Source organism: Aegilops tauschii, chromosome 2 (genome assembly GCF_002575655.3).
Source record: "Aegilops tauschii subsp. strangulata cultivar AL8/78 chromosome 2, Aet v6.0, whole genome shotgun sequence".
Classification (NCBI taxonomy): Eukaryota; Viridiplantae; Streptophyta; class Magnoliopsida; order Poales; family Poaceae; genus Aegilops; species Aegilops tauschii.
In genome coordinates this window covers 172,060,178-172,132,266 of record NC_053036.3, presented here as the reverse complement: position 1 = coordinate 172,132,266, position 72,089 = coordinate 172,060,178, and positions in this window count along the sequence as shown.

Genomic DNA, 72,089 nt, shown 5'->3' with positions numbered 1-72,089 from the left:
ACTTCCGAAGGTGCTGGATGTTCCAGGCGTTCTGGATGGGTACCCCGTCCTGCATCTCCAGGAACGCTGTGCTAGGCCTGGAGACATGGATGACCTTGAACGGGCCCTCCCACATAGGTGAGAGCTTGTGCAGCCCTTCCCTGGAGAGGACTCGCCTCAGGACGAGGTCGCCCGCCTCAAGCGTCCTGGAGCGGATGTTGCGACAGTGGTATCGCCGCAGTGCCTGCTGGTACCTTGCCGCCCTCAATGCAGCTTCGCGGCGACGTTCCTCCCCCAGCACGAGGTTCATCCCCCGCATGGCGTCCTGCTGTGTTTCATCAAACGCCAGGACCCATGCGGAGCGATGCTTGACTTCGTGAGGGAGCACTGCTTCAGCTCCGTAGACGAGGAAGAACAGGGTCTCGCCCGTCGGCTTGGTGGCGGTGGTGCGGATGGACCACAACACAGACTGGAGCTCATCATGCCAGCCCCTACCGCAGGCTTCGAGCTTCTTCTTGAAGGTCCTGGTCTTGAGGCCCCTCAGGACCTCTGCGTTGGCGCGTTCGGCCTGACCATTGCTCCTGGGGTGCGCCACCGAAGCGTAGCAGATCTGCGTTCCAAGGTTAGCACAATATGTTTTGAAGAGGTTACTAGTGAACTGCGAGCCGTTGTCAGTGATGATGCGGTTGGGGACCTCGAAGCGGCTCATGAGACCCTTGATGAATTTGACCGCAGAACCAGCTGGGATGGTGCGGACGGCTTCCACCTCCGCCCACTTGGTGAACTTGTCAATGGCTACGTAGAGGTAGTGATAGCCCCCAGGTGCTCGAGGGAACGGGCCCAAGATATCCAGCCCCCCCAGACCGCGAACGGCAATGTAAGTGAGATGGTCTGGAGGCGCTGAGCCGGCTAATGGATCTGCTTGGCGTGAAACTGGCAGGCTTCACAGGACTTCACCAGCTCGGCTGCGTCTTTCAGTGCTGTGGGCCAGTAGAATCCGCTGCGGAATGCCTTGCCGACGAGGGTCCGTGATGACGAGTGGTGCCCGCAGTCCCCTCCGTGTATGTCAGATAGTAACTCCTTCCCCTGGTCTCTGGAGATGCAACGCAGTGAAACATCATTTGGTTGCTTCCTGTACAGCTCACTGTCCTGGATGCAGTATGCCGTGGCTTGCCGGGCCACGTGCTCCGCATCCTCCTCCTTCTCCGGTAGCGCCCCTCGCATAAGATATTCCCTGAATTCCTTGGTCCAGCATCCCTCTTGGGGCTCGAGCACCAAGAGCAGGCACGCTCCTGAGGTCAGGCCACGGGCTGGGGCTCCGGTGGCAGGCGGCTGCGGGAGCTCCTCCCGAGGCTGAGCTATTCTTGAAAGTGGTGGTGTCGCTGATGGCTTGAAGAGCCGTTCCTCAAAGACGCCGGGCTCTTGGGGCTGCCGCTTGGATGCCCTCTTGGCGATGTCGTCAGCTTCCTTGTTGGTGCCCTGGGGCACGTGCTGCAACTCCAGGCCCAAGAACTGCCTCTCCATCTTGCGTACCTCCGCGAGGTATGCCTCCATGTGCTCGTCCTTCGGCTCGTATACCTTGTTGGAGAAGTTGACGAGGAGCTGCGAGTCGCCCCTAACAGTGAGGCGCTTCACCCCCAGAGCTGTCGCGGCCTTCAGGCCAGCTATGAGGCCTTCGTATTCTGCGATGTTGTTGCAGACCTTTTCGCCTTGCTGAAAGCAGAGCTGGACAGTGTAGTAGAGTTTGTCTTGAGCGGGGGAGACGAGTATTGCTCCGGCCCCTGCGCCCTGGTGCGCGAAGGCACCATCAAAATACATGACTCAGCCGTCTGGCGCCTCACTCCCCGGCGAGGTGGACCGGTCCTCGCCTACTTCAAGCGTCAAGGCATCCATCCATTCCGCCACAAAGTCAGCGAGCGCGGCTCCCTTGATGACTCTGGTAGTGCTAAACTCCAACTGGAATGCTTGCAGCTCGATGTTCCACTCAGCGACCCTTCCGGCTGAGTTGGGGCTCCTGAGCACTCTCTCCAATGCGTAGGCTGAGACGACCTTGATGGGGTGGCCTTGGAAGTAGTCCCGCAATTTGCGTGAGGCCACCAAAAGCACGAGCAGGAGCTTCTGAGGCATGGGGTATCATGCTCTCGCGTCCCGCAACACCGTGCTGACGAAATACATCGGGTGCTCGACAAGGGCTGGCGCGTTGGTGAGGCTCGTATCTTGCGGATGTTGGGGCGTCTCCTGAGGTGGTGGAACTCCTAACGCCTAATCGCTTGCGGGAATCTCGGCGACGTCGTCCTGCCGAGCTTGGTCTTTCATTGATGCTGCCACAGCTCTTGCTGCGCCTTCCTGATCTTGCGTCATCCCGGCTGGCGGCGTAGCTTGGCGCGACGCGCCCTTGGCTTGGTGCTCTTCCCGAACCGCCACCAGTGCCGCGCTGGCGGAGTACGGGGTGGCAGCAAGGTAGAGGTTCGAGAGGTCGTGGTGCCACCATCACTAGAGGGCTGGTCAGGTATCTCTTGGGGTCTTGAAAATCTCGGTCGGCCTCCGGGGTCCACTCGAATGGGCCCTTTTTCTTCATCAGCTTGAAGAATGGTAGGGCGCGCTCTCCCAGCTTGGAGATGAAGCGTCCCAACGTAGTTACCCGACCAGCCAGCTTCTGCATTTCCTTGAGGGTTTGCAGTGGGCTCATGTCCTCAATGGCCTTGATCTTCTCTGGGTTCGCATCGATCCCTCTGTGGGACACGAGGAATCCCTGCAGCTTACCGGAAGGGACACCAAACACGCACTTCTCCAGGTTAAGCCGCAAGTTCACCTGGCGCAGGCTCGTGAAAGTCTCCTCCAGATCTTGGATGAAGATCCTTGCCTCTCGAGACTTCACCACAATGTCATCGACGTAGGCCTCCGTGTTTGTCCCGAGCTGCCGCCCTAAGGCGATGTGCATCAGCCGCTAAAAGGTCGCGCCCGCATTGCGTAGTCCGAAGGGCATGCAGGTGTAGCAGTACACCCCACACGGGGTCAGGAAGGCTGTCTTCTCTGCATCTTCTACCGCCATCTTGATCTGGCGATACCCTGAGAACGCGTCCAGGAAGCACAGCAGGTCGCACTCGGCGGTGGAGTCAACGATCTGGTCGATGCGTGGGAGCGGGAACGGATCTCGGGGGCATGCCTTGTTGAGGTTGGTGAAGTCGGCGCACATTCGCTCCTTCCCGCCTTTCTTCGGCACTACGACGGGGTTCGCTAGCCATTCGGGGTACCGAACCTCGCGAATGGCACCCGCTGCCTCCAACTTGCGGGTCTCGTGGACGATGAAGGCCTGCTTCTCCGTGGACTGCCGTCTCGCCTGCTGCTTCACAAGGCGCACATTGGGGCATACGCTTAAGTGATGCTGAATCACCTCTCTCGGGACCCCCACCAGCTGATTAGGCTCTCATGCGAATATATCCTTGTTCGCGCGCAAGAACTTCACCAACGCTTCCTCTTGGCTCAGGTCGAGGCCGGCACCTATGGTAAAGGTGGCTCCTAAGGACCCGTCCTCGTTGACCGGCACCTGCTTGGTTTCCGTCTTGTCTTGGGTGAACAGCTTCTTCTTCTTGGTTGGTGCGGCTCCCTTGGCCTCGGGGGTGACTGTTGGGGAACGTAGTAATTTCAAAAATTTCCTACGTACCCTCGTAGGGGAGAGTGTTGTCTACGTACCCTCGTAGACCGTAAGCGGAAGCGTTATATCAACGCGGTTGATGTAGTTGTATGTCTTCACGATCCGACCGATCCAAGTACCGAAAGTAAGACACCTCCGAGTTCTGCACACGTTCAGCTCGATGACGTCCTCGGCTTCTTGATCCAGCAAGAGGGGCGAAGTAGTAGATGAGTTCCGGCAGCACGACGGCGTGGTGACGGTGTTGGTGAAGAACAATCTTCGCAGGGCTTCGCCTAAGCACTACGAAAACTATGACGGAGGATAAACTAGAGGAGACGGGGTTGCCAGCACACGGCTTGGTGTTTCTTGATCTGTCTTTGGTGCTAGCCCTGCCCCTCTATTTATATGTTGAGCCCTGGGGTCGAAACTTGGAGCAAAAGCCTCCTCAAAGTCGGTTTTGCCCGAAAGGCAAGAGTCCCACTCGGACTCCAGGACCAAACGCCACAATCCTTGGTGTCTGGCCCAGACGCCATGGGCCTCGGCGTCAGGCCCAGGGCCAGACGCCAGGGTCTCCGGCGTTTGGCCCCCTGGCCTCCGCAAAACTCCTTTTGCACCGACTTATAGCCCCGTGGGCCTGACCCCTTGGCCTAACCATATCATCCAATATATGAATCTTTACCTCCGGACCATTCCGGAGCTCCTCGTCATGTCCGTGATCTCATCCGGGACTCCGAACAACATTCGGTCACCAACATACATAACTCATAGTACTATATCGTCAACGAACGTTTAAGTGTGCGGACACTACAGGTTCGAGAACTATGTAGACATGACCGAGACACCTCTCTGGTCAATAACCAATAGCGGAACCTGGATGCCCATATTGGCTCCTACATATTCTACGGAGATCTTTATCGGTCAGACCGCATAACAACATACGTTGTTCCCTTTGTCATCGGTATGTTACTTGCCCGAGATTCGATCGTCGGTATCTCAATACCTAGTTCAATCTCATTACCGGCAAGTCTCTTTACTCATTCCGTAATACATCATCCTGCAACTAACTCATTAGTTACAATGCTTGCAAGGCTTATAGTGATGTGCATTACCGAGTGGGCCCAGAGATACCTCTCCGACAATCGGAGTGACAAATCCTAATCTCGAAATACGCCAACCCAACAAGTACCTTTGGAGACACCTGTAGAGCACCTTTATAATCACCCAGTTACGTTGTGACGTTTGGTGGCACACAAAGTGTTCCTCCGGTAAACGGGAGTTGCATAATCTCATAGTCATAGGAACATGTATAAGTCATGAAGAAAGCAATAGCAGAATACTAAACGATCAAGTGCTAAGCTAACAGAATGGGTCAAGTCAATCACATCATTCTCCTAATGATGTGTCCCGTTAATCAAATGACAACTCATGTCTATGGTTAGGAAACTCAACCATCTTTGATCAACGAGCTAGTCAAGTAGAGGCATACTAGTGACACTATGTTTGTCTATGTATTCACACATGTATTATGTTTCCGGTTAACACAATTCTAGCATGAATAATAAACATTTATCATGAAATAAGGAAATAAATAATAACTTTATTATTGCCTCTAGGGCATATTTCCTTCAGTCTCCCACTTGCACTAGAGTCAATAATCTAGTTCACATCGCCATGTGATTTAACACCAATAATTCACATCACCATGTGATTAACATCCATAGTTCACATCGTCATGTGACCAACACCCAGAGGGTTTACTAGAGTCAATAATCTAGTTCACATCACTATGTGATTAACACCCAAAGAGTACTAAGGTGTGATCATGTTTTGCTTGTGAGATAATTTTAGTCAACGGGTCTGTCACATTCAGATCCGTAAGTATTTTGCAAATTCTATGTCTACAATGCTCTGCACGGAGCTACTCTAGCTAATAGCTCCCACTTTCAATATGTATCCAGATTGAGACTTAGAGTCATCTGGATCAGTGTCAAAAACTTTCATCGACGTAACCCTTTACGATGAACCTTTTGTCACCTCCATAATCGAGAAACATATCCTTATTCCACTAAGGATAATTTTGACCGCTGTCCAGTGATCTACTCCTAGATCACTATTGTACTCCCTTGCCAAACTCACTGGTAGGGTATACAATAGATCTGGTACACAGCATGGCATACTTTGTAGAACCTATGGCTGAGGCATAGGGAATGACTTTCATTCTCTTTCTATCTTCTGCCGTGGTCGGGCTTTGAGTCTTACTCAATTTCACAGCTTGTAACACATGCAAGAACTCTTTCTTTGATTGTTCCATTTTGAACTACGTCAAAATCTTGTCAAGGTACGCACTCATTGAAAAAACTTATCAAGCGTCTTGATCTATCTCTATAGATCTTGATGCACAATATGTAAGAAGCTTCACCGAGGTCTTTCTTTGAAAAACTCCTTTCAAACACTCCTTTATGCTTTGCAGAATAATTCTTCATTATTTCCGATCAACAATATGTCATTCACATATACTCAACAGAAATGTTGCAGTGCTCCCACTAACTTTCTTGTAAATACAGGCTTCACCGCAAGTCTGTATAAAACTATATGCTTTGATCAACTTATCAAAGCGTATATTCCAACTCCAAGATGCTTGCACCAGTCCATAGATGGATCGCTGGAGCTTGCATATTTTGTTAGCACCTTTTAGGATTGACAAAACCTTCTGGTTGCATCATATACAACTCTTCTTTAATAAATCCATTAAGGAATGCGGTTTTGTTTATCCATTTGCCAGGTTTCATAAAATGCGGCAATTGCTAACATGATTCGGACAGACTTAAGCATAGATACGAGTGAGAAACTCTCATCGTAGTCAACACCTTGAACTTGTCGAAAACCTTCCGCAACAAGTCGAGCTTTATAGACAGTAACATTATCGTCAGCGTCAGTCTTCTTCTTGAAGATGCATTTATTCTCAATGGCTTGCCGATCATCGGGCAAGTCAACCAAAGTCCACACTTTGTTCTCATACATGGATACCATCTCAGATTTCATGGCCTCAAGCCATTTTGCGAAATCTAGGCTCACCATCGCTTCCTGATAGTTCGTAGGTTCGTCATGGTCAAGTAACATGATCTCCAGAACAGGATTACCGTACCACTCTGGTGCGGAACTCACTCTGGTTGACCTACGAGGTTCGGTAGTAACTTGATCTGAAGTTACATGATCATCATCATTAGCTTCCTCACTAATTGGTGTAGGAGTCACAGGAACAAATTTCTGTGATGAACTACTTTCCAACAAGGGAGCAGGTACAGTTACCTCATCAAGTTCAACTTTCCTCCCACTCACTTCTTTCGCGAGAAACTCCTTCTCTAGAAAGGATCCATTATAAGCAACGAATATCTTGCCTTTGGATCTGTGATAGAAGCTGTACCCAACTGTCTCCTTTGGGTATCCTATGAAGACACATTTCTCCGATTTGGGTTTGAGCTTATCAGGATGAAAAATTTTCACATAAGCATCGCAACCCCAAATTTTAAGAAACGACAACTTTTGGTTTCTTGCCAAGCCAAAGTTCATAAGGTGTCGTCTCAACGGATTTAGATGGTGCCCTATTTAACGTGAATGCAGCTGTCTCTAATGCATAACCCCAAAACGATAGTGGTAAATCGGTAAGAGACATCATAGATCGCACTATATCCAATAAAGTACGGTTATGACGTTCAGACACACCATTATGTTGTGGTGTTCCAGGTGGCATGAGTTTGTGAAACTATTCCACATTGTTTTAATTGAAGACCAAACTCATAACTCAAATATTCTCTTCCACGATCATATCGTAGAAACTTTTATTTTCTTGTTAGGATGATTCTCCACTTCACTCTGAAATTCTTTGAACCTTTTCGAATGTTTCAGACTTGTGTTTCATCAAGTAGATATACCCATATCTGCTCAAATCATCTGTGAAGGTCAGAAAATAATGATACTTGCCGCGAGCTTCAACACTCATCGGATCGCATACATCAGTATGTATTATTTACAATAAGTCAGTTGCTCGTTCCATTGTGCTGCAGAACAGAGTCTTAGTCATCTTGCCCATGAGGCATGCTTCGCAAGCATCAAGCGATTCATAATCAAGTGATTCCAAAAGCCCATCAGCATGGAGTTTCTTCATGCGCTTTACACCAATATGGCCTAAACGGCAGTGCCACAAATAAGTTGCACTATCATTATTAACTTTGCGTCTTTTGGCTTCAATACTATGAATATGTGTATCACTACGATCGAGATCTAACAAACCATTTTTGTTGGTGTGTATGACCATAGAAGGTTTTATTCATGTAAACAGAACAACAATTGTTCTCTAACTTAAATGAATAACCGTATTGCAATAAACATGATCAAATCATATTCATGCTCAACACAAACACCAAATAACACTTATTTAGGTTCAACACTAATCCCGAAAGTATAGGGAGTGTGAGATGATGATCATATCAATCTTGGAACTACTTCCAACACACATCGTCACTTCACCCTTAACTAGTCTCTGTTTATTCTGCAACTCCCGTTTCGAGTTACTAATCATAGCAACGGAACTAGTATCAAATACTGAGGGGTTGCTATAAACACTAGTAAAGTACACATCAATAACATGTATATCAAATATACCTTTGTTCACTTTGCCATCCTTCTTATCCGCCAAATACTTGGGGCAGTTCCGCTTCCAGTGACCAGTTCCTTTGCAGTAGAAGCACTCAGTCTCAGGCTTAGGTCCAGACTTGGGCTTCTTCACTTGAGCAGCAACTCGCTTGCCGTTCTTCTTAAAGTTCCCCTTCTTCCCTTCGCCCTTTTCTTGAAACTAGTGGTCTTGTCAACCATCAACACTTGATGTTTTTCTTGATTTCTACCTTTGTCGATTCAGCATCACGAAGAACTCGGGAATCGTTTTTGTCATCCCTTGCATACTATAGTTCATCACGAAGTTCTACTAACTTGGTGATGGTGACTAGAGAATTCTGTCAATCACTATTTTATCTGGAAGATTAACTCCCACTTGATTCAAGCGATTGTAGTACCCAGACAATCTGAGCACATGTTCACTGCTTGAGCTATTCTCCTCCATCTTTTAGCTATAGAACTTGTTGGAGACTTCATATCTCTCAACTCGGGTATTTGCTTGAAATATTAACTTCAACTCCTGGAACATCTCATATGGTCCATGACGTTCAAAACGTCTTTGAAGTCCCGATTCTAAGCCGTAAAGCATGGTGCACTAAACTATCAAGTAGTCATCATATCAAGCTTGCCAAATGTTCATAACATTTACATCTACTCCTGCAATTGGTCTATCACCTAGCGGTGCATCGAGGACATAATTCTTCTGTGCATCAATGAGGATAAACCTCAGATCACGGATCCAATCCGCATCATTGCTACTAACATCTTTCAACTTAGTTTTCTCTAGGAACATATAAAAAATAAAACAGGGGAGCTAAACACGAGCTATTGATCTACAACATAGATATGCTAATACTACCAAGACTAAGTTCATGATAAATTAAAGTTCAATTAATCATATTACTTAAGAACTCCCACTTAGATAGACATCCCTCTAATCATCTAAGTGATCACGTGATCCAAATCAACTAAACCATGTCCGATCATCACGTGAGATGGAGTAGTTTTCAATGGTGAACATCACTATGTTGATCATATCTACTATATGATTCACGCTCGACCTTTCGGTCTCCAATGTTCCGAGGCCATATCTGCATATGCTAGGCTCGTCAAGTTTAACCTGAGTATTCTGCGTGTGCAAAACTGGCTTGCACCCGTTGTAGATGGACGTAGAGCTTATCACACCCGATCATCACGTGGTGTCTGGGCACGACGAACTTTGGCAACGGTGCATACTCAGAACACTTTTATCTTGAAACTTAGTGAGAGATCATCTTATAATGCTACCGTCAATCAAAGCAAGATAAGATGCATAAAAGATAAACATCACATGCAATCCATATAAGTGATATGATATGGCCATCATCTTCTTGTGCTTGTGATCTCCATCTCCGAAGCACCGTCATGATCACCATCGTCACCGGCGTGACACCTTGATCTCCATCGTAGCATCGTTATCGTCTCGCCAATCTTATGCTTCTATGACTATCGCTACCGCTTAGTGATAAAGTAAAGAATTACAGGGCGATTGCATTGCATACAATAAAACGACAACCATCTGGCTCCTGCCAGTTGTCGATAACTCGGTTACAAAACATGATAATCTCATACAATAAAAGTTAGTATCATGTCTTGACCATATCACATCACAACATGCCCTGCAAAAACAAGTTAGACGTCCTCTACTTTGTTGTTGCAAGTTTTACGTGGCCGCTACGGGCTTAGCAAGAACCGTTCTTACCTATGCATCAAAACCACAATGATAGTTTGTCAAGTTGGTGATGTTTTAACCTTCGCAAGGACCGGGCGTAGCCACACTCGGTTCAACTAAAGTTGGAGAAACTGACACCCGCCAGCCACCTGTGTGCAAAGCACGTCGGTAGAACCAGTCTCGCGTAAGCGTACGCGTAATGTCGGTCTGGGCCGCTTCATCCAACAATACCGCCGAACCGAAGTATGACATGCTGTTAAGCAGTATGACTTATATCGCCCACAACTAACTTGTGTTCTACTCGTGCATATAACAACTACGCATAAAACCTGGCTCGGATGCCACTGTTGGGGAACGTAGTAATTTCAAAAATTTCCTACGCACACGCAAGATCATGGTGATGCATAGCAACGAGAGGGGAGAGTGTTGTCTACGTACCCTCGTAGACCGTAAGTGGAAGCGTTATATCAACGCGGTTGATGTAGTCGTACGTCTTCACCATCCGACCGGTCCAAGTACCGAAAGCACGGCACCTTCGAGTTCTGCACACGTTCAGCTCGATGACGTCCTCGCCTTCTTGATCCAGCAAGAGGGGCGCAGTAGTAGATGAGTTCCGGCAGCACGACGGCGTGGTGACGGTGTTGGTGAAGAACAATCTTCGCAGGGCTTCGCCTAAGCACTACGAAAACTATGACGGAGGATAAACTAGAGGAGACGGGGTTGCCGGCACACGGCTTGGTGTTTCTTGATCTGTCTTTGGTGCTAGCCCTGCCCCTCTATTTATATGTTGAGCCCTAGGGTCGAAACTTGGAGCAAAAGCCTCCTCAAAGTCGGTTTTGCCCGAAAGGCAAGAGTCCCACTCGGACTCCAGGACCAAACGCCACAATCCTTGGCGTCTGGCCCAGACGCCATGGGCCTCGGCGTCTGGCGCAGGACCAGACACCAGGGTCTCTGGCGTTTGGCCCCCTAGCCTCCGCAAAACTCCTTTTGCACCTACTTATAGCCCTGTGGGCCTGACCCCTTGGCCTAACCATATCATCGAATATATGAATCTTTACCTCCGGACCATTCCGGAGCTCCTCGTCATGTCCGTGATCTCATCCGGGACTCCGAACAACATTCGGGCACCAACATACATAACTCATAGTACTATATCGTCAACGAACGTTTAAGCGTGCGGACCATACAGGTTCGAGAACTATGTAGACATGACCGAGACACCTCTCTGGTCAATAACCAATAGCGGAACCTGGATGCCCATATTGGCTCCTACATATTCTACGAAGATCTTTATTGGTCAGACCGCATAACAACATACGTTGTTCCCTTTGTCATCGGTATGTTACTTGCCCGAGATTCGATCGTCGGTATGTCAATACCTAGTTCAATCCCGTTACCGGCAAGTCTCTTTACTCATTCCGTAATACATCATCCCGCAACTAACTCATTAGTTACAATGCTTGCAAGGCTTATAGTGATGTGCATTATTGAGTGGGCCTAGAGATACCTCTCGGACAATCGGAGTGACAAATCCTAATCTTGAAATACGCCAACCCAACAAGTACCTTTGGAGACACCTGTAGAGCACCTTTATAATCACCCAGTTACGTTGTGACATTTGGTAGCACACAAAGTGTTCCTCTGGTAAACGGGAGTTGCATAATCTCATAGTCATAGGAACATGTATAAGTCATGAAGAAAGCAATAGCAGAATACTAAACGATCAAGTGCTAAGCTAATCAAATGGGTCAAGTCAATCGCATCATTCTCCTAATGATGTGATCCCGTTAATCAAATGACAACTCATGTCTATGGTTAGGAAACTCAACCATCTTTGATCAACGAGCTAGTCAAGTAGAGGTATACTAGTGACACTATGTTTGTCTATGTATTCACACATGTATTATGTTTCCAGTTAATACAATTCTAGCATGAATAATAAACATTTATCATGAAATAAGGAAATAAATAATAACTTTATTATTGCCTCTAGGGCATATTTCCTTCAGTGCCCGCATCGGCGGGCTGCGCCGCCGAGGTACTGGGTCGCTGCCATGAACTGGGCCAACGCCAGGTACCCAAGGATGGCGTTGTACGGGAGGCCGATGCGGGCGATGTCGAAGTCGACCAGCTCGGTGCGGTAGTTGTCGCGCGTGCCGAACGTGACGGGGAGGCAGATCTGCCCCAAGGACTGGGCGGTGCCGCCACCAACCCCCGAGAAAGGCTTGCTGAGACTGAGCCGCTCCAGCGGCACATGAAGAAGGATGAAGGCCTCCACGGAGAGCACGTTGAGGCCGGCGCCGCCGGTGATGAGGGTCTTGGTGACGGCCACGTTGCAGATGGTGGGCGTGCAGAGCATCGGAAGCATGCCCGAGCCAGCGGTGGTGGCGGGGTGGTCTTCTGAGTCGAAGGTGAGGTCGGCCTCAGGCGCAGCCCAGCGGAGCCCCCGAGCGCTTGGAAGCGGCGCTGATCTGGCGAAGGAATGGCTTGACATGGCAATCTGAAGGTGGTGCTTGAGAGCCGCCTAGCAGGGCCGCGACCGCGTGTTGCACCGATGCCGCGTAGCACACAGTGAAGAGGTCGCGCAACACCTCCCAAGATGCCACCGCGGATCCGGGGAGGTTGAGCAACCAGGCGCGCGGCGCGCCGGTGAGGGTGACGGGAAACCAGTTGGCCATGACCTTGTCGTCCCCTCCGGCCTCGAGAACGGCCTCCTCATATGCCAGCGGGAAAGCTGACGGGTCCGCCGCACCGTCGTAGCGCGGCGGCATCTCCGGCTTGAACTTTGGTGGCCACTGCACCTGTCGCAAGTCGGGGGCCAGGGCTCGGAGCCCCCTGGCCCCGTCGTTAGCGCCGGCCGTCGGAGTCGGTAGCGGGGCGCCTGCCATGAGGGTGGAGCGCGGTGGCGATGAAGCGCAGATCGACTGAAGGGAAGTTTCGGCGCACCCCTACCTGGCGCGCCAAATGTCGAATCACGGGTTCCGGCAAAACCCTTAAGGTTCGAACTCTGGGGTGCGCGCGAAGTTCCTTCCCCCCTACCGATCCACGCCCTAGCTTGCTAAGATCTCGCAGACGAACTCAACGAACTCACAACAGAAAAGACACAAGATTTATACTGGTTTGGGCCACCGTTGTGGTCTAATACCCTACTCCAGTGTGGTTGTGGTGGATTGCCTCTTGGGCTAATGATGAACAGTACAAGGGGAAGAATAGCCTCCTGAGGGTGAGGTGTTCTTGTGCTCGGTGAGCAGATAAGGGTTGGCTCAAGATAAGATGCCCCCTACTGCGGTGGCTAGTCCTATTTATATAGGATCTGGTCCTCTTCCCAAATATTGAGCGGGAAGGGAGCCAACAACAGCCAATTTGAAAGGGAACAGCTAGTACAACTTATCCTGACAAAAGCGGTCTTCGCCTGCAAAAGGCTCTGGTGGTGACGCCGTCTTGGGCTCCATGGTGACCTCCGCCTTGCCGTCCTGCTGGTCTTGGTCTCGTTGCACCGATATGGAAACCTTTGCTTGACGCCTCGGTACTCTGCGCATGCGCTTGCTCCCTTAGCACCAAAGGGGAAACAAGGACACTGCGCGCGCTACCGTCCGCCTGGCGCCCACCTGGTCTCGATCGTCACGGCTCACGTCACGAGAACCTCGCCAGGTTTGCCCTGCCTTGATCTCTCCGCTCCTTGCAAGGCGACCTGGTGAGGCCGCTCCTGAGGATGTCTTGTGTCGTCCGCCTCACGAGGCTTGGCCCCTCGTGAGGGTCTTGAATGCCTTGTTGATGAAGATGGGCCGTACAGGCCTGCTAGCACAGCGACGCCGCGGGCCGCAGGCAGGCCAGTCTGGGGACCCCCGTTACCAGAACACCGACATGGTCGCCTCAGGCCTCCTTTTATAGACAAAAAGGGGTTGCCACAGTGGCACACAGGAGGTGGAAAGGTGTACAGTGGATGAGTCTATCCTCTGGCACCGTTGGACAAATGCATTCAATGCGCTGCCGACGTGCCCCCTTGCTTTATCGGGGACGGCGAGGAAGCACGTCCCAGCTGTCGCCGCGTCGCCTAGTTCTGACGCGCGTCCGAGCTGACGAGGCGTTGCTGCGCCATGCTGGCTGGATGCTGGGCTGGCGCAGTGGTGGAGCCTTCACGAAGATTTGCATGCCTCCACGCAGGTGCCTGCTGGGTTAGTGTAGAAGTTGCTCGTCGCCACGCAGGTGTCTGCCCAACTGGTTGAGCTAGCAGCTGCATGGGGACGGCAGCGGCGTCTTGGCAGACGTGGGCCTGGCGGCGGCCCCGCGGGTGTCCTCGGCAAGGGTCTTGCCGGGGCCCCGACAAGGGTCTTGCCGGGGCCCCGACAAGGGTCTTGCCGTGGCGTCATGGTCGTCCCCGGCAAGATCGATTTCCTCGGCTAGGATCCCGCCGAGGGTTGTCGTCTTCTGGTCCTCATCTAATCTTCTTTATTTATGATCTTGCAAAGATCTGCATGCCACCACGGAGGTGCCTCCCGAGCCTTGGTTCCAATGTAGTTGTTGGCAGTGCTTGGAACTCCTAGGCTCAAGGGTGTCTCGCTCTGCTGGTGTTGGGCAAGCTGCCCCGGCAAGGGCCTTGCCGGGGGAGTCCACCTTGCCCCTTTGCTCTTTATTGTTTCTGGTCTTGGCGTTGCGTTTATCGTCTGGTGCTCCGGTTTCCCTCCGGCTTCCCTCCTCTGCCCTGCTAAGTGTGGTCGTGGGCGTGGCTCTGACTGCCTGTGCACAAGTAAAGGGGTCAAAACTAGAGCCCCTACTTTTGTACACCGACAGGAGCCCCCGGGCCTGGGCCACACATAAGCGCAACGCGTTGTTGGGCTAGGCCCAGAACTGTGCGAGGGCAGGTGGGGCAGATTTTACTGCAGTAATTTTCCGTCCGCTGCGCTTCCCCACGACCCGCTTTGAACGCGCAACGTGGAGGGTCGTGCGTGACGTGGGGGTCATGCGTGGGGCGGTTCCCGCGCGAATGCGTCACATCGTGGTAAAGAGGCGGCTCGTATCTTCCCCATAAAAAGAGGGAGGCGCAGAGGCGCGGCTCATTTACTGAGTGGACTCGGGTCATGGTCTTCAAGGCATCCGTGCCCCACGATCACGGGGTGGGGAACGGTCGCCTCACCCATCCCCTCGATTCTGCTTGCTCGCCACGTGTCCCCCATGCAGGTGGCAGGCGGTGGAGGCGGGAAACCGGGTCGTCGCTGATTGGAGCAGCGGGTCGGTCCCGATTCCCTGCGCCCCCAATGGCCAGATTGGCCGAGCGGGGCAGCCGAGCCCCGATCCCGCCCCTTTATAAGAAGGGGGAGGGGGATGGCATCCCACATCCTTTCATCATCCGTCTCCATTCACTTTGGCTCCTTTCCTCCATCTGCCATGGCGAGAGGAGGCGCCGGCCCTTCGACGGTGGCGGCAAGGGTCGCTGCTCGACAGCGCGTCCCTCCTCCCCAAGAGCTCGCGGTGGCGGAGCCGGCCACGAGAGGAAGGGGGAGGGGGCGAGGCCGAGGTCGCCGTGGCGCTCGGGGAAGAGGGGGACGGGGCGGCGCACCGGCCTCGCCTCCGCCGGCGATGCCTCTCCCAATGGAGGGCCACGTTGGGGACCAGCCTCGCGAGTTCTTCATCAGGCTGCGCCGGCCACCACGCCGTCGTCTTCGTCTCCCTGCCCCGTTCACTCGGGAGATGGAGCTCGATCCGCCCTAGACCCTCAGGCTGCACATGAGGGGCTGCGGGAACGGCGGCACGCGGGTCGACGTCGACTTCCCCGCTCCCCACGTCATGTACCTCCGTCGCGGATGGAAGACGTTTGCTCGTGTCCACAGCCTGACGGCGGGGCTCGTTCTCTACTTCAAGTTAATGGAGAATGGCCTGCTCTCCGTCAAGGTCTTTGGAGATCTTGGAACTCGCCTAAAGTGGTGCGTGGAGAGCTCCTCCAACGATGGAGATTCCTCCTCAAGCAGGAGTGACGAGGAGGACAGCGACAGCGACGACGAGGGCGTCGAGCGGCGGGATGCCGACCTCGACTCCGACTAACCGCGTCGCCCCTCCTTCGGCCACGCGCCCTACCGAGGGCCTTCCTCGTCAAGCTCTCCATCAGCACGTTCCTCGTCGCCTCCTTGGGCGGCTGGCATAGGAGGGTCGGGGAAGGCGAAGAAGGCGGGTGGCGGCCGTCAAGTCGGAGTACACGGGCACCGACGCCTTCGTTGCGTATTGCCAGCCCGCTGCCTCATCTTCCAGCTTCCCTCCTGGCACCAAGATGTTCTCTTGGTGCCTTCTGCTCCTCGGACCTCGCCTAGGCGCTCTTTTTGCCCTCCCGCTATCTTGTTCCACCTTCTGAGGAGAGGGACAAGAAAGGGATTACAGGCACCTTATCTCTTTTTAGTTTGTAAGCCTGCGATCACTTGTTAATTTTAAGACTTGTAATCCCCTTGCTCATGTTTTTATCCCGTATGAACTGTACCTGCATGGGATATTTTTAAAGAAAAAAGGTGCTTGCAGGGTTCTTTGTGCGTGAGCGAGGACCATGCCAAGGAATGAATCCTTGTTATTTTTAATGTAAACATCGTCGCCCGGCAATAGGCCTTGCCATCCCTTTACTTCAGTCGACCATCCTCGCGCTCTTGGCGGAGGCAGGGGTGAAGTATAGTTAGGCCCTTCGTTTATTTCCTTGCCACCGCTACTACGACCCGGCTCCGACCCAGGGACCTGGGTACAGGAGAAGGGGGAGCACAGTGGTTTAGGAGCAAAACGAGGTTTCATACGTCCCAACTTCATACGGAAGTGCATAATAGGGGATAAAAGACTTATCTGGATCTGCAGCCCCTGGCAACCTTGGCTTGTCGGGTTGGATCCTTGTGGTTGCAGCCCCCGGCAATCTTGGCTTGCCGGGGTCAGAGCGCTGGCTTGTCCTCTTTCTTCCAAATAGCTCAGCAGAAACGTCCATGTACCCTGCAAACCAAAGAGGACGGAAAGGAACAGAGAGACGTGCACTCGACCTCTATGCTAGGGGTTAGTCGCCTCTAAGCACTATCAACCCTAACCGCGGGAGAGACTTAACCTAGCATGCATGCTAAAACTTAGGGCGCCAGCGCTTCATTTATTTATGCTCAGGGTCTGCGCCTGGCTTTGTACAGAGGGTTACATGCCTCGTTGGCAAGGCTTGTACAAAAGGTGGTTTGCCGGGGGGCTCGGCAACCACGCCTTATGGGTAAAACTTACGAAGATGTTTGATGTTCCAGGAGTTGCTCACTGGAATAGCATCTTCGGTCTCCAGGGAGACTGCGCCAGGCCTGGTGACTCGTATTACCCGATAACGGCCTTCCCACTTCGGCGTCAACTTGTTAGAATTCTTGGCCAACTGAACGCGCTGAAGAACAAGGTCGCCTTCGTCAAAGCTTCGGGCATGAACCTTGCGGCTATGGTAGCGGTGCGAGGCTTGCTGGTAGCATGCTGCTCTGACAGCCGCCCGAAGACGATCTTCCTCGAGGAGCGCTGCGTCATCTTGCCGCAATTGCTCTTGCTCAAGCTCGTCCTAAGTGAGCACTCGAGGTGACCCGTATGTGAGTTCCGTGGGGAGAACTGCTTCTACCCCGTATACCAGGGCAAAGCGTGTCTGGCCGGTGGCTCAATTTGGCGTCGTTATGATTGACCAAAGAACCGCCGGCAACTCATCAATCTAGCGCCTTCCGCTCTTGTGCAGCCTGTCAAAAGTCTTGGTCCTCAGGCCTCGCAGTACTTCAGCATTTGCCCACTCCGCCTGGCCGTTGCTCCGTGGGTGTGCACGGAAGCGAAACAGACCTTGCTGCCGAGGTCTTGGATGTATTGCATGAAGGTGTGGCTTGTGAACTGCGTGCCGTTGTCGGTGATGATTCTGTTTGGCACACCAAAACGGCAGACTAGCCCCTTGAAGAACTTGACGGCTGACTGTGCAGTCAACTTCCTCACTGCTTCCACCTCCGGCCACTTTGTGAACTTGTCGATTGCAACATACAAGTACACAAAGCCCCCGACAGCGCGGGGGAAAGGGCCCAGTATGTCGAGCCCCCAAACCGAAAATGGCCAGGAGAGAGGAATTGTTTGAAGGGCTTGAGATGGTTTATGAAGCTTCTTCGAATGGAACTGACACGCTTCACACTTGGTTACTAGTGTTGTTGCATCTTGGAGGGCAGTGGGCCAGAAGAAACCTTGCCGGAACGCTTTGCCGGCAAGGGCCCTCGACCCTATGTGGGAGCCACATATGCCTCCGTGTATCTCTACCAACAGCTCCAGTCCTTCCTCCCGGGGAATGCACTTCAATTTCACACCGTTCGGCCTTTTCCTGTACAGGACGTCATCGATGAACTGATACATGGTAGACCGATGGGCTACTTTCTCCGCTCCTTCCTACTCCTCAGGAAGTTCCCTTGTTATGAGGAATCGGATGGTATGCTGCGCCCACGCCAGAGCCTGGGGCTCGACGGCAAGGACTAAAGGCATTTCTTCTGCCATGGGAGCGGCCGTCTCTACGGCCAGGGCTTGATGCCCTGCCGGAGCCAGTTGTCCCTCGGCAGGTTCAGTACCCACGGCAACATCCTTGCCAGTGGCCCCAGGGGGCTCGGTGGGAAAGTACTTGCCGGGGCCTGATTTCCTCCGCTTGTTCCGCTTTGTCGATGGTTCCACTGATGGTTGAGTTAACCGAAGCACAAAAGTACCTGGTTCCACAAGTAGCTTGAATGCTGCGCACTTCGACAGGTAATCGGTGATGTCGTTCTCCACTCGAGGAACGTGCTCCGCTTGTATACCGTCAAAGCGCTCCTCCAGCTTCCTCACCTCATCTACGTAGGCCTCCATCAGCGGGCTCTGATAATCTTTGTTGACTTGCCTGACGACAAGCTGTGAATCACCCTTGACGATGAGCTTCTTAATCCCGAGGTCTGCCGCGATCCTGAGACCGACAAGCAACCCCTCATATTCAGCAGTGTTGTTTGTGGACATCTCCCTGGGAAAGTGCATCTGGATTACATACTTGAGGTGCTCTCCGGTGGGTGCGACAAGCAGCACACCAGCACCGGCGCCTTGCAGCGAGAAAGCCCCGTCAAAGTACATGATCTAGTTGTGACTTGCTTCCTTGCTGGGGAGAGTGGTCTCCTGTATCTCTTCGTCGGGCGTTGGGGTCCACTCCGCAATGAACTCTGCTAAGACTCTGCTCTGGATTGTCGAAGTACTTTCAAACTTCAAACCAAAGCTCAACAGCTCCAAGGCCCACTCCACAATCCTGCCGGTTGCGTCTGGGTTATGAAGGATCCGTTGCAACGGGAGGCGGGTGACGACGGTGATTTCGTGCACTTGGAAGTAATGACGCGGCTTCCTCAAGGCCATAAGAAGGCCGAAGAGCAATTTCTACACACCGGAATGCATTGACCTAGCCCCTGCAAGAGGGAGCTGACAAAGTAAACTAGGTTCTGCATCATCTTCTTCTTCTGCACCACTTCATTTGGTTGTACGGGCCCTGTCCCAATGCCGTCAGACTCTGCCGGGGGCCTTGCCTTGCCGGCGCCAGGCCCTGCCAGGAGGAGCTCTGGCTCGCCATCCGCCAGTCCGGCCGTTGCCGCTGCCTCTTCATCGACCTCCCTCTGTGCCACTAGCGCGACACTGACCACTTGATTCGTTGCTGCTGGATACAACAGCAATGGCTCTTGTGGTTTGGGCGCAACCAATATTGGTGTGGAGGAGAGGTATTTCTTCAAATCCTGCAGTGCTGCTTCGGCCTCTGGGGTCCATTCCATTGGTCCCGCCTTCTTTAAGATTTTGAAAAAGGGGAGGGCACGCCCGGCAGACTTGGAGATGAATCTGCTCATGGCGGCAAGCAGCCAGTGAGCCGACGCACATCCTTGATGCGCTTGTGCACCTCAATTTGCTCGATAGCCTTGATCTTGTCCGGTTTTGCCTCGATCCCATGCTGTGACACAAAGAACCTGAGAAGTTTGCCGGATGGAACACCGAAGACACACTTCTCAGGGTTCAACTTGAGGTTGATCTTGCGCAGGTTTGCAAACGTATCCGCTAAATCTTGTACAAGCGTCACCTTGTCCTTGGTTTCGACCACTATGTCATCCATATAAGCTTCCATATTTCTATGTAGCTGGGGCTCAAAACCAATTTGGGCTGCCCTTGCAAATGTTGAGCCAGCACTCTTCAACCCGAAAGGCATCCATAAAAAGCAATACGTACCACATGGGGTGATGAATGCTGTCTTCTCTTCGTCTTCTCTTGTCATGAAGATCCGGTGGTAGCCCGAGTAGGCGTCAAGGAATGACAACAGGTCACACCCGGCCGTGGAGTCAACAATCTGGTCGATGAGCGGCAATGGGAAGGGGTCCTTAGGACAAGCCTTATTGACATCTGTGTAGTCAATACACAGTCTCCACTTCCCGTTTGCCTTGCGCACCACCACCGGATTGGCCAACCACGTCGGATGGAGCACTCCCCTCACCAAGCCTGCCGCTTCCAACTTCCTAATCTCCTCTGTGATGAACTCCTGCCGTTCCAAAGCCTGCTTCCTGACCTTCTGCTTGACGAGTCGTGCATGGGGACAGACAACAAGATGGTGCTCAATCACTTCCCTGGGAACGCCGGGGATGTCGGATGCTTGCCATGCAAACACATCGACATTCTCCCGCAGGAAAGTGACGAGCGCGCTTTCCTATTTGCTGTCGAGGGTGGAGCTTATGGTGAAAGCCCCTCCCGTGCCATCCTCCTTGACGGACACCTTCTTGGTCTTTGGCGGCGCAGCTCTGGATTTCTTGCTCTTGCCGGTGGAGCTCTCTAGGACGTCCTCGACAGTAGCACAACACTCCAAAGAGGTGCGCTTCCGGAGTGGGTGCGAGAGGTCTTGCCGGTCTTCTTCTTCCCTCCCGGGGCTTCGGCGGCAGGAGCAAGTGCCTTGGCGGCAGTCGCTGCAACTGCTTCCCAGTAGAGTAGGTCGGCGCAGATCAGCGCAACCTTCTTGTCGCAGGGGACGGTGATGATGGTCATCGGGCCGGGCATCTTCAGCGTGTTGTAGGCGTAATGCGACGCCGCCATAAACTTGGCTAGTGCCGGGCGGTCGAGGATCCCGTTGTAGGGCAAGGGGATCTCGGCTACATTGAAGACAATCCTCTCTGTCCTGTAGTTGAACTCGCCTCCAAATGTCACAGGCAGCGTGAGCTTGCCTTTCGGCGGACTCCTTCCCGGGTTGACCCCTTGAAACGTGCCCGTCTCCTCGAGGTCTCCATCAGGAATCTGCAGCCTTTTAATCACAACGGGTGAGATCAAGTTCAGACCGGCCCCGCTGTCAACTAGCATCTTGTTCACCTTGAGGTTGCGTATCGTTGGTGAAACCAACAACGGCAAACACCCGACCGCAGTTGTGCGATCAGGGTGGTCCTCGGTGTCGAAGATGATAGGCGTGCTGGACCACTTCAGTGGCTTCTGAGCGTCGAATGATGGCTCTGCTGCCGTGATCTCACGCGCCCACTGCTTGAGCTGGCGGTGAGAGGTATGCAGTGAGGCACCACCATCGATGCGCATGGCCTCTGTAGCCTTCTGGAACTCATGCTCGCCCGACTCGTCGTCTTCATCATGACCATCATCTTCCTACTTCTTGTCACGGCCCCGAGCGGGCCTCTCTTGCTGGTTATCCTTGCTGCGGCGACCTCCTTGGCCGCCACGCTTCTTGCCAGACCCCTCGGCACCATCCTGGCCCTTCTCCTTGTCCCGCCTCTCATACTCAGCTTTTTGCTTCTCAGCAAGCAGCTCGACTTGCCGGTAGTTCTGGAGGTCGTGGCCCTTGGTGCGGTGGATCTTGCAGTATTACTTGTCGGAGCCTCCTGGCTTGTCGGCAGCTGCCAAGGCCCGGCAAGCGGCGCACCCGGCAATTTCCTTGTCGGGGTCGCCTGCCTTGGCCTTCTTGGTAGTGCCGGTGTCCTCGGATCCCTCGACGGCAAGCACGGTCTTGTCCTTGTGTTTCCTGTTGCAGCGCTGGCCCTTCTTCGTCGGGGCGGTGGTGTCTTTGTCTGTAGAGTCGGTTTCCGTGCCAGCGTCCTCGCCGGGGTACTTCCTTCCCTCTTCAGCCCGAGCGCATCTATTGGCCAGAACATAAAGTTCGGCCACATCCTTGACTTTGTTCATCGCCAGCTCTTCGCGCATCTTGCGATTGCGCACATTCTGATGGAATGCGCTGATCACTGCGGAGGGGTGAACATCTGGGATGTTGTATTGCACTCGGCTGAACCTCTGTATATACTTGCACAAGTTCTCACCATCCTTCTAGGGAATGATGTGCAAATCGCTCGCCTGGCCATGAGCTTGGTGGCCTCCAGTGAAGGCACCAACGAACTCATGACACAGATCCGACCAAGAAGAAATGGAATCTTCCGGCAAGTGCATCAACCAGGACATGACATTGGGTTTCAGGGCCAACGGGAAGTAATTGGCTAGCACCTTGTCATCGCGAGCTCCAGCGGCTTGCATCGCGATGGTAGAGATGCTGAGGAACTCCGACGGGTGGGTCTTGCCGTTGTACTTCTCGCTGATGTCGGGCTTGAACGTGCGGTGGGACGGCCACTGGCACTGCCACGGGTAAAGGTCAGGCAACCCACCTCGTAAGGCAGGCCGCCAGAGCCTCCTGGTGCTGGGTGGTCCATAGCGGGCCCTGCCCGCCTATCCGACTGGTGGCAGTATCGCGCCGGCGCTCGATGGTAGTTCGAGCATCTTCGTGGGCTCACACCCGAAGAACTTGGCGCTGGTCGCGGTGGGTCCGTGAGTCGGACGATGCTATGGAAATGTTATCACAAGCGTCATCACGACGGATCGACACCCGTGGCGGTTGGCGCGGAGGAGCAGAGTGCACCGTGGCCACAGCGCCCCCGGCCCCTCCACCGCTGGCGTGCGGTGGCTCGACGGAGCGTCGGCCCGAGGGCCCCGCTAGTCGTGGCTCATCTTTGTTGGCGATGCCGACGAGGCTCCGGATGGTGGCTCTCCACTCATCAAGCTTTTCCGCGGCGGGAGGGAAGTCGAGGAGCAGCTATGCGCGTGCCAAAGCTTCTGCTGGCGTGGGTGGCGGCGAAACCTGCTCGGACCGTGACGCGCTCCGACTTCTAAACATGTTAGAAGGAGCTCTATCATGGCCTGGCGGCTGTGCGCCATTTTCGCCAGCACTTCGGCGGGCATGCTGGCCTCCTTCGTCCCGCGAGTGATGCACATGACTCTTCTCACGCCGGCGTCCGGGGTCACCAGCGTGCTGGCGCTGCTCGTCACGCACACCCTGGGAAGAGCGCGTCGTGGGCGCCGGCGCAGGCGTCCTGGATATTGCTCCGCCTCCCGTAGGTGGCATGGCACCTCCTCTGGAGGGCCCCGCACCGCCTGCGGGGGGCACGGCTCCGTCCTCGAGTCCGGCGATGTGCGGCCCGTCGTCTTGCACACGAACGACGCCGCTCGCCAGGCTCTGACTGCCAGAGCGATGTTGGTGCTCGCGGGCCGCGCCTCGGGTTCTGTCCGCGACCGGCCCGCTGCTCGCCCGCACTGGTACGGGCCATCCGGCTCCAGATGAACCGATCACCGTGATCGTCTTCTTCTCGGGAGCCATGGTCATGAAGAACTGCTAGGCTAACGGCTAGACCGGATTTTCACAACTGCGCCCCCTACCTGGCGCGCCAAAGATGTCGGGGGAAATCGACACTTATGGAATCACTGGGATCCCTTCTACGGTTGGTGGGCGCGGGGTTGTGCAAAGAGTGGGTCTGACAGGAAGCACACAGATCGTTTACCCAGGTTCGGGCCGCGGAGATGCGTAATACCCTAGTTCTGCTTTGGTGGATGTATTTGAGTGTTCTTGTGTTCTTGAGCTAGCTGCGGGGCGTAACTTGCCCAAAAGATCTGAATCCTCCTCCTGGTCGCCTCGGGCCTCCTTTTATAGACACAAAGGGGTTGCCACAGTGGCACACAGGAGGTGGAAAGGTGTACAGTGGATGAGTCTATCCTCTGGCACCCTCGGACAAACACATTTAATGCGCTGCCGACGTGCCCCTCTTGCTTTATCAGGGACGGTGAGGAAGCACGTCCCAGCTGTCGCCGCCTCGCCTGGTTCTGACGCGCGTCTGAGCTGATGAGACATTGTTGCGCCACACTGGCTGGCTGCTGGGCTCGCGCGGTGGTGGAGCCTTCACGAAGATTGGCATGCCACCACGCAGGTGCTTGCTGGGTCGGTGTAGAAGTCACTCGTCGCCACACAAGTGCCTTCCCAACTGGTTGAGCTAGCAGCTGCATGGGGACGGCGGCGGCGTCTTGGCAGACGTGGGCCTGGCAGCGGCACCGCTGGTGTCGTCGGCAAGGGTCTTGCCGGGGCCCTGGCAAGGGTCTTGCCGTGGCTTCGTGGTCGTCCCCGGCAAGGATCTTGCCGGGGGTCTTGTGGATTTCCTCGGCTAGGATCCCACTGAGGGTTGTCGTCTTCTGGTCCTCATCTGATCTTGTGTATTTATGATCTTGAGAAAGATCTACATGCCACCACGGAGGTGCCTCCCGAGCCTTGGTTCCAATGTAGTTGTTGGCAGTGCTTGGAACTGTTAGGCTCAAGGGTGGCTCGCTCTGCTGGTGTTGGGCAAGCTGCCCCGGCAAGGCTCTTGCCGGGGCCGCTGAGGCCGCCCCGGAAAGGGCCTTGCCGGGGGAGTCCACCTTACCCCTTTGCTCTTTATTGTTTCTGGTCTTGGCGTTGCCTTGTTCGTCTGGCGCTCCGATTTCCCTCCGGCTTCCCTCCTCTGCCCTGCTAAGTGTGGCCGCGGGCGTGGCTCTGACTGCCCGTGCACAAGGGGTCAAAAGGAGAGCCCCTACTTTTGTACACCGACAAAGAGTAAGGTGCGCTAGGTCGTTGTCGTGCACTCAGCTATGTCGTTGGAGTTGATGGACTCACTTTATCTTCCAAGACTTCCGCTCTTATCTTATTTAGATGGCCTTAAGCCATATTTATTGTAATAAGTTCTCTTTTGAGACATTCGACGTAATAAGTGTGTGATTGCACTCTGTTATAAATCCTTCAAGTACTGTGTGTGTCAGCATTACCGATCCAGGGATGACACTTATACACAGAGATTTGACCGCCTGAGGTTAGATCGCTACACTTGCTCATGAAGACCTAGGGCAATTTGAGGAAGCCCATTGTTGGAATATACAAGCCAAGTTCTATAATGAAAATTCCCACTAGTATATGAAAGTGACAACATAGTAGACTCTATCATGAAGATCATGGTGCTACTTTAAAGCACAAGTATGGAAAAAGGATAGTAACATTGCCCCTTCTCTCTTTTTCTCTCATTTTTCTCTTTATCTTTTTTTTCTCTTTTTTTTTCTTTTTTTTCTTTCTTTCCCTTTTTTCTTTATTTTTTCTTTCTCTTTTATTTCCTCACATGGGACAATGCTCTAATAATGAAGATCATCATACTTCTATTAATTACAACTCAAAAAATTACAACTCGATACTTCGAACAAAATATGACTCTATATGAATGCCTCCGGCGGTGTACCAGGATGTGCAATGACTCAAGAGTGACATGTATAAAAAATGATGAACGGTGGCTTTGCCACAAATACGATGTCAACTACATGATCATGCAAAGCAATATGACAATGATGATGTGTGTCATAATAAACTAAACAGTGGAAAGTTGCATGGCAATATATCTCGGAATGGCTATGTAAATGCCATAATAAGTAGGTATGGTGGCTGTTTTGAGGAAGGTATATGCTGGCTTTATGGTACCGGCGAAAGTTGCACGGTACTAGAGAGGCTAGCAAAGGTGGAAGGGTGAGAGTGCGTATAATCCATGGACTCAACATTAGTCATAAAGAACTCACATACTTATTACAAAAATCTATTAGTCATCAAAACAAAGTACTACGTGCATGCTCCTAGGGGGATATATTGGTAGGAAAAGACCATCGCTCGTCCCCGACTGCCACTCATAAGGAAGACAATCAAAAAATATCTCATGCTCTGACTTCGTTACATAATGGTTCACCATACGTGCATGCTACGGGACTCACAAACCTTAACACAAGTATTTCTCAAATTCACAACTACTCACTAGCATGACTCTAATATCACCATCTTCATATCTCAAAACAATCATAAGGAATCAAACTTCTCATAGTATTCAATGCACTTTATATGAAAGTTTTTATTATATCCCTCTTGGATGCCTATCATATTAGGACTAAATTTATAACCAAAGCAAATTACCATGCTGTTTTTAAAGACTCCCAAATTATATAAATGAATCATGAGAGTTCATCAATTTCTATAAAATAAAGCCACCGCCGTGCTCTAGAAAGATATAAGTGAAGCACTAGAGCAAAATTTTCTAGCTAAATGATATAAGTGAAGCACGTAGAGTATTCTAATAAATCACGATTCATGCGTGTATCTCTCAAAGGTGTGTACAACAAGGATGATTGTGACAAACTAAAAAGAAAAGAATCAAATCATACAAGACGCTCCAAGAAAAACACATATCATGTGGTGAATAAAAATATAGCCTCAAGTAAAGTTACCGATAGACGAAGACGAAAGAGGGGATTCCTTCCGGAGCATCCCCAAGCTTAGGCTCTTAGTTTTCCTTGAATATTACCTTGGGGTGCCTTGGGCATCCCCAAGCTTAGGCTATTGCCACTCCTTATTCCATAGTCCATCAAATTCTTACCCAAAACTTGAAAACTTCACAATACAAAACTCAACAGAAAATCATAAGCTCCGTTAGTATAAGAAAATAAATCACCACTTTTGGCACTGTTGCGAACTTATTCTTTATTTATATTGGTGTAATATCTACTGTATTCCAACTTTTCCATGGTTCATACCCCCTAGCCATAGATTCATCAAAATAAGCAAACAACACAAAGAAAACAGAATCTGTCAAAAACAGAATAGTCTGTAGCAATCATGATATTTCAAATACTTCCGTAACTCCAAAAATTGTGAAAAATTAGGACGACCTAAGCAATTAGTTTATTAATCTTATGCAAAAAGAATCAATACTTCATCATGCTCCTATGATTTTTAAAAATTCTAGGACTGAGCACAAAAGTTTCTGTTTTTCAGCAAGATCAAATCAACTATCACTGTAAGCTATCCCAAAGGTCTTACTTGGCAAAAACACTAATTAAAACATAAAACCACATCTAACCTGTCATGGAATTGTCACGGCAGATGTCCTCAAGCTAGGACTTAGTCGTGGAGCCATCGCTGCTAGGAAGCTTGAAGGGGTTAAACGGGACAAGGAACACGAGGGTTTATACTGGTTCGGCCCCTTACGGTGAAGGTAAAAGCCTACGTCCAGTTGAGGTGGTATTGATTAGGGTTTCGATGACCAGGGAGCTTAATTGCAATACCTGGCTCTCGACGAGATCTTTCTTGTCCCTAAACCGCTGCCGGGTCGTCCCTTTATATAGAGAGGTTGACGCCCAGCAGCTTCTGAGAGTCCCGGCCGGCTCATAAGAGTGTCCGGCTCGGACTCTCAACTATTCTTGCCTTACACTACAAGTTCTACCATAATGACGGTTGTAACTACGGGCCTTAAGCCATCTCCAGGTCTTAAGCCCAACATTGGCCCACCGTCTTCAAGCTTGGCGCCGGGCTTCAGGTGATGATCCTTATGTGTAACCTGGCCCCGCCGGGCGGGTGACTCTAAGGGTTATATCCTCAACATTAGGCCCCAGGTTGATTTGAGCCGGCTCATGTCAATCTTCAACTCTTTCGACAGAAAAGCTCCGGTTTACAGTTGTGTGAAGGCCATAACCCGGCGTGACGTCATCCTCTGGATTCCGGGTAATCCGCCGTGACGTCATCTTCCATTAAGTCCATTTTTAATCCACCATATCCGCAACGGATCTTATCATTACTGCCATCCCGAAAATCGAGGCGTTTTTATGGTAAGATAACCGCGCCGTGGCCTCCTCGTTTCTCGCGCTCACTTATGGGCTTGCCCTTATAAGTAGTCCGGCCCGATGAGCCTCCAGCAGCCCGTCTTCCTCCTCGCGCCACTGTTCTTCCGCTCGAGCTCCGTCGCCGTCACCACCGCGGGTCTTCTCGTCCTCGCCGACTCCGGCCGCTGCATCAACCTGTTGCGTCCAGAGAAAACGACGGCGATCCCCGTGACTCACCAGCACCCGTAAGTCTTCGCCACTCCGTAGAGTAGATCCACATTAGGCTCCTGCCGTTCTTCCCGTGTTCTTCGCCGTTCCTCGCAAGTCCCGGTAATTTTTATTTTTACCGCCTTTCTTGATCTCCAACTGCATAGGACTGCTGCGGTAGTTGTTTTACGCCCATTCCAATGTTCATAGATCCCTTCTTACTGCGTACAAGCTCTGCTCAGGCTTATGAACTTCCTCGGCGTCTGTTTTAGGTCTAGAAATCTTTCCTTTTATTCAACCATTTTGATCCAAAACTTTCACCACGATGTGTGAAACTTGTTTTCACCACACTTAGTAAAAAACTGCATCTGCTGAGCTATGGCGGCTTACATTTCCGGCTCAAAGAAGCCACGCGCCGTGAAATTTTGCCGGCTCATTTATAACAACGCTGTAGACAATTTGAATTACTCTCGCTTCCTTCAGCGGCTTAGATAACCCGATGCATTTAGCCATATGTCATTAGGCCCCTTCATAAGCCGCCACTTTAAACATTGAACTGTAAATTCCCTCCGGCTTATAATTAAACCGGACATGTCCTTTTATCATAGGCTTCCGACTTACACCATGCCTCCCAAAGCTCCCAAAGCACCCATCACTTGCAACTGGATGAGGTCCAACGTCACCGACGAAACCTTAGCAGATTTTGTGAAGATGGGTTACCTGCCCAAGAAGGATGTCATGTCTTACCGCGCCCCTGACCCGTCAGAGGAGAGACCACAGTCAAAGGACGGGGAGGTGGTAATATTTGCGGATCACATGAGCCGGGGCTTCGCACCGCCCGGCTCAAAGTTCTTCAGAGATGTACTGAATTTCTTTGACCTGCGGCCACAAGATATAGGACCCAATTCGGTGTCAAACATATGCAACTTCCAAGTGTTCTGCGAGGTCTACCTTGGAGAGGAGCCCAGCCTTCTGCTCTTTAGAGAGCTGTTCTATTTGAACCGCCAGAACGAGTGCGCCAACGGGCCGAGCTTAGAACTTGATGGAATCTCCATTCAGCGACGGAGAGACTGCCTTTTTCCTTACGCCGAGCCGCCAAGCCACCCAAAGGACTGGAACCAGACGTGGTTCTATTGCCAAGACACTTCACCGGCTGATGAGAGCCCGCTGCCCGGCTTTCGTCCTTCGCGTCTGGAACCAACTCACCCTCTGTCAAACAAGTTATCTCAGGCGGAGCGCCAACCTCTGATTCCTACCATCAAAAAGATCAAGGCGCTCCTGGAAAATGGCCTTAACGGCATTGATCTGGTCCGAGTCTGGATCTCATGGCGGGTGATCCCCTTAAGCCGCCGCCCCGGCTTAATGTGCGAGTACACGGGCCGGAAAGATGACCCCCTGAGACACAGCCGCAACGATCTTCCTGAAGACGTTGCTGAGGACATGACCAAAGCTCTTTTGAACGAGAGCTTGGCAGACTGCTGGAGGACCGGCTTAAGCCCCTTCTGCAAGACCAACCCGGCCCCAGCGGTAAGCCGCTGATCTGAACATCTTATTTTCTTCTGTAGATAGCTTTCATCTGAACCTTAAGAAATCGTCCTTGTATTTTTTAGGCTGATGACAAATTCTGGAAGGTCAAATATGACCATGAGGCGGCCAAGAAGGCCAGGAAGGCTAAGAAAGCCGCCAAGAGAGCCGCTCCCCGCAAGAAGGGAAGTAGGCCTACTGCTTCAGAGCTGCTGCAACTAAGCGACAGCTCCGAGTCAGAGGTAACCCCTGAACCTGTAAGCTCTTGTTATATTTGTTGTTTATTTCTGTCCACCTTATCAATACTGTTCATCAACAGGATGACACCGGAGCAAGTAACCCGGTGGTTGAAGAGGTAATGACACTTTCCTCCGACTCGGAGCCCTTGCCAAGGCTGAAAGTCCGAAGGGTAACCCGGAAAGTAAGATTTTCACATCCTTTAGCTTATCAAGATCCTCAATTTCTTTTGAAGCAACAGATTCATGAGAGCCGGCGGCACACCCGGACCAACAAGGACGCTGACCTCTCCTCCGGTTTACCTGACGCGTCGAGGAAACGCCGGACTGAGGTTATCTCCCACTTGTACCCTTTTCATCCTTTGGCGGGTGTTATACGTCAACCGCTCAATTCTTCCGATTCAAACTATCAGGAAACCTCACCCTCCTCTGGTGACTCGATGCAATCAAACCTGCCGGCCTTCAAGACCGTACCCGGGTAATGATGATCATCTCTTGTTGTGCTTATCTTTACTCATACTTTTGTACTAACCTTTTTGTCCTTTCAGTGCCCAGGCAAAGCTCAGCAAGAGGGCGAAAAAGAACAAGCCGGTCGAAGAGCCGGACTTGCCTGAACCGGAGGTTGCAGCTCAAGAACCGCCAGTTGCCTCTGCTCCTGCAGCCGCCGCTCCAACCGACAAGCCAATCGCAGAAACTTCTGCTAACCCGGAGACCTCCAGCCTGGCTCAGCCGGCCGATGACCCGGACGTGGTAATCACCCGGATGGAGTTTGTTGAGCCGGGGAGACCCACTGCGCTGGCCAAGTGCTCCGCCAAGGAAGAGCTACTAGAGCGCCGCCGGGCCAGTCTGGACTTCACCGACTATGTCAATCTGAGCATCGGAGAGATCGTCTCTGGCTATGTCAGTCAGGTGCACAAGAGCCGGGATTTAGAGATCGACATGGTGAATCAGATTCAACAGAAGTCTGAGGTACCACTCTTCTTGCTTACTGCATAGTTATCTTGTTATCTTTACCATACTCTAGCCCCCAAGTCTACTACTTATGATAGAATATGTTGTAGACTTATCTTCCGGCTTACTCGCATGAACCGGTAATTTTGTAGATAGAAACGTTCAATATGCATTAGCCCCCAAGTGCCAAGTGTCTTTGCTTGGAAAGTACTTGGGACTTTAAAATTGCATAATAACTGCTCATACTATAACCCGGACATTATGCAGGCTACTTGCAAGAAGTTTGAGGCTGACATCTCCGATCTGAAGACCCGCTTGAGGATGCAAGAAACTGAGACCCGGAAGGCCAACGCCAAATTTGTGTCCAGTATTGCTGCGCAAGAGAAGCTGAAAAAGGATTTTGAAGCTGAACGGAAAGCTTGGGCCGAAGAGAAGGCTACTCTGGTGAGCCGGGCCGAACAGGCGGAGAAGGCTCTGACAGAGAAAACCGCCGAACTCTCCGGCTTAAAGCGCCACGTGTCCCAGATGGTTGCTGCAATCTTTGGTAAGTCACTCCACCGGCTCTCGTCCAGTTTATAATCTGTATGTCTCATAACCCACCATTGCCAGCGGCTTATCTTACTCTGTTAAACAGGTCCCAGAAGCGCCAACCTCAACCAAAGTGTGGTGACCAAGTTGAAGCCCGTGTACACCCTGGTGGAGCAATCTACACCGGGTCACAGCGCGCCTTGGCCGTGGTGGCCCTATCCAATGAGATGCCGACTCACGTGGCGGAAGTTCTTCGCCGGCTTGCCGTTCTTCCTCAGTGTGTCCAAGTCCAAGAGCTGCGACGGGCCTCCGCAAGAGCCGGAGCCATAGCTGCTCTGAGCCGAGCCAAGGCGTTCCTTCCAGAATTAGACCCGGCGGACATTGCCCTTGGCTATCCCAGCTTGAAGGAAGATGGCACCCCCTTCGACCAAAGGGACTTTGCAGCCTGCGTGAAGATCGTATGCCCGGTGGCCACTCTGATTGGAAATGACACAGATCTGACCAAGTACCAGCCGAGTTACGATGCAGAGAATCAGAGGATCCCCACTCCATGTTATGAAGCCATCAGCTTAATCCCGCCGACTCGTAAGCACACCTTTGCCCCGGAAATTGACCCGGCCGGGTTAATTGATGAGGAAGCTCAATTTGAAGCTCTGAGTGGCATTGACTGGAAATCGTCAACTTTCCACGTATTGGGAACAGCCGGAGGAGCGGAGAGGGATGAGCCGGAAGCCTCAACCCAGCAAGCATCTTAACTCTGTAGGCGGTTTATTCAAATAATACTTCACCCTTTTGGACTCGATGAGTCTTGTAATAGAATAGGACCATTTTAACTTTGTCGTGCCATCGTGCACGTGCTGAATGCTTAGTTCCATTTGAAGTTGTTTCCTTGTATTCCTCCGGGTCATAAATGATTATTCATGTTCCTTAAGCTCAAATAGTTGTCTTTTACTATCCTGCATAGAAAAACAAATCACAAGTCTCTAGGCGGCTTACCGCACTGAGAATCGTAGTCTTATACATATACCCGGAATATGAATCACAAAAGACTGGTCCTCAATTATGACCTTTATATACCCGTAATAACACACTTACCGGCCTGCAAGCACACTTCCGGCTTATATAACCCGGGTAATAACGTTGGTACCTCAATTCCGGTTTACCAGTCTTAATAACGCCAATTGTGTTCGACTAGTACTGTGAATCAAAGTTAAGCCGGCAAAGTGAGACCCGCCGTACACACTTGAAATAATCAGAAGAACTTGCTATAAATCAGAAAAACTTAGGGGCTTCCGGTTCGAATACGACCAGAGACCCGTCCCAAAGGGGTTATGCTAGGATTTGAATGCGATCATATAGCCCCCAGTGGGTGTGGCGATGCCAATCAAGAGGGTACAGACAACTATGTTCTCTTTGGTTCGAATACGACCCATGTTTGAACAGGAAGCCCCCAAATGACCTTAAGAATTGTTTAACGACGCTGATTCGAATACGATCCACGTCGGTTCCCAAAGGGGGTTGAACTGTGATTCAGATATGATCAAAGAAAACTCCCCAATGAGCTCGGCACTTTGCCAATCAAATGGGTATCGACAGCTATGTTCTCTTTGGTTCGAATACGACCTATGTTTGAACAGGAATCCCCCAAGTGACTATATTGTGTATGGCTAGATTCGAATACGATCATAAGCCGGATCCCCCTTCAAGTTATCATGTGATCTTGCAATGAAAAGAACGCGTTCACCTTTGGAGGAAAAAAAAGGATAGAGGTCCTGCTTTATTGCTTATCATAATATACACATGGCTTAGAGAAATATGTACATTATGAGAGCCGGTGGCTCAAGTGTAATAAGGCCGAAGCTGAGCTATGTTCCACGGCCGACGGGTCTCTTCCTCCGACTTACGTGAATCTTTGTGCTCCCGAATGTCAATGAGGTAATATGACCTGTTGTGCAAATTCTTGCTGACCACAAAGGGCCCTTCCCAAGGCGGGGACAGCTTGTGCGCATCTGTTTGATCTTGGATGAGCCGGAGCACCAGATCGCTTTCCTGGAAGACCCGGGATTTAACCCGGCGACTATGATAACGGCGCAGGTCTTGTTGGTAAATCGCTAAGTGAGCTGCTGCCACATCACGCTGTTCGTCCAACAAGTCAAGAGCATCTTGGCGCGCCTGTTCGTTATCTGCCTCAACATAAGCCGCCACTCGAGGCGAGTCATGACGGATGTCACTAGGGAGGACTGCTTCCGCTCCATAGACCATGAAGAAAGGCGTGAAACCTGTAGACCTATTAGGAGTAGTGTTGATGCTCCACAACACGGAGGGTAACAACTCCACCCAACAACCCGGCGTCCGTTGTAAAGGGACCAAAAGCCGGGGCTTGATGCCCTTCAGAATCTCCTGATTAGCTCTCTCAGCTTGACCATTGGATTGAGGATGAGCCACTGATGAAACATCAAGTTGAATATGCTCTCGTTGACAAAACTCCTCCATGGCGCCTTTGGATAGATTGGTACCATTGTCAGTTATAATGCTGTGCGGAAAGCCAAAGCGAAAGATCACCTTTTTCATAAATTGAACCGCCGTGGCTGCGTCACACTTGCTAACTGGCTCCGCTTCAACCCACTTGGTAAATTTGTCAACTGCCACCAAGAGGTGGGTCTTCTTATCCTTGGACCTTTTAAAAGGCCCAACCATATCAAGCCCCCAGATCGCAAAGGGCCAAGTAATTGGGATCATCCTCAGCTCCTGAGCCGGCACATGAGCCCGTCGCGAGAACCTTTGGCAACCATCACATTTACTGACCAAGTCCTCCGCATCAGCATGAGCCGTCAGCCAATAAAAACCATGACGAAAAGCCTTGGCCACAAGAGACTTTGAGCCGGCATGATGGCCACAATCCCCTTCATGAATCTCACGCAAGATCTCTTGACCTTCCTCAGGGGAGACACAACGCTAGAACGCTCCCATAACACTGCGGAGATGTAACTCACCATTGATAACAACCATTGACTTAGACCGCCGGGTTATTTGTCTGGCCAAAGTTTCATCCTCAAGCAAATCTCCCCGGGTCATGTAAGCCAAATAGGGCACTGTCCAGTCCGGGATGATGTGGAGATCCGCCACCAGTCGTGCCTCTGGGTCAGGGACAGCCAAGTCTTCCTCTGTAGGCAACTTAACAGAAGGGTTATGGAGGACGTCCAGGAAAATATTAGGCGGCACCGGTTTTCGCTGAGAGCCCAGCGGACTTAAAGCATCCGCCGCTTCGTTCTTCCTACGATCGATGTGCTCTACTTGATAACCCTGAAAGTGCCCAGCAATGGCATCAACTTCACGGCGATAAGCCGCCATGAGAGGGTCCTTGGAGTCCCACTTTCCTGATACTTGTTGAGCCACCAAGTCTGAGTCGCCGAAGCACCTTACCCGGCTCAAGCTCATCTCCTTAGCCATCCGAAGACGGTGGAGCAAGGCCTTGTACTCAGCCGCATTGTTAGTGCAAGGAAACATCAATTGTAGCACATAATGGAACTTGTCACCTTTAGGGGAAGCCAATACGACTCCGGCCCCCGAGCCCTCCAATTGCCTGGACCCATCGAAGTGAATAGTCCAATATGTGTTATCCGGCTTTTGTTCGGGCACTTGCAGCTCTGTCCAATCATTGATGAAATCCACCAAGGCCTGAGATTTCACAGCAGTGCGTGGTACGTATTTCAGACCATGAGGTCCGAGCTCTATAGCCCACTTAGCCACTCTCCCTGTGGCCTCTCTGTTTTGAATGATATCTCCAAGGGGGGCAGAACTAACCACAGTGATGGGGTGACCCTGGAAATAATGCTTAAGCTTCCGGCTTGCCATGAATACACCATAAACAAGCTTCTGCCAATGTGGATACCGCTGTTTGGACTCGATGAGCACTTCGCTGACATAATAAACCGGCTGCTGAACCGGATGCTCCTTACCTCTTCCTTGCGCTCCACCACCACAGCCACACTGACGGCTCGTGTGTTAGCAGCCACATACAGCAGTAAAGGCTCCTTGTCAACCGGAGCAGCAAGGACTGGGGGCTCGGCCAGCTGCCTCTTCAAATCCTCAAAAGCAGTATTAGCTGCATCGTTCCAGACAAAGTCATCCGTTTTCTTCATCAACTGATATAATGGCATGGCCTTCTCACCCGGACGGCTTATAAACCGGCTTAAAGCAGCGACACGACCCGCTAGGCGCTGGACGTCGTTTATACACGCCGGCTTAGCCAGGGAGGTGATGGCCTTGATCTTCTCCGGGTTAGCTTCAATGCCTCTGTTAGAAACCAAGAAACCCAAGAGCTTGCCTGCAGGAACACCAAAAACACACTTGGCCGGGTTAAGCATCATCTTGTAGACCCGGAGATTATCAAAGGTTTCCCTCAGATCATCTATCAAGGTTTCCTCCTTCCTGGATTTAACCACAATATCATCCACATAAGCATGAACATTGCGCCCAATCTGGTTATGAAGACAGTTCTGCACGCAACGCTGATAAGTCGCCTGTGCACTCTTGAGTCCAAAAGGCATAGACACATAGCAGAAGGCTCCAAAGGGAGTGATGAACGCCGTCTTCTCCTGTTCCTTAACTGCCATTTTAATCTGATGATATTCAGAATAAGCATCCAAGAAACTTAAGCGCTCACAACCCGCCGTAGCATCAATGATTTGATCAATACGGGGAAGGGCAAAAAGGATCAGCCGGACACGCCTTGTTTAAGTCTGTGTAGTCCACACACATCCGCCAGGTGCCGTTCTTTTTTAGCACGAGCACCGGGTTAGCTAACCATTCTGGGTGAAAAACTTCAACAATAAACCCGGCCGCCAAGAGCCGGGCCACCTCTTCACCAATAGCTTTCCGCCTCTCTTCATTAAACCGCCGGAGGAATTGCCTGACCGGCTTAAATTTTGGATCAACATTGAGAGTGTGCTCAGCGAGTTCCCTAGGTACACCTGGCATGTCAGACGGTTTCCATGCAAAAATGTCCCTATTCTCATGGATGAACTCGATGAGTGCGCTTTCCTATTTTGGATCTAGATTGGACTGATGCTAAACTGCTGAGATGAATCACCTGGAACGAAATCAACAAGTTTAGTCTCATCAGCCGACTTAAATTTCATTGCCGGCTCATGCTCCGTAGTCGGCTTTTTCAGAGAGGTCATATCTGTTGGGTCAACATTGTCCTTGTAAAATTTTAACTCCTCTGTTGCACAAACAGATTCTGCATAAGCTGCATCGCCTTCCTCACACTCCAAGGCCACCTTTCGGCTGCCATGAACCATAATGGTCCCATTGAGACCCGGCATCTTGAGCTGTAAATACACGTAACACGGCCGTGCCATGAACTTGGCGTAAGCCGGCCGCCCAAATATGGCATGATACGGGCTTCTTATCTTGACCACCTCAAACATCAATTTTTCCACCCTGTAGTTGTGCTCGTCTCCAAAGGCTACTTCCAACTCGATCTTGCCGACTGGATAAGCCGACTTACCAGGTACCGCACCATGGAAAATAGTGTTTGACCGGCTGAGGTTCTTATCAATCAATCCCATACGACGGAAAGTCTCATAATAGAGGATGTTGATGCTGCTGCCTCCATCCATGAGCACCTTAGTGAAATTATATCCTCCCACCTGAGGAACCACCACCAAGGCCAAGTGACCAGGATTATCCACCCGGGGAGGGTGATCCTCCCTACTCCACACTATAGGCTGCTCAAACCATCGTAAATAGCGTGGACCGCCGGCTCAACAGCATTCACAGCTCTCTTATGAAGCTTCTGATCTCGCTTACACAGACTGGTGGTAAATACATGATACTGTCCACCGCTAAGCTCCTTTGGATTGGTCTGATAACCCCCCTGCTGCTGTTGATGACCCTGGCCAGACTGCTGATTAAAGCCCCCTTGACCGTTCTGAGAATTAGAATTTGAGCCGCCGCCCGGGCCATGAAAGCCACCGGCGCCTGAGCCACCGCCCGGGCCATTGTTGCCGTTAAAGGCGTTGGAATTCTTAAAGGCCTTCATGATTGCACAATCCTTCCATAGATGAGTAGCTGGCTTCTCTTTATAGCCATGCCTTGGACAAGGCTCATTCAACAGTTGCTCCAGCGTCGGGCCTGAACCGCCGGCTCGGGGAGGGGGCCTCCCCTTGCGTCGCTGGTTATTACCCTATGAGCTGGCGTTGGCCACGAACTCTAGGCTGCCGTCGGCCTTGCGCTTGCCACCTCCTTGGTTCCCCGGGTTATGCTGAGGACCCTTGCCATTGCCGTTCTTCTTTCCCTTCCCTGTCCTTTCATCATCTGAAGCGGGGTCCTTGGTACTATCAGAATCGGCGTACTTGACGAGAGCCACCATCAGCGTACCCATTTCATTGCAATCGCGCTTAAGCCGCCCGAGTTTCATCTTCAGGGGCAGAAAACCACAATTTTGCTCCAACATTAAGACTGCAGAGCCGGCATCCATCTTATCCGATGAGTGTATGATCTCTTTGGCCCGGTGAACCCAATGTGTCGTAGACTCACCCTCCTGTTGCTTACAGTTAGTCAAATCCACTATTGACATAGACTGTCTACAGGTGTCTTTGAAGTTTTGTATGAACCGGGCCTTCAGCTCAGCCCATGATCCGATGGAATTCGGCGGTAGCCCTTTCAACCAAGTGCGGGCAGTCGCATCTAGCATCATGGTGAAGTACTTGGCCATCACCGCTTCACTGACCTCCAGCAGTTCCATGGCCATCTCGTAACTTACGATCCAGGCCACGGGTTGTAAGTCAGCCGTGTAATTAGGCACCTTCCTAGGGCCTTTGAAGTCCTTGGGTAGACGCTCATTGCGGAGAGCTGGCACTAAACAAGGGACACCTCCAGTCCTGGTAGGGATACCCACGTCGACGGAAGTCGTCGGATAAGCCGGGGGAGTCTGGTAAGCCGTCAACTGAGGCACCTGCTCCGCCTCTTGCCGCGCTCTGTCTTGGTCTGCTACGTGAAAGGCTCCGTTATGAGCCGGGCCATGGCCAGGGGGCGGGTCATGGCGTCGGACATTACTCGAGCCGGTCGCTGAGACCATGTGTCTGCTGTAACTCGGGCTCCGGCCTGGACGAGGGGTCGAGTGGATCCTGTCCCGGCTGTAAGAGTACGCCTCTTGCTGCGCCAGTGCTGTCTGAAGGAGTTCCCTGACCCGGCGGGTTTCAATAGCCGTCGGAGAGTCGCCGTCAATTGGGAGGGCCGCCAGCCGTGCTGCTGCGGCGACCATGTTCTCTAGCGGGTTAGCATAATGACCCGGTGGTATTGGCACATACTCAGGCGGGGCAGGGTTCACCCGGGGAGGCCCCATCACTTGTGGCTGAACAACGGTCCCAGACCCGGGCACTATGATCCCTGCCGGGTTACTAGACTCTGCACCTGGCGTGTTGAAGAGGTTTCGGGGATCGTAAACCGGAGGGAGTCGAGATTGGGCCTTTTGATGCCTCCTTCTCATGACCTCATTGGACGCGTTCTGATCCATCGTGAGCCGGAAGGACTGCGCCTGAATCAACTGAGTTTGGGCGTCGAGAGCCGCCCTCTCCGCAGCCATCCTGATCCCTTCCGCTGCCAGATCCTCTTTGGCTTTCACGAGATCTAACTTTAACTGCGCCACCTCCGCGTCATGCTGAGCTTGATCCGCCGGGTCAACCGCGACGGTCAACAGGACCGTCATCTTGTCCGTGAGATCCATCAGCACCTGAGCCGGCGAGGGCACTGGGTTTCCCGCCCCAGCAGCATGGTTCTGAACAGGCTGCGCACCGGCCATGAAGATTCCAACCCGGCTCGGCGGCTCAAACGGGTCCGGAATACTGTCACCATCGGAACAACCCATTAGCCTGCCATCTTGAAGCTGATACAACGAGTTTCACTCATCTGTGGATGATTCGCCGTCAGAGCCGGCGGCTGTCTGATCACCAGATCCAGATCCACCAGAGAGCCCTCCATGGATACATCCCACAAAAGCATGCTTCAAGGCAGGCAGGGCCCGGGCGGGTCGTGCGTGCTGAGCCGTCTCGATGAGATCGGCGCAGAGATCCGGCTCAGGGCCCGGCTCACCAATCTTGCCAATGAAAACATGAATTCCGCCAAAGGGTACCCGGTATCCGTACTCAATTGAGCCGGCGTCGGGGCCCCAGCTTGCATCGTCGATGTAGAGCTTGCCGCGACGACTCTTGGTCATCCGGCCCACAGCGTATCCCTTGAGCCCTTCGAAGCTGCCCTTCAAGAACTCAAATCCACCGTGCGCTGGCCCCACGATGGGTGCCAACTGTCGTGGAATTGTCATGGCAGATGTCCTCAAGCTAGGACTTAGTCGTGGAGCCATCGCTGCTAGGAAGCTTGAACGGGTTAAACGGGACAAGGAACACGAGGGTTTATACTGGTTCGGCCCCTTACGGTGAAGGTAAAAGCCTACGTCCAGTTGAGGTGGTATTGATTAGGGTTTCGATGACCAGGGAGCTTAATTGCTATGCCTGGCTCTCGACGAGATCTTTCTTGTCCCTAAACCGCTGCCGGGTTGTCCCTTTATATAGAGAGGTTGACGCCCAGCAGCTTCTGAGAGTCCCGGCCGACTCATAAGAGTGTCCGGCTCGGACTCTCAACTATTCTTGCCTTACACTACAAGTTCTACCATAATGACGGTTGTAACTACGGGCCTTAAGCCATCTCCGGGTCTTAAGCCCAACTTTGGCCCACCGTCTTCAAGCTTGGCGCCGGGCTTCAGGTGATGATCCTTATGTGTAACCCGGCCCCGCCAAGCGGGTGACTCTAAGGGTTATATCCTCAACATAACCAGAGGATAGATGAATTATTTATTGCAAAACAAAACCTAAAAAGCAAAAAAATAAAATAAAATTGGGTTGCCTCCCAACAAGCGCTATTGTTTAACGCCCTTAGCTAGGCATAAAACACGAATAGATCTAGGTATTGTCATCTTTGGCATGCAATCCATAAGTGGCTCTCATGATAGATTCATAAGATAACTTAATTTTATTTCTTGGAAAGTTTTCCATACCTTTCCTTAACGGGAATTGAAATCTAGTGTTTCCTTCTTTCATATCAATAATTGAACAAATCGTTCTATGGAAAGGTCTACCAAGAATAATATGACATGTAGGATTGCAATCTATATCAAGAACAATGAAATCTATGGGCACATAATTCCTATTTGCAACAATAAGAACATCATTAATCCTTCCCATAGGTTTCTTAATAGTGGAATCCGCAAGATGCAAATTTAAAGAACAATCATCAAATTCACGGAAACCTAACACATCACATAAAGTTTTTGGAATCGTGGAAACACTAGCACCCAAATCACACAAATCATGGCACTCATAATCTTTAATCTTAATCTTAATAGTAGGTTCCCACTCATCATAGAGTTTTCTAGGGATAGAAACTTCCAATTCAAGCTTTTCTTCAAAAGATTGCATCATAGCATCAACGGTATGTTTAGTAAAAGCTTTGTTTTGATTAAAAGCATGAGGATAATTCAACATGGATTGCAACAAGGAAATACAATCTATTAAAGAACAATTATCATAATTAAATTCCTTAATATCCAAAAGAGTGGGTTCATTGCTACCTAATGTTTGACCTCTGCAATCCCACTTTTATCAATTTTTGCATCAAGATCTAATAACTCCGAATCATTGGGACGCCTTCTAACTAAAGTTGACTCATCTCCGGTCCCATCTTTATCAAGATTTATATTGCAAAACAAAGATTCAATAGGAGTCACATCAATCACTTTAAGATCTTCATCATTATTTTCACAGAAACTAGAAGAACATGCTTTTATAAACCAATCTTTTTAGCACGCATCTTAGCGGTTCTTTCTTTGTATTCATCAATGGAAATTATCATAGCTTTGAGAGACTCATTGATATCATGCTTGGGTGGAACAGATCTAAGTTTCAAAGAGTCAACATCAAGAGAAATTCTATCCACGTTCCTAGCCAAATCATCAATTTTAAGCAATTTTTCTTCAATCAAAGCTTTGAAATTCTTTTGCAAACTCATAAATTATTTAACACTATTCTCAAAATTAGAGGGCATCTTCTTATAATTTCCATAAGAATTGTTGTAGGAATTAACATAATTATTAGAGGAATTACTAGGAAATGGCCTAGGATTAAAATTACCTCCATACGTGTTATTACCAAAATTATTCCTACCAACAAAATTCACATCCATAGATTCATTATTATTCTCAATCAAAGTAGACAAAGGCATGTCATTAGGATCAATAGGAGCACTCTTGCTAGCATATAATTTCATAAGCTCATCCATCTTTTCACTCAAAACATTAATCTCTTCAATCGCATGCACTTTTTTACTAGTGGATGATCTTTCGGTATGCCATTGAGAATAATTAACCATAATATATCTAGGAGTTTAGTAGCTTCTCCTAAATTAATTTCCATAAAAGTACCTCCCACAGCCGAATCTAAACGATTTCTAGAAGCAAAATTCAATCCGGCATAAAAATTTTGTATAATCATCCACAAATTCAAACCATGCGTAGGGCAATTTCGTATCATAGAATTCATCCTCTCCCAAGATTGTGCAGCATGTTCATGATCAAGTTGCTTAAAATTCATAATATCGTTCCTAAGGGAGATGATCTTAGCGGGAGGAAAATACTTGGAAATAAAAGCATCTTTACACTTATTCCATGAATCAATACTATTTTTAGGCAAAGATGAAAACCAAGTTTTAGCATGATCTCGAAGGGAGAATGAAAATAGCTTCAATTTAACAATACCATTATCCACATCTTTCTTCTTTTGCATATCACACAAATCAAAGAAATTGTTTAAATGGGATGCGGCATCCTTATTAGGAAGGCCGAAAAATTGATCTTTCATAACAAGATTCAGCAAAGCAACTTTAGTTTCACAAGATTCCGCATTAGTAGCGGGAGCAATCGAAGTACTAATAAAATCATTGTTGTTGGCATTGGAAAAGTCACACAATTTGGTATTCTCTTGAGTCATCATGACAAAGCAAGCAATCCAACACACGAGCACACAAAAAGCAAGCGAAGAAGACGAACGGAAGAGGGGCGAAGAAAAGGCAAATCTTTTCGAAAATCGTTTTAGAAGTGGGGGAGAGGAAAATGAGAGGTGAATGGTGAATAATGTAATGCGAGATATGATAGTTTATGATGGGTACTTGGTATGTCTTGACTTTGAGTAGATCCGCCCAGCAACGGCGCCATAAATTCTTCCTGCTACTTCTTGAGCTTGCGTTGGTTTTTCCCTCGAAGAGGAAAGGGTGATGCAACAAAATAGAGTAAGTATTTCCCTCAGTTTTGAGAACCAAGGTATCAATCGAGTAGGAGACAACGCACAAGTCACCAAATACCAGCACAAACAAACACCAACTTGCACCCAACGCGATAAAGGGGTTGTCAATCCCTTCACAGTTATTTGCAAAGTGAGATCTGATAGAGATAGATAAATGGTAAGGTAAATATTTTTGGTATTTTTGGTATATAGATCGGAAAGTAAAAGATTGCAAAAGAAGTAAATAGGAAACTAAGATTGTAGATCGGAAACTTATATGATGGAAAATAGACCTGGGGGCCATAGGTTTCACTAGAGGCTTCTCTCAAGATAGAAAATAGTACGGTGGTTGATCAAATTACTGCCGAGCAATTGATAGAAAAGCGCAAAGTTATGACGATATCTTAGGCAATGATCATGAATATAGGCATCACGTCCATGTCAAATAGATCGACTCATGCCTGCATGTACTACTATTACTCCACACATTGACCGACTCCTGCCTGCATCTAGATTATTAAGTTCATGAAGAACAGAGCAACACATTAAGTAAGATGACATGATGTAGAGGAATAAACTCAAGCAATATGATGTAAACCCCATCTTTTTATCCTTGATGGCAACACTACAATACGTGCCTTGCTGCCCCTACTGTCACTAGGAAAGGACACCGCAATATTGAACCCAAAGCTAAGCACTTCTCCCATTGCAAGAAAAACCAATCTAGTTGGCCAAACCAAATCGATAGTTCGAAGAGACTTGCAAAGATATCAAATCATGCATATAAGAATTCAAAGAAGATTCAAATAATATTCATAGATAAGCTGACCAAAAATCCACTATGCATCGGATCTCGGCAAACACACCGCCAAAAAGTATTACATCGAATAGATCTCCAAGAACATCGAGGAGAACATGGTATTGAGAATCAAAGAGAGAGAAGAAGCCATCTAGCTACAAGCTACGGACCCGTAGGTCTGCAGTAAACTAATCATGCTTCATCGGAAGGGCAATGGTGTTGATGAAGAAGCCCTCCGTGATCGAATCCCCCTTCGGCAGGACGCCAGAAAGGCCCCTAGATGGGATCTCACGGGTAGAGAAGGTTGCGGCGATGGAAAAGTGTTTTCATGGCTCTGCTGATTGGTTTTGGGATATATGAGATATATAGGCGGAAGAAATAGATCGGTGGAGTCACGAGGGGCCCACAAGGGTGGGGGGCGCGCCGTACCCCCCTGGGCGCGCCCTCCGTCCTTGTGTCCGCGTCATGGCTTCTCTGACTTGCACTCCAAGTCCTCTGGATGTCTTCTGGTCCAAGAAAAATCATCGCGAAAGTTCCCTTCCATTTGGACTCCGTTTGGTATTCCTTTTCCGCGAAACTCTAAAACAAGGAAAAAAATAGAAACTGGCACTGGGCTCTAGGTTAATAAGTTAGTCCCAAAAATAATATAAAATAGCATATTAATGCATATAAAACATCCAAAACAGATAATATAATAGCATGGAACAATAAAAAATTATAGATACGTTGGAGACATACACTAGAAAAAAATACACTTCCGTGATGATACGTGTTTGTCACAGTAGGCCACGTTTTTTGTCATGCATGTACATCCATGACGATTTTATGACAGAATCAAGATAGTCATACCTGTCCTGTCGTCGAATTGCTCCATGACATTACCAAAATTATCACCACGGAAGTGTCCCCTTCCATGACGATAAATGGCGTGTCATGGAAGTGTTTTCGTCAAGGGTAACCGACACGTGGCATCCACCGTAACAGGTCATCGTTAAGCTATCAGGTCCGGTTTTGGATCCGATAACCCGTTAATAGCCCGGACTAATGGGGATTTTCCATGTGTAAAATTCTCATTGGCTGGAGGAAACATGTGTTGGCTCACCGTTGGGACAGATCTCATCCACTCATTGGACAGGAGGCGCCTATGATACGTCGACACATGGCACGGCCCAACAGAGGCACATTCCGGTGAAAAGGCCGGGCTGTTTGACTTAGTCAAAGAGGTAGCGGGCCGGCCCACGGAAAGCCTGTTAACGGCATGTTAGCATATAGCCCATTTACAGCCCGCTAGGTCATGACCCGTTATGGCTTATCCGAATTAGGCCCAGTAGCGTCATCTGGGCCGTCCAGTATGATTCCAGCCCATTGTAACTTCTGGCCCATGTATGGCCCATGACGTTTTCCTGCCCATATGAGACCCTTTGTAACTCTTGGCCCATTAACGGCCCGTGGTGAAACTGGCCCGTAATGAACAATGTATCTCTTTATACCCATTAACGGCCCATTAGTGCATTGGTCGTTTCCAGTCCGTGTTAACTTTCGGCCTTCTAAGGGCCCATTTATTCTTGGGCTCATTTCCAGAATTCGATTACTTACGGTTAGTTACTAGCCTGTTCAGCTTGTGGGCCAAATTCAGCCCGTGGTTACAGTCGGCCTGCTTGTGGCCCGTTAACATGTTGGGCTGTTTTCGTAGCATCATCAATTACGGCCTATTAACGGCCCGTTATGGTCGGGCCATAAAACAGACGATTTCCACTCTAGCCCATTTACGACCCATTTTGTGGTCCGTCATTGGTCCACGAATAGTACGGCCCATGTTTGACGAAACGATTATACGGCCCATAGAAGGCCCATAGATGAGACGGCCCATAGAAGTCCCATGGATCCGACGGCTCGTAGAAGGCCCATGGATCCTACGACCCGTGGAAGGGGATCGTACAACCCGTGGAGGGCCATGGTCACTACAGCAGGTAGCAGGACCATGGTCACAACAGTCCATGTGTTGCCATGGTTATTGTGGCCTAGTTTATTGTGGCCACTAGAAAAACGCGGAAAAGGAACTATAGTGACTACAAGCAAACAACTAAACAAGAAAATAAGGAAATAAATAAGCAAGGAACTAACGCTAGGCTATTACGGCTATTACACATATTACATCCACTGGGCATCAAAGTTCGCCACCAGTGCAAATATAGGGAACAAAGCAGCATATTGCATACACTGGACGTCTAAATTGGCCACCAGTGCAAATAAATGCGGCAGCAAAACAAGTCCATAGCTGAAACAACTTAAGAATAGCTCAAGAAACATTATCATGGGTATCCACCATGCTGGCAATAAGCTTAGCAATCTTATTAGCTTTGTCATGTTTGGTGCTAAAATCCTCCAACGCTTGTTGTTGCACCAAAAAGTATGCATCTGAGTGCTCTAGGGACATCCGCAGTCCTTCCGCTTATTGTCGCAGCATAGTTGATCTATGTCTTTTAGCTTGTAGTTGAGACTCAAGAAACAAACTAATTCATACAGTGAGTTTGAATAGCTTGTGCTAGTGGTAGTGGCCAGTAACTTGAACACTAAACCAAGACAAGACTTTGGGGTTGTCTCACTGTCTTCAAGATAGTTTTCCTTAGCTGTTTTATCAGCTTTGTTGGAGACCAACAAGGATGTCTCACTATCCTGAACCTTATATGCATTACTTCCTTTACCATTGCTTAATAAGGCACTCTTCCCAATATTCTGTCAGCATTCTAAAAGAAGAAACAAGCAGACACATAACAAGTTTAGCATGTACTAGTATATGAAACTCATTTCGGTGAACCAGTTCATTAGTAAGGTGGACATGATTAGACTACCAAGTCTTCTATTGCCAAGTAGTACATAATAAAAGCATCAAACAAACATATATCTATTTCCTAGGGTCACTGCATTGTCTTGCCAAATCAAAATAGAGACACGGTTCAAATCATATCAATCCAATACAGAGCAGCACCGAAAGAATACAAAACGTGGGAAACTACACGGCACAACAAGATTTCAGATGGGTACCACAGGTCACAACAACACTATTGGCTCTGCTGTGATGCTAGTAATGTGCATGATATGAGAAGTCAACTGTATACACAATTGAAATTGAAATCAACAGAGCTATTGATAAGAGCAAACCTGTTAAAGAAACATGCGTAAACCTACCTACTGTGCCATTGGAGTTTCGATTGGATCCTTCAATTTAAAAATAAGTTTGTATGAGTAAATACAATGATACAAGAGCAAAACAGTATGCACAATAGCAATGGAATCTTAAATGAGAATAGTTGTTCTTCAGGTTTAAGCACTTGTCCTACATGAACAGAGTACAGTAAGACGCAAGAATATAGTACTTAAAAATAGAAAATGAGCTCATAGACCTTACCACATTCTTGGTTCGGGACCAGTACAGAACAAGGCATTCCCAGTCATCGTCCAGTAACTGTGTCTCAGGAGAACGTAAGGGAATTTGATGAGTTTCTTTGCCAGTGAAGTACGTTTTCTTCAGGTCATTCCGATACTGCCACCAAGCATTCTTGAAGATAGCAGAGGTATTAGCATAGGTTACCTCATCCTGAGTTTCCATATCGGTCCTTCTCTATAGAGAAAAATGGGAAAATTTGTTGTATTATAACCATCATGGAGGTAGAATGTATGGGACAAAGCTAAGTAATTGCCATGAATAACATTATTTACACAATACTCATGGACAAACACCTGCAACTGGCATTTTCCTTCATCTTTAGTATAATATTTGCATGATGGGAAGATACGCACATAGGATTTAACAACATCAAATGCGATAGATACTAAACTACGACTGGCTGGTTATGCTTCCTCCACAGGAATAGGTGTACTAACTGGTGGAGTTCGGGTTCGCCATGGTAGTACTGGCGCTTTGGGCACTGGAGCTGCCTTACTAACTCCTCTTGTTTGGGAGATCTGTGGTGGAGATGGTACTGTGTCAACAGGAACTGGGTTACTATCTGCTGGGGTTGGGGTTAGATTGGGTGAAGCTGGTTCTCTGTCCATCGCAGTAGGGGTACAATCTGCGAGAGTCTGGGTTATGTGTGGTACGTGCATGTACAACCGGGATGCTATCTCCACCAAGAGGTAGCACTGTTTTATTTGAAGACCGTTTTTGTACTCCACTAGATACTGACATCACCCGCTCCAATTCAAATGGCTGATAAACAGGAAACATAGTTGAATGTACAAACATTGTATGAGAGACAGATGCAATAGATAGTGTGGAAAAAAGAGGGCATGAAATAGTTGACATGTATATTCTTTAACTAAAACGGATAGCATGACGTAATTTCCCATATATGATGTCTATCTAAACTGGATAGCATAACATAACATAATTCAAAGATATGATGAATAACTAAATAGGATCGCATGACATATTCACATACATGTTATCTAAGTAATCAAGATCGCATGATTTAATTCACATATGTGATTTATCTGCTAAGCAGAGGGCATTCGCACATATGATGTCTGAACTAAGAACATGGTGTTGAATATTGTGTATACATGTCTAAACTATGCAATGCAATACACCATATGCATGATATGAGCAGTATAACCGTGCCAAGTTATAGCATACACCTCGGTGGGGGAATAGGATTGGTCATCTGTCTCTGAACCCATCTCTGAGGAGTTATTGGGACCTAACAAGAGATCTGCTTCGACATGTATCACTGTCTGCTCTAAAGGCCTTGTTTTCACTCCAGATTTTTTCCATCTCCCACTCAAAGGGCTGATTCACAGGAAGAGTAGTTTAATGTACAAACATTGTCGACAAATGGAAATTTAATGAAGAAAAGGATGGGCAAGGTATCATTCGAATATATGATGCCTGGTTAAATAGGATGGCATTGCACATTTCACATATATTATGGCTGGCTAAAAGACACGAGACTACGTAATTCCCATATATAATATAGAAACTAAACAGGTGGCATTACAAAACATGTCTAAACTAAGCAGATGACATATATGATGTCGAAAGTAGGCACTGCAAGGAAACATATGCATGTAATGACTAACATCATCATGCCAAGGTAGAGCAAACACCTTGGGGGGTAAATAGGAGTGGTCAACTGCGTCTAAATCCGCCATGCATGGAGCGATGGCGGGAGGAGGGTTTGCCATTGAACCCACCATGGAGCGATGTCTGCACGACATTGTATTGCCGCGCAAAACTCTTCTCTTTTTCTCTACATGTTCAGCATGACTGTGTACAATATCTGACATGCATACGAAAAAATATGGTGAGATTATGTAAGGAGAGCATGCAGAAATCTAGAGTGATGCTAACAACCAATGGTTGGATACAAAAATAATGATAGCAGGATGATGATTGCTTTAATTGAATAAAAAGACATATGTTGATTGCTTTACTATTTTTTCCCACCCAAGATGAACAACATAGGCATACCCTAGGTGAACCAGATATTAGACAGAGATACTATTCATTGCTGCCTCGATATGTGCACCACAACTAATTTAGAACTCAAGTTTGAACATTAATTTGGACCTGACTTGGAGTCTAAGAGGTGAACAGAATGATAAAGTAGCAGGTAATTTTAAGCAATGCATAACATCAGAAGAAACAAAAGAGTGTGAACTCTCTTGTGGACCCGTGTACTCCTTAGGTTCATCTACTGAGTCGATGATGGTGATGCCGTTGCGGTGGGTGCAGGCGGCAGGGAAGGAGATCTGAGGCGGCGAAAGATGGTCAGGAGTCGTGATGTCTGGTTTGTTGGATGCTTCTGTCGATAGAGCAGCTCAGGTGAGGTGGACGACGTCGTGGCAGGAGCAGGACCAACCACACAAAGTTTTCTTCGACACCTACCTGTAACTGAAGTAATTATATAAGGGCTCATTTGGCTTGCATGATTCTAAAAACGCAGGGATAGGAAAAACACCGGAATAGGATAGGAATGCACATGGTAAACAGAGCATTTGTAAACACAGGATTTCTGTCAACTTGGGTGTTTGGTTCACAGGAATTGGAAGAGCAGAGGAATGCAAAGAAACATGGCCAAAATAAAGTGAAACCATATGAAAGAGTGTACAGTTGGAATGTTATTCTGCCACTAATGCACTTGGTCTTGTTTTCATGCATATGATTTTGAAAAGTAGGTCTAGGTGGATGTGTTTCTCCATTCCTTTGAACAAAATGCATGAATAATTGAATAGTAGAGTGCCATAGGAAAATTTCCTATTGCTATGTTTTTCCGTTGAACCAAAATAGCCCTAATGGATCGACATGAATGTAGAGTAATAAGTGATGCGACAAGTGTACAACCTCTTTGCCGTAGCCGTGTCGACCTCAACATCATTGGGTTGGTCGCTGAAGAAGTTGAGGCAGAGGTGGCTGCCAGAGGTGTGGAGGAAGATCTAAGGAATCTATAGATGGAGTCTAGGGCACTGCTCTGTTGTGATGGATCGTTCCGTCGTTGGAGCAGCTCCGGTGAGCCGTAAGACGTCGAGGCTGAAGCAGCACAAGATAGACATCGTTAATCTCAAGTGGGATTCTAATACCATCTCCAATAGATGATGTAAAATACATTACCAAAAAGTATTAGATGTAAAATTTACATCACCAAAAACCACCTGACTACAACAGATGAGGTAAAAACTGTTGACTCTGAACTTAACTGTCGACACTGAAATTTACTGTGGAATCTGAATATTACTTTCGAAACTGAACGCAATGGTAGCAGAGAGGCACTTCACATGTAGTTTAGGGAGGGCCTGCAGTTCTCTTCAACCTGCACCCCCTGAGCCGCCAGCCACCATTGGCCGAACCGCTGGCCCCCGCCGTCGGCGCTCCCACGCCTCCTCGCCGCCCCGAAACAACTCCCCACCGCCGGTCCGCCGCCGCCCCGGCCAGCCCTCTAGCCCCCCCCCCCCCCCCCCCCGTGTCGAGCTTTTTCTTTGACAATCCCCATGCCACCGCCCCGCCACCGCACCCTCCACCGCTGGCGACCACCGCCCCCACCCTGAACCCTAAGATAGATAGTGGGGTACCTCTCCGGCGAGCCCCCCTTCCCGCTGTGGGTGGTTCTTCCTTAACTCCGGCGAGCCCCCCCACCCCTTGAAAATCGACTGACCTAAAAGTTGATTCAGTAGACTGAAGTGTAGCTAAGTCGGAGCAGAGCAGTAGCACGAGTGAGGGGGAGAGCAGCAGCAGCAGCGCGAGCGAGCGAGAGCCGAAGCAGCAGTAGCTGCGCGAGCGAGCGAGCGAGTGCTGGAGCAGCAGCAGCAGATCCGGCTGGTATGGACGTCGCCGCGAAGGGGCCTCGCACTAGGGGAGAGCTGTTGGGGAACGTAGTAATTCAAAAAAATTCCTACGACCACGCAAGATCTATCTAGGAGAAGCATAACAACGAGCGGGGAGAGTGTGTCCACGTACCCTCGTAGACCGAAAGCGGAAGCGTTTTAGTTAACGCGGTTGATGTAGTCGAACGTCTTCATGATCAAACCGATCCAAGTACCGAACGTACGGCACCTCCGTGTTCAGCATGATGACGTCCCTCGAGCTCTTGATGCTGTAGAGGGTCGAGGGAGAGTTTCGTCATCGTGACAGTGTGGCGACGGTGTTGGTGATGTGATCCACGCAATATGACCAAGGTGGTAAACTGTGGAGGGGGGCACCGCACACTGCTAAGAAACAACTGTTCTGCCTTTGGGGTGCCCCCTGGCCACGTATATAAAGGAGGAGAGGGAGGAGGCCGGAGGCCATGAGGGGGCGCGCCAAGGGGGAGCCCAACTAGGATTCCCAATCCTAGTTGGCCTCCCTTTCCTATTCCAAGAGGGGGAATGAGGGAAGGAGAGGGAGAGGGACAGAAAGAGGGGGCCGCGCCCACTCCCCTTAGTCCAATTTGGACTGCCCTTGGGGGGGGGGGCGCCACCCTGTGGGCTGCCCTCTCCTACTCCCTTATGGCCCATTAAGGCCCATAATTTCCCCGGTGGGTTCCGGTAACCCCTCGGTTCCCCGATAAATATCCGAAACGTCCCGAAACCTTTCGGTGTCTGAATACCTTCGTCCAATATATCAATCTTTACCTCTCGACAATTTCAAGACTCCTTGTCATGTCCGTGATCTCATCTGGGACTCCGAACAAACTTCGGTCAGCAAAACACATAACTAATAATACAATCGTCATCGAACGTTAAGTGTGCGGACCCTACGGGTTCGAGAACTATGTAGACATGACCGAGACACTTCTCTGGTCAATAACCAATAGCGGAACCTGGATGCTCATATTGGCTCCTATGTATTCTACGAAGATCTTTATCGGTCAAACCGCATAACAACATATGTTATTCCCTTTCTCATCGGTATGTTACTTGCCCAAGATTCGATCGTCGGTATCATCATACCTATTACAATCTCGTTACCGGCAAGTCTCTTTACTCGTTCCATAATGCACCATCCCGTAACTAACTCATTAGTCACATTGCTTGCAAGGCTTATGGTGATGTGCATTACCGAGAGGGCCCAGAGATACCTCTCCGATACACGGAGTGACAAATCCTAATCTCGATCTATGCCAACTCAACAAACACCTTCGGAGACACATGTAGATCATCTTTATAATCACCCAGTTACGTTGTGATGTTTGATAGCACACAAGGTGTTCCTCCGGTATTCGGGAGTTGCATAATCTCATAGTCATAGGAACATGTATAAGTCATGAAGAAAGCAATAGCAATAAAACTAAAAGATCATTATGCTAAGCTAACGGATGGGTCTTGTCCATCACATCATTCTCTAATGATGTGATCCCATTCATCAAATGACAACACATGTCTATGGTTAGGAAACTTAACCATCTTTGGTTAACGAGCTAGTCAAGTAGAGGCATACTAGGGACTCTCTGTTTTGTCTATGTATTCACACATGTATCAAGTTTCCGGTTAATACAATTCCAACATCAATAATAAACATTTATCATGATATAAGGAAATATAAATAACAACTTTATTATTGCCTCTAGGGCATATTTCCTTCAGTCTCCCACTTGCACTAGAGTCAATCATCTAGTTCACATCGCCACGTGATTTAACACTAATAGTTCACATTGCCATTTGATCAACACTCAAAGGGTTTACTAGAGTCAATAATCTAGTTCATATCACTATGTGATTAACACCTAAAGAATACTAAGGTGTGATCATGGTTTTCTTGTGAGAGAAGTTTAGACAACGGGTCTACCACATTCAGTTCCGTATGTATTTTGCAAATGTCTATAATGCTCTGCACAGAGCTACTCTAGCTAATTGCTCCCACTTTCAATATGTATCCAGATTGAGACTCAGAGTCATCCAGATCGGTGTCAAATCTTGCACCGATGTAAATCTTTACGACGAACTCTTTATCACCTCCATAACCGAGAAATATCTCCTTAGTCTTCTAAGGATAATTTTGACTGTTGTCCAGTGATCTACTCCTGGATCACTATTGTACCCCTTTGCCAAACTCATGGCAAGGTTCACAATAGGTCTGGTATACAGCGTGGCATACTTTATAGAACCTATGGCCGAGGCATAGGGAATGACTTTCATTCTCTCTCTATCTTCTGCCGTGGTCGGGTTTTTAGTCTTACTTAACTTCATACCTTACAACTGAGGCAAGAACTCCTTCTTTGACTGATCCATTTTGAACTCCTTCAAAATTTTATCAAGGTATGTACTCATTGAAAAATCTTATTAAGCGTCCTGATCTATCTCTATAGATCATGATGCCCAATATGTAAGCAGCTTCACCGAGGTCTTTCTTTGAAAAACTCCTTTCAAACACTCCTTTATGCTTTCCAGAAAATTCTGTATTATTTCCAATCAACAATATGTCATCCACATATAATATTAGAAATGCTACAGAGCTCCCACTCACTTTCTTGTAAATACAGGCTTTTCCAAAAGTCTGTATAAAACCATATGCTTTGATCACACTATCAAAGCGTATATTCCAACTCTGAGATGCTTGCACCAGTCCATAAATGGATTGCTGGAGCTTGCACGCTTTGTTAGCACCTTTAGGATCGACAAAACCTTCTGGTTGCATCATATACATCTCTTCTTTAAGAAATCCATTAAGGAATGCAGTTTTGACATCCATTTTCCAAATTTCATAATCTTAAAATGAGGCAATTGCTAACATGATTCGGACATATTTAAGCATCGCTACGGGTGAGAAGGTCTCATCGTAGTCAACTCCTTGAACTTGTCGAAAACCCTTTGCAACAAGTCGAGCTTTGTAGACAATAACATTACCATCAACGTCAGTATTCTTCTTGAAGATCCATTTATTCTTTATGGCTTGCCGATCATCGGGCAAGTCAACCAAAGTCCACACTTTGTTCTCATACATGGATCCCATCTCAGATTTCATGGCCTCAAGCCATTTTGCGGAATCTGGGCTCATCATCGCTTCCTCATAGTTCGTAGGTTCGTCATGGTCAAGTAACATGACCTCCAGAACAGGATTACCGTACCACTCTGGTTGACCTGCGAGGTTCGGTAGTATCTTGATCTGAAGTTTCATGATCATTATCATTAGCTTCCTCACGGATTGGTTTAGGAATCACTGGAACTGATTTCTGTGATGAACTAATTTCCAATTTGGGAGAAGGTACAATTACCTCATCAAGTTTTACTTTCCTCCCACTCACTTCTTTCGTGAGAAACTCCTTCTCTAGAAAGGATCCATTCTTAGCAACGAATATCTTGCCTTCGGATCTGTGATAGAAGGTGTACCCAACAGTCTCCCTTGGGTATCCTATGAAGACGCATTTCTCCGATTTGGGTTCGAGCTTATCAGGTTGAAGCTTTTTCACATAAGCATCGCAACCCCAAACTTTAAGAAATGACAGCTTAGGTTTCTTGCCAAACCACAGTTCATATGGTGTCGTCTCAACGGATTTAGATGGTGCCCTATTTAACGTGAATGCAGCCGTCTCTAAAGCATAACCCCAAAATGATAGTGGTAAATCGGTAAGAGACATCATAGATCGCACTATATCTAATAAAGTACGGTTACGACATTCGGACACACCATTACGCTGTGGTGTTCCAGGTGGCGTGAGTTGCGAAACTATTCCACATTGTTTCAAATGAAGACCAAACTCATAACTCAAATATTCACCTCCATGATCAGATCATAGAAACTTTATTTTCTTGTTACGATGATTTTCCACTTCACTCTGAAATTCTTTGAACTTTTCAGATGTTTCAGACTTATGTTTCATCAAGTAGATATACTCATATCTGCTCAAATCATCTGTGAAGGTCAGAAAATAATGATACCCGCCGCGAGTCTCAACACTCATCGAACCACATACATCAGTATGTATTATTTCCAACAAGTCAGTTGCTCTCTCCATTGTTCTAGAGAACGGAGTCTTAGTCATCTTGCCCATGAGGCATGGTTCACAAGCATCAAGTGATACCAAAAGCCCATCAGCATGGAGTTTCTTCATGCGCTTTACACCAATATGACCTAAACGACAGTGCCACAAATAAGTTGCACTATCATTATTCACTTTGCATCTTTTGGCTTCAATATTATGAATTTGTGTATCACTACTATCGAGTTTCAACAAATATAGACCACTCATCAAGGGTGCATGACCATAAAAGATATTACTCATATAAATAGAACAACCATTAAATTAGCTCTGGACAAATCACCTGGCCCTGATGGTTTCAATAATGAATTCTTTAAAGCTTGTTGGGACATAATTAAAGGAGATGTGCTCAAATTCATTTCTGATTTTCATGTTAGACAAATCTCTCTGGAAAGCTTGAACACCTCTTTCATAACTTTAATCCCTAAAGGAAGTACTCCCCTCACAGCAAATGATTACAGGCCAATCTCCCTCCTTAATTGTTGTCTCAAGCTAGTCACTAAATTGTTGGCAAACAGGCTACAGAGAGTGATCTTAAAGTTGGTCCACATTAACCAATATGGCTTCCTCAAAGAGAGATCCATCCATGATTGCTTGGGTTGGGCCTATGAATATCTGCATCAATGCCATAAATCCAAGGAAGAGATTATTGTGTTGAAATTGGATTTTGAAAAATCTTTTGACACCATTGAACATCAGGCAATTCTGGACATTCTAAAAGCTAAAGGTTTTGGAGATAGATGGATTAACTGGATCAAAATGCTGTTCACTTCTGCCTCATCTGCCATATTGCTTAAAGGTGTTCCTGGTAAAAAATTCTACTGTCTGAGAGGAGTGAGGCAGGGAGACCCTCTGTCACCACTTCTGTTTGTGCTTGCTGCAGATCTTCTTTAATCAATACTCAACAAGGCCATGCAGCTGGGTTTACTATCTCCACCTTTGCAAGTGAATTCCTGCCATGATTTTCCAATAGTACAATATGCAGATGACACTTTGGTCCATCTTCAAGCAGATGCCAAGCAAATCCACTGCCTCAAAGCCCTTCTCAATACTTTTTCAGATGCTACTGGTCTGAAAGTTAATTACTCTAAATCAAGCCTCATCCCACTCAATGTGTCTGAGGAGAAAGTTGAGATTTTGACTAATACTTTTCAATGTAAAAGGGAATTTTCCCCATTCAATATTTGGGTGCACCTTTGGGTATTCATAAACCAACTGTTGAACAATGCTTACCTCTGGTCACAAAGCTGCAGAAGAAACTTATGGGTCTATCTTCCTTCATGACCATGGCTGGAAGGCTGCTGCTGGTAAAATCTGTGCTCAACTCTCTGCTGATTTACCTCATGGGATGCCTTGATGTGCCTGTCACTATTAAAGCTCAAGCTATTAAATTGTTGAGGCATTGCCTCTGGAGAGGCCCTGACTTGGAGGATCATAGGCCAGCCATGGTGGCTTGGAGCACTATTTTGTAGACCAAAAGACGAAGGAGGTTTGGGAGTGATGGACATCTTTGTCCAAAACAAAGCTTTGTTACTTAAGAATCTACACAAGTTTTACAACAGACACAACATTCCATGGGTAATTTGATCTGGGAGACACATTATAATGGTGATTTGCTTCCTGGCAACAGTTGGATTGGATCTTTTTGGTGGAAGGCAAATCTTAAGCTCATTGACAATTTCAAATCTCTGGCCAGATGTCACATTGGAGATGGCAAAAGTGCTTTTTTCTGGTCTGACCTATGGCACTCAGCTTGCTTACAGGACATGTTCCCCCATCTCTTCTCTTTTGTGAAGAATAGGAACTCCACTGTGCACACCATTATTCACACTGAATTTCTGGAGGATCTATTTCATTTACCATTGACAGTGCAAGCATTCCAAGAATTTGAAGCAATGGAAGACATTTGTATAGCTTTGAGGGGTTCTGAATATCTGGAATGTACAGATACCTGGAGCTACATTTGGGGAAATGATCAATTCTCAGTTGCTAAGGCATATAAACTAATGATGGCAGTAAAAATAGTGGCCCAGCAATTTAACTGGATTTGGAATAGCTCTTGTCAACCAAAGCACAAGGTGTTCTTTTGGAGGTTATTACATGACAGGCTCAATACTAGGAATCTCCTTCGAAGGAAATCTTTTCAGTTGGGCAATTATAATTGTGCTGTAAATAATTGCCAGCAGGAGGAAACACTTCAACATCTCTTTTGGACATGTCCTTTTGCTGCTCAGTGTTGGGAGCTGATTTGTCCCTCTAGACAGGCCAATGTCTCAGTGCTTGAAGCTTTTGCTGATCTAAAACTAAAACTTCATGTGCCTTTCTTCATGGAAATCATCATCCTAGCATCCTGGGCCATCTGGATCTCTAGGAACAATCTCATTTTTCAAGCCATTCAACCAAGCATTCAGGGATGGAAAGCCATCTTCTTGGAGGAGCTCAACTTGCTTAGGTTTAGAATTAAAAAGAGCTATGCTAGAGCTTTCTGTCTCTGGCTTGACAGCCTTGCCCTGTAATTTAGTAGCTTATAGTTTTTTTACTTCTTTTCTTTTGTCTTATCTCAACCTCTTTGTACTGCTAGACATCTTTTTTTTTTGATATAATATAAAAATTGTAGTGGGGTTTTGCCCTACTGTGTATAGTCAAAAAAAATAGAACAACCATTATTCTCTGATTTAAATGAATAACCATCTTGCATCAAACAAGATCCAGATATAATGTTCATGCTCAACGCTGGCAACAAATAACAATTATTCTGGTCTAAAACTAACCCCGAAGGTAGATGTAGAGGTAGCGTGCCAACGGTGATCACATCGACTTTGGAACCATTTCCCACGCACATCGTCACCTCGTCCTTAGCCAATCTTCGTTTAATCCGTAACCCCTGTTTCGAGCTGCAAATATGAGCAACAGAACCAGTATCAAATACCTAGGCGCTACTACGAGCATTAGTAAGGTACACATCAATAACATGTATTTCAAATATACCTTCCGCTTCCAGTGACCAGTCCCTTTGAAGTAGAAGCACTCAATTTCAGGCTTAGGTCTAGACTTGGGCTTCTTCCCGGGAGTAGCAACTTGCTTGCTATTCTTCTTGAAGTTCCCCTTCTTCCCTTTGCCCTTTTTCTTGAAACTAGTGGTCTTATTAACCATCAACACTTGATGCTCCTTCTTGATTCCTACCTCCACAGCCTTTTGCATCAAGAAGAGCTCGGGAATTGTCTTATCCATCCCTTGCATATTGTAGTTCATCACGAAGATTTTACAGCTTGGTGGTAGTGATTGAAGAACTCTGTCAATGACACTATCATCAGGAAGATTAACTCCCAGTTGAGTCAAGTGGTTATGATACCCAAACATTTTCAGTATATGTTCACTAACAAAACTATTCTCCTCCATTTTGCAGCTATAGAACTTGTTGGAGACTTCATATCTCTCAACTCGGGCATTTGCTTGAAATATTAACTTCAACTCCTGGAACATCTCATATGCTCCGTGACGTTCAAAACGTCTTTGAAGTCCCGATTCTAAGTCGTAAAGCTTGGCACACTAAACTATCGATTAGTCATCAACACGCGACTGCCAGGCATTCACAATGTCTGCAGTTGCTGGGGGTGGCACACCTAGCGGTGCTTCCAGGATGTAATTCTTCTGTGCAGCAATGAGGATAATCCTCAAGTTATGGACCCAGTCCGTGTAGTTGCTACCATCATCTTTCAACTTATCTTTCTCTAGGAATGCATTAAAATTCAAGGGAATGGCAGCACGGGCCATTGATCTACAACAACATAGATATGCAAAAACTATCAGGTACTAAGGTCATGTTAAATTAAAGTTCAATTAATCATATTACTTAAGAACTCCCACTTAGATAGACATCCCTCTAGTCATCTAAATGATCACGTGATCCATATCAACTAAACCATGTCCGATCATCACGTGAGATGGAGTAGTTTTCAATGGTGAACATCACTATGTTGATCATATCTACTATATGATTCACGTTCGACCTTTCGGTCTCAGTGTTCCAAGGCCATATCTGCATATGCTAGGCTCGTCATGTTTAACCCGAGTATTCTGCACGTGCAAAACTGGCTTGCACCCGTTATATGTGAACGTAGAGCTTATCACACCCGATAATCACGTGGTGTCTCAGCACGATGAACTGTAGCAATGGTGCATACTTAGGGAGAACACTGTAATGCCCACGTGCGGCTATATCTCCCACATGTCGAGGCACGACTTAGAGGCATAACCGCATTATGGTTTTGTCGCAAGAAGGGTCATCTTTACACAATCCCATGTAATGAACAAGAATGGGATAACGAGAGTTGGCTTACAATCGCCATTTCACACAATACATAAATATAATTCATACATCATCCAAAATCCACACATAGACCGACTACGGTAAAAATCCAAATGAAAATAAGATAATCCCAAATGCTAGATCCCCGATCGACCCAACTGGGCTCCACTACTGATCATCAGGAAAAGACACATAGTAACGACCACGTTCCTCATCGAACTCCCACTTGAGCTCGGTTGCGTCATCTGCACTGGCATCGTCGGCACCTGCAACTGTTTTGGTAGAATCTGTGAGTCACGAGGACTCAGCAATCTCACACCCGCAAGATCAAGACTATTTAAGCTTATAGGAAAGGATGGTGTAATGAGGTGGAGCTGCAGCAGGCACTAAGCATATATGGTGGCTAACATACGCAAGTGAGAGCGAGAAGAGAAGCAATGCAATGGTCGCGAAGCTAGTAATGATCAAGAAGTGATCCTGAAACTACTTACGGTCATGCATAACTCAAACCGTGTTCACTTCCCGGACTCCGCCGAGAAGAGACCATCACGGCTACACACACGGTTGATGTATTTTAATTAAGTCAAGTGACAAGTTCTCTACAACCGGACATTAACAAACTCCCATCTGCCTCATAACCGCGGGCACGGCTTTCGAAAGATAATACCCTGCAGGGGTGTCCCAACTTAGCCCATTATAAGCTCTCACGGTCAACGAAGGATAAACCTTCTCCCAGGAAGACCCGATCAGTCTCGGAATCCAGGTTTACAAGACATTTCGACAATGGTAAAACAAGACCAGCAAAGCCGCCCGAATGTGCCAACAAATCCCGATAGGAGCTGCACATATCTCGTTCTCAGGGCACACTGGATAAGCGAAGCGTACAGGTACCAACATAACCCAAGTTGCCACGGGACGGTCCCGCACGATGCTCTAGTTTGGACCAGCACTCAGAGGAACACTGGCCCGGGGGTTTAAATAAAGATGACCCTCGGGCTCGCGAAAACCCAAGGGAAAAGTCTTAGGTGGCAAATGGTAAAACCAAGGTTGGGCCTTGCTGGAGGAGTTTTATTCAAGGTGAACTGTCAAGGGGGTCCCATAAATCACCCAACCGCGTAAGGAACGCAAACTCAAGGAACATAATACCGGTATGACGGAAACTAGGGCGGCAAGAGTAGAACAAAATACCAAGCATAAGGCCGAGCCTTCGACCCTTTACCAAATATATAGATGCATTAATTAAATATGAGATATTGTGATATCCAAAATATCCATGTTCCAACATCGAACCAACTTCAACTTCACCTGCAACTAGCAACGCTATAAGAAGGGCTGAGCAAAAGCGGTAACTTAGCCAAACAACGGTTTGCTAGGAAAGGATGGTTAGAAGCTTGACATGGCAATATGGGAGGCATGATATAGCAAGTGGTAGGTAGCGAAGCATGGCAAATGAACGAACAACTAGCAAAGCAAAGATAGAAGTGATTATTTCGGTCGAAATCGATATAAAGATCACCCTAAACGGATGCACGGTTTGCAAATGGCAAGCAAAACAAGAATGACACGAATCTGTGATTAACAGCATGATAGTACTTGGAATATATCAAGAAACTATGCTACAGCACTCCAACATAGCAACAAAGCATATAGCAGTAATCTACAGGTGATGCTTGACAAAAGATGAACGCTGATCTATGGCTAGATCACAGCATAACAGGTTCAAACAAGCATGGCAAAAATGCAAAAGATATCAGGTTCACAGACTCGGTGAAATTACTGGACATGCCTGAAACAGCATCAGGTAGCAATGTTCAGAACAAGAAATCAACATGCTACAAGAACTTAACATGGCAAACCAAGGCATGGCATGAATCTACTAAGTGCATAGTACAAAAGTCCCTTACTGACAATAAACCAAAAAGGACCAGAAGATATGATGGCAACCATGTAAACATAGCAAGTTTCGTTAACAGGTTTCAGACTTAGCAGAAAACAGAGCATGGCAGAAACAGAAATTATGAGGGCATCCTGGTGAGCTTGATTCACTCACCACAAAGCAATTCATGACAAAACAAGCATACCTACAGCAAGAATGCATGTTTATGAAGCTATCCATGGCAAGAGCAAATACATAGCATGTATGGATCAACTACAACAACCTTGGCAAAATTGAATATCATGTTAACATTCTGCCAGAAATATTTTATAGCAAAAGTAGAGGAAGATTGAGACATGCTAGGTCACTCCATAATTGCAAACAGGGGCATGGATGGATAGAGCACAACTATATATACAAAACATCCTTACTGAACATCACCAAAAGCAGTACGGATCTCTCTGTAGCCACATGGATACATAGCAACAAAATAACAGCAGTCACAGACTTGGCAAAATTCTAAGTCCCTGAAAACAGAAACATCACGGAGCCTACTTTGCATAGATGAACAGGTGGCTTAACTATATTATCAATTCATGAAATTGCTATGTAGATGTATCATGCAGGAAGCTTTACAAAACATGTACAGGTCAGGTGCACAAAGGAGTAACGGATTAACCACAAATTTCATTACAAGAGGGAAAAAGTTAACAGATTCTCTGACTTGGCAGTTTTTCAGAAAACTGACAAAAAAATTCAGAAATGTGGAGGGCTTCGGGATCTGATCCCTAGACCTCCTAGGTGCATGAAATTTGTGCAAAAACTTAGGTCCACATGGGGCTAGCCCTAGGACATGGTTTGCCCGAAGTAAAATATATGGAGATGCACAAATCTGAGCTAGATCGTGGGGGTGTGTGCTCTGGCTCGCGAAGAGCACTGGGAGCATGGGACTTGGCGTGACGAGAACGACGACTACATGGAGCTAGAGGAAGAGGGACTCGTCAGGGAGGAAGGTGGATGTACCTCCTTACTCTAGGACATGAAGTTGGGCCCGGGGACGTGACGGAGTGACGGCGGCGAGTCGACGAACTTGCCGGTCTTGCTGTCCGTGAAGAAGAGGAAGAAGGGGACATCGTGGATGGCGTCTTCGGGCGCGGCTTGGCTTCTGAATGGAACTAGTGCGGTGCGCAAAAGCTCGTGGACGTCGTGGACGAAGCCGGAGAGGGCTGCTACGCCGCCGGTGAGACCTTGGCCAAGCCAGCCATGGCTCGTGGGTACGGCGTCTAGGCGCGAGGGAGGCGAGGAGGAGGTGTGGCGGCGCGAGGAGGGAAGGAGGAGAGAAAGGGGAAACCCTAGGGCAACGTATGGGAGGTTAAAAAGGCAGGGGAGACGCGACGGTCGGGGCTGCCCACGTGGCCAAGTGCCTCTGCCCGTGAGCGTGAGAGAGAGAGAGATGGGGACCGATGGGAAGAAGAAGAGAGGAGGGGGTCGCTAGCAGGTGGGTCCGCGGGGTGCCCACATGGAAAAGGAGGAGGAGGGCGAGCGCTGGTGGCGGCCGCCCGCGCTGGAGCTGCTGCTGCTGCGCTCGCTGCTACTGGCCGCTGCGCCTGGGGCGCCCAATGTGGGCTGGGGAGAAGAGGCCCATGACCCTTTCCCTTTTAAAACTCTCTGCTCATTTAAATCAACAGATGAAAGAAAAGTAAAAACCCAGGGGGATAGGAGAGGCATTTGGCAGATATAAAAATATCCCCAAGTTCCTGGAACATGGCACCATTTTACGAAATTGCTTTGGATATTTTTAGAGGCAGAAAAATAAAACAAGTTTGAATATAATTCCAACTTGAGGCATTTTTGAACCTAACCAAAACAACTCCAAAAATAGGTGAACCTTGGCAGAAAGGTAAGTGACACGATGCTTGAATTATGAGGAAAAGATGAACATTAAAAGAGAGGAGGAAAAGTGGCACTTGCCAAAGGAAGGAAGTAGAGGGAAGGAGAAGGTGATGATGCATAGAATGTTGAGCATGTAAAAGACAAGAGGCAAAACCAACACACAATGACCATGATGTCATGACATTGTAAGAATAAAATGCAATATGACAAGGATGGCATGAGATGAAATGCATGACATGAACAAAATACAAAACGAAAGACAAAACCCAACCACGAAGGAAAATCATATCACATAGCCGGAAATGGCAAGAGTTGGAGTTACAAATATGGAAAGTTACATCCAGGGTGTTACAACACTCCACCACTACGAGAGGATCTCGACCCGAGATCTAGGTCTGAAAGAACTCCGAATATTCGGAACGGAGGTGGTCCTCGCGTTCCCTGGTTGCTTCTCGGTCGGAATGGTGCGACCACTTGACTTTCAGGAATTTGATTGACTTGTTGCGAGTCTTACGCTCAGTTTCTTCAAGAATAGCAACGGGGTGCTCATGATAACACAAATCTTCTTGGAGGTCAATCTCTTTGAAGTTGATGGTGCGCTCAGGAGTCTTGAAGCACTTGCGAAGCTGTGACACGTGAAACACATCGTGCACGTTCGCTAAGTTGGAAGGAAGCTCAAGTTGATAGGCGGGGTCGCCTCTTTTGCCAATGATCTTGAAAGGACCCACGTATCTAGGGGCAAGCTTCCCTTTGATACCGAAGCGAGGAGTGCCTTTCATTGGAGAGACGCGGAGGTAGACATGGTCTCTGATCTCGAAAGCCACATCACGGTGCTTACTATCATAGTAACTCTTCTGGCGCGATTGCGCGGCTTTGAGATTTTCACGGATGACTTTACACATTTCTTCAGCCTCTGTGATTAAGTCATTGCCAAGAAGTTGGCGTTCACCAGTCTCTGACCAATTGAGAGGAGTACGGCACTTTCTTCCATAGAGAATCTCGAATGGGGCCTTGCCCGAACTCGCTTGGAAGCTGTTGTTGTAGGAGAACTCGGCATATGGAAGACAATCTTCCCATTTCATGCCAAAGGAAATGACACAAGCCCTGAGCATATCTTCAAGAATTTGATTGACTCGCTTGACTTGGCCACTAGTTTGAGGGTGGAAAGCTGTGCTGAAGCGAATGTTGGTGCCCATGGCCTTCTGGAAGGAGTCCCAGAACTTAGAAGTGAAGATGCTTCCATGATCTGAAGAAATCAATTGTGGAATGCCGTGCAAGGAGACAATCCTGGAGGTGTATAGCTCTGCCAACTGAGCTGCTGCGATAGATTCTTTGATTGGAAGGAAATGAGCCACTTTAGTAAGCTTGTCAATGACAACAAAGATATCATCATTTCCGCGCTTGGACTTTGGAAATCCAGTCACAAAGTCCATTTTGATATGATCAAACTTCCATTCTGGGATAGCAAGAGGTTGGAGGAGACCAGCCGGTCATTGGTGTTCTGCTTTCACCCTTCCACAGACATCACATTCATTCACGAATTGAGCGATTTCTCGCTTCATTTGAGTCCACCAATACGACTGCTTGAGGTCATGGGACATCTTCGTACTTCCAGGATGAATGGACAGAATAGAATTGTGTGCCTCGTTCATTATGACTTTCCTTAGATCACCTTTAGGAACCACAATACGGTCCTCAAAGAATAAAGTGTCTCTGTCATCAATGCGATAGCACTTGTATTTGGAAAGACCCTTGTCGATACCACGTTTCACCTTCTTCACCATGGTATCCAGGAGTTGTGCCTCACGAATTTGATCTTCCAAAGTAGGAGAGACTATGAGGTTGGCAACAAAGCCTTGAGGAACAACTTGGAGATTCAGCTTGCGGAAAGCTTCACAAAGATCTGGTTGGAATGGCTTGAGAATTAAGCTGTTGCAATAAGCCTTCCTGCTTAAAGCATCTGCAATGACATTGGCCTTGCCTGGAGTATATTCAATACTTGGATTGTACTCTTGAATCATTTCAACCCATCAAGTCTGCCTGAGGTTGAGGTTGGGCTGAGTGAAGATGTACTTGAGACTCTTGTGATCGGTGAATATGTCCACTTGTCTTCCCAACAAAAGATGTCTCCATGTTATTAATGCATGGACAACTGTCGCCAACTCAAGATCGTGAGTGGGGTAGTTCTTTTCGTTGGGCTTCAACTGACGAGAGGTATAGGCCACAACTTTCTTCTCTTGCATTAACACAGCATCGAGACCTTGGAGAGAAGCATCACAGAAAACTTCAAATGGCTTGGATTTGTCAGGAGGAGTTAAGACAGGAGCTGTGACTAGTTTCTCTTTGGGAGTGTTGAAAACAACGTCACACTCAGGAGACCAGACATACTTCACATGCTTCTGGAGGAGGTTAGAAAGAGGCTTTGCAATCTTAGAGAAATTCTCAACGAATCTTCGGCAATAGCTTGCAAGAGCAAGAAAACTCCGAAGCTGCTTGACATTCTGAGGAGGTTCCCAATTCACAATTGCAGACACCTTCTCGGGATTAACAGTGATGCCCTTGGCAGAGATGATATGACCAAGGTAAAGAACTTCATCGAGCCAAAACTCACATTTGGAAAACTTCGCATAAAATTGATACTCTCTGAGCTAGGCGAGCACCAATCGCAAATGTTTGGCATGATCCTTCTTATTCTTGGAGAAGACCAAGATATCATCGAGATACACCAGGACGAATTCATTGGTATAGGGGGTTGAAGATGAAATTCATCATCCGAGAGAATGTTGGAGGAGCATTGACAAGGCCGAAAGACATGACAGTATATTCATAAGAACCAAAGCTTGTTCTGAATGCTGTCTTGGGAATATCTTCTTCACGAATGCGAATCTGATGATAACCCATACGAAGGTCAAGCTTGGAGAATACTTTAGTACCTTTGAGTTGCTCGAATAGCTCATTGATGTTGGGAAGTGGATACTTGTTCTTGATTGTCTTCTTGTTCAATGGACGGTAGTCGACACAAAGTCGTTCCGTGCCATCCTTCTTCTGGACAAAAAGAACACCACAACCCCATGGAGATGAACTCGGTCTGATCAGACCCAGACGCTCTTGTTCATCGACCTATTTCTTCAATTCCTTCAGCTCCTTGGGTCCAAGCTTGTAAGGACGCTTGCAAACGGTTTCAGTGCCGGGCTCAAGATCGATAACGAACTCAACTGGCCGGTGAGGAGGCATACCCGGAAGCTCTTCTGGAAAGACATCTTGGTACTCACAAACGACTGAGATCTGAGAGATGGCATTCAACTCGCCCTTCTCATTAAGAGAAAACAACTGAATGGTTTCATCACGAGCGGCATAGATGATCACATCCTCAGAAGAGTGTGTCAATTGAATTTCCCTGGCAGCACAATCAAGTTGAGCCTTGTGCTTAGAAAGCCAGTCCATCCCGAGAATTAGATCAATATCCAAGTCACCAAGAACAATTGGAGAAGACAGAAATTTATAGTTTCCCATCTTGATAGAGACATCAGGAACTATCGAGTTGGCTCTCATTGACTTCCCCGGAGAAACAACACCCAATGGTTTATCCAGGTAAGACCAAGTAAAATCATTTTTTTGCAAAGAACGATCTTGACATGAAACAAAGCGATGCACCAGTATCAAATAAGACTTTTGCAGGAATATCATTAACTGAGAGATTACCCATTATCACATCAGTAGATTCCTCCGCTTGAGCTGCATTCATCATGTTCACCTTTGCAGACTTGGGATTATGCTTGACCACTGCATTGCTGGAAGATCTCACAGGAGGAGGAGGCGGAAGGCGCCTTTGGTTGAAGCATTTGTTAGCATAGTGACCTTTCTGCTGACACTTGTTGCAAGTCACCTCTGAGAGTGGAAGATGATAAGGAGCATTCGACTTTGGAGCTTGATTCTGAGACTTGTTCTCATAGCCAGAGTTGTATGGGTGGGAAGATCCATGGCCACCTTTGTTCTTCTGCTGGTAAGGCTGAAGAAACGGAGGAGGAGGAGGCAACCAGAACTTCTGTTGCTTAGCAGCCACTAGTGAGGAAGAAGAAGACTGAACTGCGTCCCTGACTCTCTTCTTAGAAGCCTCACACTTGAGCTGAGCAGCCTCTTGTTTCAGAGCCATATTGTAGAAATCATCATACTTGGTCGGCTCAAAAAGCACGAGAGGTAATTGCAGATCTTCTCTGAGGCCACTTCTGAATTGATAGATCATGCTCTTTTCATCAGGAACGTCTTGCTTACCGAAGCGAGCGAGTTTCTGAAACTGAGTATTGTATTGATACACGGACATGCTGCCTTGCTTGAGATTGCGGAACTCCTCACGCTTGCTCTCAACAACACTTTGTGGAATCTGGTGAGCTTTGAAATCTCGACGGAAATCATCCCAGGTAATCACAGAACCTCCTCTGGAATCTTTGTATTGTTGATACCACTCGGCAGCTTGATCCTTGAGTTGAAAAGAAGCAAACTTGACAAAGTCCTCAGGCTTGACATTGCTACATTCAAAATGCTTGTTGATGTCCACGAGCCAATCATCGGCATCTGTGGCCTCGGCACAGTAGCTGAAAGACTTGGGCTGATTTGCGAGAAACTGGTTGAGGGTAGCGAAGTGAGGCTGATTGTTGCCTTGACCTTGATTTCCTTGATTGCCTTGACCTTGGGTGCGTTCTTGCAAGAGTTGCCGAATCATCTGAGCATTGGCGTTGGTGGCTGCCATGATAGCTTGCCATGCCTCCGGAGGCGGAGGTGGTGGCGGAGGGTTCGCCTGACTCCCTTCATTGCGTTCCGGATTCTGACGCGTTGGCGGAGCCATCCTGAAGAGGGTGACATCCGTTAGCATCTTGATAGACAAATAGACGAGTAGAATCAACGGATAGAAATTGCAACATATAGTCTTCACAATAAACATTCGAACGAGGATGAACGAATGAATTCCATAGTAAATCATCACACTTCCATAAGTTGAGAAGCCACTTAGAAAAAAGGTATGGAATCAACATTTGACTTCGAAGCGACTCGAATACAACAATTCAAAACAAAACAAAGTATTGGCTTGCAGAATAAGCCGGAACAAACATATGATAGAGATTTCGTTCGAAGTTTTCGTGGTGGGGTCCACACGGGATCGATCGTACAGCACCATCATGTACAAGGCAGTGCACATGACATACGAAGCGTCCCCGAGTCGGCATAGCCAAGGACTCTTTAAGACACTACGAGACCACTGTAAAACCAACCGTGGAAAGGCGGACCACTAGACGTCGAACCCCAATCTCATATCATGCGTCTGTCGGAAAGATATCCTAGGAGCTACTTGAATTCCCACTTATAAACTCCTGAAACTTTCTGGTTATGCAATCTGGTGTTGGGGATACAGGGGACACAAAATATATCACCCAAACTAGCAATCCCTAGATCCAGCTGTATCCATCCGTCAACACATAACCAAGAAACCTTCAGAAATCGTGTACCTCAACCTTCGAAAAGCATCCGTTATACGAGTTATGGCAATACTCCCGAACTCCCGCCCCAGTACTGGGTGGCGTCGAGGTGATCTCACCAACAACTGCATCAAAGAGATTTCTATGTCGGTGAAACTCAGGTATTCCAGAACTGCAACGATAAAATTGTGACGACAACACCTCGGAGCTCAACTCCCCGGGACACTGCCACAACCCCTAAATGTCAGGAGGCCCCAAGAACAATGTTCTCGTCACAAAACCATCGGAACGATTCAAAGATACCCGCGTGATCCTAAATTTTTTTTAGTGAAATTTGAGGAGAGAAGATTCAAAACTTCTACGTCAGGAGGCCTCACCAGAGCGACGAAGGGACTGAGGAGTAAAAAGAATCCTACTCTCCGATATATATAATCCTAAGACTCAAAACATTTTTGTTCTAGACTCAACAACGCCAGCGATTCGATCAAGCAGGGGGCTCCTAAGTCGGGGATGGCTCTGATAACCAACTTGTAACGCCCACGATGCGGCTATATCTCCCATGTGTCGAGGCACGACTTAGAGGCATAACCGCATTGTGGTTTTGTCGCAAGAAGGGTCATCTTTACACAATCCCATGTAATGAAGAAGAATGGGATAACGAGGGTTGGCTTACAATCGCCATTTCACACAATACATAAATATAATTCATACATCATCCAAAATCCACACATAGACCGACTACGGTCAAAATCCAAATGAAAATAAGATAATCCCAAATGCTAGATCCCCGATCGACCCAACTGGGCTCCAATACTGATCATCAGGAAAAGACACATAGTAACGACCACGTTCCTCATCGAACTCCCACTTGAGCTCGGTTGCGTCATCTGCACTGGCATCGTCGGCACCTGCAACTGTTTTGGTAGAATCTGTGAGTCACGAGGACTCAGCAATCTCACACCCGCGAGATCAAGACTATTTAAGCTTATAGGAAAGGATGGTGTAATGAGGTGGAGCTGCAGCAGGCACTAAGCATATATGGTGGCTAACATACGCAAGTGAGAGCGAGAAGAGAAGCAACGCAACGGTCGCGAAGCTAGTAATGATTAATAAGTGATCCTGAAACTACGGGCCTTAAGCCATCTCCGGGTCTTAAGCCCAACTTTGGCCCACCGTCTTCAAGCTTGGCGCCGGGCTTCAGGTGATGATCCTTATGTGTAACCCGGCCCCGCCGGGCGGGTGACTCTAAGGGTTATATCCTCAACATTAGGCCCCAGGTTGATTTGAGCCGGCTCATGTCAATCTTCAACTCTTTCAACAGAAAAGCTCCGGCTTACAATTGTGTGAAGGCCATAACCCGGCGTGACGTCATCCTCTGGATTCCGGGTAATCCGCCGTGACATCATCTTCCATTAAGTCCATTTTTAATCCACCATATCCGCAACGGATCTTATCTTTACTGCCATCCCGAAAATCAAGGCGTTTTTATGGTAAGATAACCGCGCCGTGGCCTCCTCGTTTCTCGCGCTCACTTATGGGCTTGCCCTTATAAGTAGTCCGGCCCGATGAGCCTCCAGCAGCCCATCTTCCTCCTCGCGCCACTGTTCTTCCGCTCGAGCTCCGTCGCCGTCACCACCGCGGGTCTTCTCGTCCTCGCCGACTCCGGCCGCTGCATCAACCTGTTGCGTCCAGAGAAAACGGCGGCGATCCCCGTGACTCACCAGCACCCGTAAGTCTTCGCCACTCCGTAGAGTAGATCCACATTAGGCTCCTGCCGTTCTTCCCGTGTTCTTCGCCGTTCCTCGCAAGTCCCGGTAATTTTTATTTTTACCGCCTTTCTTGATCTCCAACTGCATAGGACTACTGCGGTAGTTGTTTTACGCCCATTCCAATGTTCATAGATCCCTTCTTACTGCGTACAAGCTCTGCTCAGGCTTATGAACTTCCTCGGCGTCTGTTTTAGGTCTAGAAATCTTTCCTTTTATTCAACCATTTTGATCCAAAACTTTCACCATGATCTGTGAAACTTGTTTTCACCACACTTAGTAAAAAACTGCATCTGCTGAGCTATGGCGGCTTACATTTCCGGCTCAAAGAAGCCACGCGCCGTGAAATTTTGCCGGCTCATTTATAACAACGCTGTAGACAATTTGAATTACTCTCGCTTCCTTCAGCGGCTTAGATAACCCGATGCATTTAGCCATATGTCATTAGGCCCCTTCATAAGCCGCCACTTTAAACATTGAACTGTAAATTCCCTCTGGCTTATAATTAAACCGGACATGTCCTTTTATCATAGGCTTCCGACTTACACCATGCCTCCCAAAGCTCCCAAAGCACCCATCACTTGCAACTGGATGAGGTCCAACGTCACCGACGAAACCTTAGCAGATTTTGTGAAGACGGGTTACCTGCCCAAGAAGGACGTCATGTCTTACCGCGCCCCTGACCCGTCAGAGGAGAGACCACACTCAAAGGACGGGGAGGTGGTAATATTTGCGGATCACATGAGCCGGGGCTTCGGACCGCCCGGCTCAAAGTTCTTCAGAGATGTACTGAATTTCTTTGACCTGCGGCCACAAGATATAGGACCCAATTCGGTGTCAAACATATGCAACTTCCAAGTGTTCTGCGAGGTCTACCTTGGAGAGGAGCCCAGCCTTCTGCTCTTTAGAGAGCTGTTCTATTTGAACCGCCAGAACGAGTGCGCCAACGGGCCGAGCTTAGAACTTGATGGAATCTCCATTCAGCGACGGAGAGACTGCCTTTTTCCTTACGCCGAGCCGCCAAGCCACCCAAAGGACTGGAACCAGACGTGGTTCTATTGCCAAGACACTTCGCCGGCTGATGAGAGCCCGCTGCCCGGCTTTCGTCCTTCGCGTCTGGAACCAACTCACCCTCTGTCAAACAAGTTATCTCAGGCAGAGCGCCAACCTCTGATTCCTACCATCAAAAAGATCAAGGCGCTCCTGGAAAATGGCCTTAACGGCATTGATCTGGTCCGAGTCTGGATCTCATGGCGGGTGATCCCCTTAAGCCGCCGCCCCGGCTTAATGTGCGAGTACACGGGCCGGAAAGATGACCCCCTGAGACACAGCCGCAACGATCTTCCTGAAGACGTTGCTGAGGACATGACCAAAGCTCTTTTGAACGAGAGCTTGGCAGACTGCTGGAGGACCGGCTTAAGCCCCTTCTGCAAGACCAACCCGGCCCCAGTGGTAAGCCGCTGATCTGAACATCTTATTTTCTTCTGTAGATAGCTTTCATCTGAACCTTAAGAAATCGTCCTTGTATTTTTTAGGCTGATGACAAATTCTGGAAGGTCAAATATGACCATGAGGCGGCCAAGAAGGCCAGGAAGGCTAAGTGAGCCGCCAAGAGAGCCGCTCCCCGCAAGAAGGGAAGTAGGCCTACTGCTTCAGAGCTGCTGCAACTAAGCGACAGCTCCGAGTCAGAGGTAACCCCTGAACCTGTAAGCTCTTGTTATATTTGTTGTTTATTTCTGTCCACCTTATCAATACTGTTCATCAACAGGATGACACCGGAGCAAGTAACCCGGTGGTTGAAGAGGTAATGACAC